Genomic DNA, 71180 nt, shown 5'->3' with positions numbered 1-71180 from the left:
TTTCAATTTTATAATTATATATAATATATAATATAATATAATAATATATATATATATATATATATATATATATATATATATATAATAATAATATATATATATATATATATATATATATATATATATACATATATATATATATATATATATACATATATATATATATATATATATACATATATATATATATATATATATACATATATATATATATATATATATACATATATATATATATATATATACATATATATATATATATAATATAAAATATAATAATATATAATATATAATATAATATATATATATATATATATGTATATATATATATATATATTGATAGTATATTCCAATGGAAGATCGCTGCTAATTGTGCCCGCCCATCCCCACTACGGATTCCTGTGTTGAGCAGTAAAGCAAGCTGGGAAGGACGCCACGTACATCGGAGTCATTGTAGTCGGCGTTGGACTAACCGGTGAGGTTGTCTCCATTACAACTTTGTATCCTCGATATACCTCTCACCTTCCCACGTTCCATTCAGCGTTCACACCTGTCTACGCTCTGCATTTGCACACTACATTCCATATACAGTCAGACGTTTTTATATCGTGGCACCCATTACTCCATGAGGAGGCACAACACCCGCATTATTAACAGATAACACGACAGGCTCCAAGAGTCCCAATGTTTCAATGGTTAAAACATTTACTCTGTTTAACTCATTGAGGGAGAAGGGGAAGGGGGGAGCTTCATTTTCCAGGGCTGTCTAATGCAGACTTGACAGTTGTTGTTGTTGTTTTTTGTTTGTTACCCTCGCCAGAGGAGAGGGCATTGCATTTGAGTCCGTTTGTTTCTTTGTCTGTTTGTTTGTTTGTCCGCACAGAATAAATATGATTTTCTTTGCAACCGTTGGTCCGATTGACAGGAAATTTTCACCATAGGTGCAACTCCACCTGTATAATTTTTAAATGATAATTATGGCGTCATAGGTCACGTGGTTTGGCCGCCATCTTGGAAAAACCGAAAAATTTGCACCAATTTGCACCAATTTGCGCTCCAAAAGCGCTGAATAAAAAAATTGAGACATGGCTCATTGTTAAGAACTCTCCATGGGGAATAAAATATGTTAATGATGATGTCATAGGTGCCTCCATTATGACGTCATAATTCGACAAGTACAAAACTTCATCCGATCAAGATGAAATTTATTGAGCATAATCTAGGAATAAATGTTTAGAAAAAAAAATAATGACGTCATCGGTCACGTGGTTCGGCCGCCATATTTGATTTAACACAAAAGCCTTAAAAAACACTGAAAATACATCCTGGCGAGGGTTTGCAATCTCTGATTGCTCTTTCTAGTGTTTTTTTTGTATACAAGATCGAGGCTCGTGGAAGAGCGAGATGATGGAGGGTAAAATGCAGCGAATTGACAATGAAGCTGGGGCAACTGTTAGACGCATCAAGCAAGGGAATGAAGGAATATGAAAAGAGAGATACGGCGAGGAAATCCAGAAACCTGCAGCTCCTGCAAGAAGGTTGGGTTTAGTAGGGTTCATGGGGTGAGAAAACATTGCCAGTTGAGATGAGGGATGGTATGAAGGTGCACCACTACCTTGAAGCTCTGGAAGGAAGAGTGAGATATAGATGCTAAAAACCAATATACAATAATTGATTCAATGAACTGCTAGCCTCTCTTTTAATAAGGTTCAAATAGGACATTAAAACCACGAAGTAAGATGTTCAAAACTATTTTTAAACTATCATGTAGTTTACATCTTGAGTCGATACATATTCAACCCCTTTCCTACGACACTCCACATTGAGCTCAGGTGCATCCAATTTCCTTTGATCATCCTTGAGATGTTTCTACAACTTGATCGGAATCCACCTGTGGCCAATTCAATTGATTGGACATAATTTAGAAAGAAACACACCTTTCTGTATAAGGTCCCACAGTTGACAGTATATGTCAAAGCAGCAGGAACTCCACCATTAATTCCAAGGAACTGTCCGTAGAAGTAAGAGATAGAATTGTGAGGAGGCCTTGATCTTGGGAAGGGTATAAAACAATTTCTAGAGTGTTGAAAGTTCCCAAGAGCACAGCGAGCACCATCATTAGGAAATGGAAAGAATATGGAACTACCCAGACTCTTCCTAGAGATCCACCCCGAACCCACCTCTTCAAATTCCCCATTTTCTTTCCTGGAAGCCCGTGTAGTGTCCATCCTGTTTATCCCGTGTACCCCACCCCAGCCCTCTCTTCCACAGATCTCCCAATGTCCCTGTTCCCTACTGTTGTTGTGCTTCCCGCTCCTTTTGTTATGTGTTCTATGTGCTAGCTCTTATACGAGCCTCGACTTAGAATACAAAAAAAAGAATTACTCTTCGCAAAGGACACCATGGGATCTTTATCGTCCATCAACTAATGCCGGCAAAACGGGACACCCAGTTTTACGTGCATCCGAGGGACGGGAGATGCATTGATACCTCGCCCTGCCTGTGAAACCCCGGGGTGGCAATTTGTACCTGTGTGGAGATTCAAACCCAAGCTAGACAGGTCCGTGGTGAGTGCGCTACCTCTGTTATACCTGAAGCATTTTTCAAAATTGATCAACAAATCATGCAACTATTTTGGTAAAAAGTGCAGAAGCACAACCTGTTCCACGTAAGTTGAGGTACTCCGGTGTTGTTTCTAGTCATGACTGCTCCTGAAAGTGCGTTTGCGATTCACCTCTCGAGTCGGCTCTTTGCGAATCGCTGATTCTCTTGCTGTCGAGCATGTTCCATGTGTAACTATTTCGAATTTTAAACCTCCATCAAAATTACCCCAAACTGATTGTACCATGCCCCCAACAAAATCCTAGCTAGAACACTGATAATGACATGTCACGGTATCAGTAGTACTGAAGGTAATCATTTCCCTATAAACCATCCACCTTGCACTTGCAGGACTACTCAGCGTTGCCTGTTGCTGTTCTAATCCTGTTGGCATTTTGCCAACAGGATTAGAACCCTAACAACCCCAACCCTAACCCGAACAACTAAGGAATTAAATTTTGATAATTTGTTTTCTATTTTTTTGTGGGGGCATAATCACTTTCCTACACCCACTAAGGAATGGGTTCGGGATGATTTAATATTACCTTTCACATAGCTACAAAGGCTTAGGCACTATTGAGAGATTTTTTAAAAATCAACTTTTTCAAAACTTACAACTAATTATTTTTGCCTCAAACATTCCCCGGCACTCAGTGATGAACCTCTGCAAGTTTGAATAACATCCGTTTGGCCTTCTCTGATAAAAATGGCGAAACACATACACACACACACAAACATCTCTCATATATTGTTATGTCTGGGGGTAAAGCAATATCTAAAGCCAGGTAGATCTGCATAGGTAGGTATTCGACTGTCGCGATAAGGAATCTACCTTGTAATTTCTGTTTAGGCGATTTGTCGGGTTAAGATACATACTTGTGAACATACCAGGATGTTCGTGTGTTAAGTAGTTAGGGATTAAGAATAACGCCCGTGTGTCCAACCTGGTCATCAAACCTTTGTCCCTTATGGCAATGCACACCTGTAGACACTTAGTTAGGTCCCTAGCGCAACATTAAATAATTCCCTTCCCTGACAGTGACTTCGGAAGGAACAGGCAAGGAAACCAGGCCAGGACACCGCCGATGATGGCCGCCGCCACCTACTCCTCCGGCAGGCCTATCCACCTCGAATAGCATGCGCTATGACCACGCTACAGGGAACGAGTGATGGGTTGGCGTGGTAGGCGCAAACCTCCAGCCAATGAGTCGGTGGAGGGCACTGATTGGGTGGCGCACCAAGGCTGACGTCACCGCGGCAAGGTTATAAAAAGGACGCGCTTGGCTCGGAGAGAGAGCGAACTTGGGCTTGGCTTGGAGCGGTGCTCGGCACTTGGACTTGGACTTGGCTCATAGCGTGCAGTCGCACTTGCGCCCTCTCTCCTTTTTGCCGTTCTTCTTGGTTCTGAGTTCGTGCTCATGTGGAGCTCGCTGGCCTGCGTTGGACGCGTGGTGCTGTTGGTGCATTGGACGCTTGGTGCACGGACCTCGTGAGCGGCGAGAGGCTTGGGGCGGGGCCTGGTGGCACGCGAGCGGAGCCGAGCGGGGCCGTGTTGCACTGCAAGACTACAGACAGATAAGACTGCACACTACATTACATTTACATTACATAACGAACGTTTTTCTTTTGGTTATTCATCTTCCTGTGTGGCATATTTGAAGTCTGGTGTGTGGGATCCCAATTTAGGACTTTGATTTCGTATCGCGTTTTCCTGTCCCTACCTTTTATTACAATTAACCCTTGTATTATTTTCCATTCCCCACAAATCTTGTGTCCGGTTGAGTTCGTTCGCCTTCCACAGCTGCGCGCTCCCGCGTCTTCCTCTTTACTTCTTCCTCCCCGCGTTTCATAGCAAAATCCGTGTTGGTCGTCGCCTCAATTAAATCCGTTCTGGTCCATCCGCGAACCCTGGTATTAACCAAAAGGGTCCGCGCGACAATATATATATATATATATTATTTTTTGATTTTTTTTAAATATCATAATATAGCATTGTGCTCTTGTGATTTGCAGGAGCCCTCCTGTACGCAGTCTTTGCCGAGCTTTTTTCATCGTGGAGTCCAAATAGAGTGTATGGAGATGCATTGTCTCGCTGCAGAAAGAATCCAGAGGTGGGCCTGTGATCGCCCCCTACCCCCACAATCCCATAAAACCTCTGATCAGCCATTTGCATTGAGTGAACGGGTGATGGTAAAATAGATAACAAGGGTCTTTTTTACTTTTAGGGTATTATAAATGTAACACAACTAGAGCACATGCATTTCTGTTAATTAGGTATGAAGATTCCACTTCAAAGGCCAATACATCCTGTAGCCCAGGTACATATATATATACACCTGTGTGCCAACATTCTCCTAGATGTATAAACATGTAATTAATTAATTAATGTGCAGCACATGGCATCATTGCTGGGTTTGGCCGTGCTATGATTGTTGTGCCTTATAGATTGGAGCAGGAATTTGGAATTTTGCCATGGTGCCGATGATAACTCGCCTCCTCTTCGAAAGACACAGTGGGATTGAAGTATCGTGGGATTGTACATTGAAGTATCGTCCTGCATCCAAAACACCAGGATGACAGTTTATAGCCGGGCCAAATATTTTTGTCAGCGATATTGAATCGTGGAAGTTCCTACCTGTCCTTTATTAAGGATTTTCTTGTTTGTTAAAAAATCATTCTATATGTATCAAGAATCAGAGAGATTTTTCTGACACCATGAACAAATTCCCAATTCCTGCCCTAACCAGCAGAGGGAATTGCATTAATGGCACAGCTGCACCCTCCGCCAACCGCCACAGCCTTGTGCTGCGACATGAATGAAGAAGAACCCTGAGTCTATAAGCTCTAACAAAGTTCAGAGAACGGCACAAATGTGATGGCTGTAAAACTCCTCGACCTTCTTTATTCTAAATCCCACTGTAGCCTATGTATTGGGCTCTGAAAGCAGTTATCGTTGGCGCAGGTGGTTGCCGCTCTGGGAGAGCCAATAAAAGGCTACGGAGAGACGACACGACGTGGTCGACGTCAACATGTAACGTATGCTGTTCACTGATGCAGTTATTTAATAAAATATTGTGGATGAATGATTCTTGTGGTATTACTGCACATTCGATCACATTGCCAGTGTTCATGATCCAATAATACTCAATGCAAGTCTTTCATCAGAGGTGTGACAATTATGGAGCAGCTCTGGTCTTTCAAGGTGATAAACAAAATTGTGTTGTGTGGTGAGAATCTGCTTCCTCATTCTAGACATGTGGAGTTTGAACGTGATGGTGTGCGGCACATGCGTCTGCATTTCTACGTGCAAGGCTGCGAGCCCCATGTTCGAGGTACTGTGCACCTGGAAGCACAGGAGGTGAGAGATCAGGGCACAGGAGCAATAGTCATAGGGGGAAGCACTCGTTTAGAAAGGGGGCATAACATTAGCTTTAAAGGTGATGGGATTGGTATTTTATTTTACACATACACACACACACACACACACACACAGGAAGTGGATACTTTGAGACCTGGTAGGTCTCAGATCCATCTCCTGAAACCCACCCGCGTGTGGGAGATAGTAGCCAATGGCAACTTGCACGCACACACACACATATACATGGACACACTCATATATATGTATACATACACACACACGAAGGTGGATACTTTGACACCTGGGAGGGCTCCGTTCCACCTTCTGAAACCCGCTAATGGGGATAACAACCAACGAGAGAGACAGATCAAGATCATGGGAGAGATAATGTGGTTCATCGTTTGTGGACCACCACATTAGTTCAGGTTAAATATATATATATATATTTCATATGATGTTTTATTGTAAAGAAGATCTTGGCTCATGGAAGAGTGAGGTAACAGAGGGTAAAAAGCAATGTATGACAATGGGGCAACATATGGACAAAACAACCAAGAACACACGGTAAACTGCTAAAGAAGGGGAAGAAACACAGTAACCGGCAAGTAATAGGGTTGAGTAAGGTAGGGCCAATGGGGATAGAAAAGATCAAATTAAAGGAGGGCTGTGACACGAGATATTGGTGCACCATTAGCTTGAAGCCCTGACATGGAAAAGTGCAAATTGAACCATTGCTACAGTTACTCAAATGGTAGAAAAGAGGAACAAAATAACGGAGGAAAGAGGTTAGCTTGAATTTTAAGAGTTTACAGTGTGTGATCAGTGGTGCATAATCAGAAGAACTGATGTATTGTGGGAATAGTTGAGGGGGTTGGACGGCTGTGAGAGCAGAGGGAGCTAAACCGGAGGAGTTGTTTAAAAAACAAACAAACAGAGGAGGCCACTGACAGCCCTTGTGCTTTGGCCTGTGATGTTGGAGCAACAGCCCTTGTGCTTTGGCCTCATTGTGAGAGATGCTAATATTGTTGGATGCTCTAGGTTTGGGGGAGGGGTTGATGTACTTGGGGAATTGGGGGAGGGATGATGAGTAAGCAGTGGAGGGGCTAGAGACCTTTCAGGAAGGGGATAGTATGGAATGGGTTTCATCCAAATTTACGCATTTACAACAACCTGGTCTGCACTTTTGTAACCCAACTAGTGGCACATGATCACAGACATCACAGCCAAAGTGGGAAACGGGGACTATTAAATGCCCGTTATTAAACACTGCTGTATTGTAAATATAGCTACAGATTTGTACAAAAAGTTAATGAGAATTTTTTTTGTTATAGCTGTAACGGTCATATTTTTAAGTTCCCAGGCTACAGCACAAAGGGATTGTGTGGGTCTTCAATGAACTCTAGAATCGCTGAACGGAATGAGTTTTAAAATGGTGGTTTGTACTCGGGGGGTGTCCGGAAAGATTTCAGGGATTTTTAAGTGATAAAAATTCAGTTCAGGGTCGGAGGGGGATTCTCTCTATGTGAATGTGTATGGCATAGCGCCACTACCAGTGTGGGCGGGTATTACAAGTCATGCGAAGACGCATCAAATTCTGGGGTGATTGGGGGAATTACCCCGTCTGTGAGGACGAGTTCTTCACAAGTAGATCAAATACCTATGGTATAATTACATTGGTCCAGCATTGAAGTAGAGATTGCACGTGTGTTGGGCAGGTATCAGGCTCGAGGAAATATGAATTTCGCTACCTTTTTGTGGAGTTGAACACTGTGCCGCCACGTAAAATCGTCATCGAGGACAACCGCTGATGAGGCCATTTGTCAGAACACTGGCGCTTGGTTCCAAGCAAGAAATGACTGCGAAACACTATGGGTACTCCTGATGCAATTTCTGGATAAGCATCGAATGTGGCGAATTTAATCCCCCCCTCCACCCCTCCTTTCCATCCATCACTTACATCCCTCCCCTTCCCTCTTCCACCCAGCCCCTGCCCCACAACGTTGCTCTTCCCCTATTTGCTTCTCGTCATCCCAACTTTATATGTGCTGCTACCCATATTCACTTTCTTTTTCTCAATTTATCTCGCCCTCTCTCTTGCATGGGTACCATAACAGAAATGTGGCCGCTGATGTTTCTTAAATTTCCACATTGTCTGTCTGGTAAAAAGCCAAAAAAAAAAAGAAATACATATTCACAGCAAAGCCTGCACGCACACAGGGGGTGCACACGCACACGCATGCACCTGCACACGCACGCACCTGCACACGCACGCACCTGCACGCACGCACCTGCACGCACATGCACGCACCTGCACGCACACAGGGGGTGCACACGCACACGCACGCACCTGCACACGCACGCACCTGCACGCACACAGGGGGTGCACACGCACACGCACGCACCTGCACACGCACGCACCTGCACGCACACGCACACAACTTTCCTACAATATGGAGGAAAGTTGAATGATTTAAAGTGTAAACGGTACATACTTATGCGCATGCGACTTGCACCACGAATGTGTTTTTTTATTGGCATGGTTATTTACAAGAACAAAAACTCGGTGGTAATAAAAAAAATGAACATTTCGTATTCCAGTTGTCAAAATGGCTTGATCGCTGCTGCAGTGTGGTTGGTGCTCCTGTTATTGTGCTGTTGAAAAGGATTTGTGAACCATTCTTGGACTTCTACACGCACAAGACGTTAAACGTGAATCATATCATTTACTCATGGAAAAAAAGTTTTCAAAAAGGACCTTGATCATTGAGAAAGAAGGAAAAACAATGGACCATCAGCTATTGTTTAATTTTTGCAAATTATTCGGAAGTACTCATCTAAGATAGCCGAGAGGTACACACACTCACCTCCGAGCTCTCTCACCTGGGTTTTAATCTCGACCCATCTATAAATTGTCATCCCGGTGTTTCGTAGGCAAGGTGAGGCATCGGTGTGTACGCTACACCTTGGCTGAACATTAAACCGATTGTCCAACATTAGATGGTGGATGTTAAAGATTACATGGTTACTTTCACGAATAGGAGGTGAGTTATCGCCGGCACCCTGAACAAATTCAAATTCCTGCCCAATTATGTATTGCATCGGTGGCATAACGTCAGTAACGATGCAACCAGCACACGGGTTTCAATCGAGCTGACAGCTCACACTGCCAGTTCGATGCCGAGAGCTGCAAGCGCAGTTTTGTCACCAGGTTACGTGACATGCTGTCTTATCAACCTTGAGGCCGAGACACAAAATCTATTATTTTCCTGTATCGACCAATTTCCATGGGTTTTTTGTTCTTTTCTTTGCAAACACATTCGTAACTACGTCATATCGTGAACCCTTGACTCTACTTTCCTGCAAAAATCGCAAAATTGTTCATAAATCCTTCAGGTGTATTTCTGAGCCTGCATGTGGTATTCCTCTTGAAAGGAATGACACAGTAGCAGAAGCTTTAGGCATGGTGCTGTTTCACTGGGTGCTTCGGTATAGTGCTGAGCACCTGGTTCTGGAAAACAAAGTCCTTGATTCTTGTGAAGAGCCAAATGAATGGCAGCAAGACACTCACATATTGCACCCACCCTGTCTTCATCGTTTCCCAAAATCCTGGCTGGTAAGTACGGTGATGCCGGTCAAGGTTTGCAATACTGTATTTTGATGCATTCTTTTCATCCATTTTAAGCTGCGACAGAACGGTCGTGTGTATAGTCAATATTACCGTTTCTCAAGTATCATGTGTGTTCTAAAGCATCAAGTATCATGTGATCCTCTGATATAGCAGGAAAAGTTAAAGCAAAATATGAATGGCAACCAGTTCATGCTATGAGATTGAGGTCGAGATTGTGAAGTGCACCATGTTGTAGCCTTAATTTCAAAGGAATATGTCAAAAAAAAATTTTTTTTTGTATACAAGATCGAGGCTCGTGAAAGAGCTAACAATAATCACACAGAAAAACAAACCGACACATAAAACATACAACATGGGGAGCGGTAGACAAGATGGGGAGAGAGGGGGAAGGACGCAAACACAACATTTGAGAGCAGGGACATCTAGAGATCTGTGGGAGGGAGAGGGCTTTGGGGGGGGGGGCATGGGAAGGGGGCGGTGGGAGAGGTATAAAACATATGGACACTGCAAGAACTTCCAGGAAAGAAGTTGGAATTTCAAACAAGGTGGATCTGGGGTGAATTAGCGGGGGTAGAAAAGATCAAGGTTTTGGATGGGGGAAGATAAGAGATGGTGGTGAACAGCTGTTTTAAAGACCTGGAGGGTGGAGTGGGATTGAAGGGAGTGTGGGAGTTTGTTCCAGAGGTGGGAGAAAAGAGGAATGAAAGAGTGAAGGAGAGCAGAGAGCCGAGATTTTGGCAGTTTAACCATCAGAGGGTTGCTGACAGATTTCTGCGACCTGTAGGAATATTTGGGGGACAGAGCACAGAGAGCTGGGGGAGCAAGGCTGGAGAAGAGTCGGTAGAAGACGGAAAGACCACCTACCTGCCTGTGGTGAGTGAGTGAACGGCCCTCGGAGATAGCTTCATCGCGGGAGATTCCAATGATTCTGAACGCTTTGGTGTGAGGCAGGAGCACCGGCCCATAGGGGGGAGCAGTATTCCATTGAGCTGCGGATGAAAGCCTTGTATGTGGTGAGGAGCTCAGGTGTGCCAAGGAAGGACTTCGCACGACGGAGGATGCCGAGTCGGCGACTGGCTTTGGAGGCCAGCTTGGAAATGTGGTTTTCCCAGGAAAGATCATGGCAGATAGTGAGACCCAAAAGCTTGAGTGACAGAACTTCTTGGAGAGGATTATTCAGAAAGTGGATGGGAGGGTTGTCCAGTCGGTCTTTTCGGAGAGACATCGTAAGAGTGTGAGATTTGTCAGGATTGAAAGACATGTTCCATTTGTTTGCCCAGTCTGTGATTTTGTCCAGGTCTGCAGAGAGTGAGGAGGCTGCAGACTGCCGATCTGAGGGATGAAGAATGGAGCGACAGAGAGTAGAGTCATCAGCAAAGAGATAGAGAGGGTTTTCAAGAGAGTCAGAGAGATCATTGATAAAGACCAGAAATAGCACAGGGCCCAGAACACTACCTTGGGGAACTCCAGCCAGAACAGGAAGGGGAGATGAGAGAAATCCATTCAGGGCCACACGTTGATTTGCCACCAATTGGACTTGAACTGACAGAAGGTTAAGAAATATCTACTTATTATGTAGGCAAAATATGGCAAATTTTGGTCCTTCTTTCTGAAACATCCCTTCTTCCTGTCGTCTTACCTGTCGTTTTTCCTGGCTGTAAACACAAGATGGTAAAATGGTCCTCTGCCCGTGGCCAATGGCAAAAAGAGAATGTATAAGACAAGGAAACCTAACGTTCATTCAAATACCTTTTCCGCGGTCTGGCAACGGCTAGGGTGACTGGCTTGAGATCTTAGGCCTGAGGGTCCTGAATTTGAGTCCCTGCCATGCTGTTGAATTAACACCAGGCGGGTTTGACTTCCGAGGTCAGCAACATGAGTACCAGCTTACTGGTAATAGAGGGCACTGCATCAGCGGCACAGTCACAATTCCAGAAAATGATGCAACCAGCAGCCAAAGCTGCACACGAGCCACCACCACTTGCAGGAAAGTAAAATGGTTGTCTGCCTCATGCCTTCACATCGTTGCGTTGCTCAAGCTGCCCGACTAATTTATAATTCCACACGATTATGGCAGGAATTGGTTGGCCTCAAATGTTTGAAGCATTCGCCTTACGCAACAACATGTACAAGTACATTCTTCGAACAGTAGCAATCACCGAATGGATATACTGTTGTACAGACATTATTTATCAAAAAGGATATACAATGGTCTGGTCAGGGTATCGGAGCAGCACAGCGATGCGGAAACTGTTACTGGCCTCGCTACCTACCCGCCACACCTTTACGCTGTTAACCAGGTGTGTTGTCACTGGATCATCGAGCGATGGATGGGTGGTAGGGAGAAAAAGAAAAGATGCTTATAATGTTGAAAATAAAGAAAGTCCACATGTCGAATTTATAAATGACTCAACAACAACAACGGCAAGCATACTCCCCAGCTAACACAACACCGTTGGGCCAACGTTGGAGCAACGTCAGCACTTACGTTGGACCAACGTCAGCACTTACGTTGGACCAACGTCAAAAACTATAGCCCAGCCAACATCGGCCCGACGAAGTTAAGTCCCAGGGGACTATATGGGGGGCCGACCTTTGAATGGGAGGGTGGCACAACGTTGGACCAACGGTGTTGTGTTAGCTGGGTCCCAGGTACAAGTCACACCATTCGAGTGCGGCTTCAATGTATGCCAAAGGGTTCCGGTCGATGGCTCAATGAGCACATCCTGATACACACCATTGCGCTCTTGATATGCCCGGATGATTAGGGGGATGTCGTAAGCCTCTGCAAAAGGACTGCTTCCATTGATCACAGCCACCTGGGGTCGAAGGGCAGAGCAAGGGGTGTACTTTCACTCTTCATGCTCATGGCATCATGCTTGGTTTAAATGGCAGACTTTAACTTCGTTTGTGTAACCTCGGGTTAAAACGTATGTGATTTACTATGGGCGGAAGAATCAGGCGTGACCTGACGACGGTAACATGATGCCGAAGCTAACCCACGTCGTAGCGCGTGTCCAGGCCGCGGTGAGGCAAGGGCTGCCGCTGGGTAAGCATCAGGTCTCCGTTCACCTGGAGCTCAGCACCAGGAAGAGGTGAACTGTGGCTGGCGTACATCATGCCTTGCAGCTTGACCGTCGCCATGCGCTGTGGCAATGGAAAGAGATAACACGTGCAGAAAGTTAACGGTGATGTACGATTTGCAGAAAAAGAGCCCAAATCGACAACCATAGGTGGGCAACCACTGTGCAGTCTTGATAGGGCAAATAGCCTCCTCCTTCATTGAGGTTCCTTGTGAGGGAGCTCATTAAGGGGACTGGCGGGTGGAAAAAGGGGAAAGTGTAGAACAGCTCATTAGTGGGCAGCAGTCTTTGAGAAGTGGAAGAAGGAGAACAGGAAAAGGCACAGGAAGTTGATTCTGCAGATGAGAGAAACCTGGGATGAAAGACTGGACGTGGGCATGGAGCTTCGGCTTTGAGTAGCAAGGCGTGCGTTTCTGTAATGAAAGCGACGTGGAAGGAAGCGACAGAGCACGGATGGAGCAACACCAAAAGAGACGGGTAGAAAAATTGGGTGACTCCGGGGGAAAGGAGGGGGGGGTAGGAGGGAGTTAGAAAGCAAGGATGGGGTGTTTACCTGTTGTAAAAATGTATTTTCAGGTTTGGCTGATCAGCTTTGTCCTTTCAATAGAAGCTCCATGAGCTACATTTTGTTGGTAACCTCGTCTTGAGAAGTTAATCATGACTAGTGGGCCTGGGAGGGAGAAATTAGTTTCGAGGGGTTTAGAGGGGCAAGAGCCATAGATTAGGATGGAGGGATTCGTGGGGCAGGTAGGTTTCGGACAGGTTAGAGCTGAAGCCAGTTGTCCAACCTGCTGCGACCGCACACTCCTGCCGCCACTGACAGGAACACTTGTTGCCAACCCATTACCATCTCCTAGCTGAGACCACTCACCTGTCTCGTCCAGCCTTACCACCTGCCTGCCAGCCTTACCACCCACCTGTCAGTGTCCTCATCAGCCGTACCACCTGCTGTGTTTGCCACCTGCTTGTGTGACCAATTTTGCTGTGGGCCGTAAAGGCCAGAAATTGTGGGTTGATTTGCTCCTTTTCTGTTTCATCCCCACTTCCCCTTCCTCCTCTTTCAGTGTTTCATGCAGCTGGAGTACCGTTTATCACCCCCATGTGTCCTTCTCCCCCTCACCTTTACTCTGCTGTTCTTCTAAAGCACAATTCAACCACTTCACTACAACCGCTATTCAATCTGTTTGAAGGTAACTGCTGGTGAAGGTAGTGGTTGCGTGTCTAACAGGAAGCTGACTCATTGCTGAGATTCTTGTATCGTCATAAAATCCTTTTAAATATTGCAATTTAAAATATTAAATAATTAAATATTGCAAAATTACAATCCTGACAAATCTCACACTCTCACGATGTCTCTCCGAAAGGACCGACTGGACAACCCTCCCATCTACTTTCTCAACAATCCTCTCCAATAAGTTCTGTCGCTCAAGCTTTTGGGTCTCACTATCTGCCATGATCTTTCTTGGGAAAACCACATTTCCAAGCTGGCCTCCAAAGCCAGTCGCCGACTGGGCATCCTCCATCGTGTGAAGTCCTTCCTCGGCACACCTGAGCTCCTCACCACATACAAGGCTTTCATCCGCAGCTCAATGGAGTACTGCTCTCCCCTCTGGGCCGGTGCTCCTGCCTCACACCTTGCTCGGCTTCACGCTGTTGAGGCCAAAGCTTTCAGAATCATTGGAATCTCCTGCGATGTAGTCAACACCGAGGGCCTTTCACTCACTCACCACAGGCAGGTTGGTGGTCTTTCTGTCTTCTACCGACTCCTCTCCGGCCTTGCCTCCCCCAGCTCTCTCTGGGCTCTGTCCCGCAAATATTCCTACAGGTCGCACAAGATCTGCCTGCAACCCTCTTATGGTTAAACTGCCAAAGTCTAGGCTCTCTGCTCACCTTCACTCTTTCATTCCCCTTTTCTCCCACCTCTGGAACAAACTTCCCCACTCCCTCCAATCCCACTCCTCCCTCCAGGTCTTTAAAACAGCTGTTCACCACCATCTCTTATCTTCCCCCATCGAAAACCTTGATCTTTTCTACCCCCGGTAATTCACCCCAGAGTCCTTGCAGTGTTCATATGTTTTATTCCTCTCCCACCTCCCCCCAAGTCCTCCCGATGTCCCTGCTCTCAAATGTTGTGTTTGTGTCCTTCCCCCTCTCTCCCCATCTTGTCTGCCGCTCCCCTTGTTTTTTGTGTTTTGTGTGTCGCTTTGTTTTTTTGTGTGATTAATGTTAGCTCTTTCACGAGCCTCGATCTTGTATACAAAAAAAAAAAAAAAATTGTGAAGTGAAGCGACTTGACCTACTGACTGATGTTTGGGTGTCCACCGATGCATGGCGGCATTGTGCTGAGGTGGTGGATATAATGCAGGCCATCCTTACGTAGAGTTGATAGGAGAATGTAAGCAACAGGTCTGCAGAGAGGACGACTTCTGATGACGCAAGAGGCATTTCGAGGGAGAAGTGGAGTGCGTCAAACTTCCCATCTCTGTTTCTATCCTCTTCATTTGCCTGCACCAGGGAGGAGAACACCAGATGTATAAAGGGCTATTGCGTGTTACTGCAGATATTACAATCGGTACATCATCAACATCTTAGCCCCAGTAGTTTGCACATCCTTTCAACAGTTGTGTGAAACACCGGGATGACAGTGGTCGGGATTCAAACCCAGGCTAGACAGCTTAGAGGTGACTGCGTACCTGTAGGCCATCCTGTCACCCCAAAGCAAGCCGGTACATGACTGGGATCTAGCCGGGTTAACTCCTATACCTACACTTGGTCTTTTCTTCTCCCTTTTTAATTAACCTTGTCCACTTCTCTTTGCCGTAAGCACTTGCTACCTCCACCACCAAAGGTGGATGGAGGTTATTTTTTCACCCCTGTCTGTCTGTTTGTCCGTCTCTCTGTTTGTGAACAAAATATCTCAAAAAGTTGTGGACGGATTCGGACAAAAATTGGCAGAGATGTAGCGTATGTGACAAGGATGAAATGATTAGATGTTGGTGAAGATCTGGATTCGGATCCGGATACTAGAATTTTTAAAGTGATTCTTCACCATTGGAAGATCGGGCCAAAAACGATACATAGCAGGTTATCTCAAAAAGTTGTGGACGGATTTGGACGAAATTTGGTGGACCAGTTTGGTGTCAGACAAGGACAAATAGATTCGATTTTGGTGAAGATCTGAATATGGATTCGGATATGACAATTATTTCATTTTTTAAGTGATTCTTCACCATTGGGAGATAGGGCCAAAAACGAGACATAGCGGGATATCTCAAAAAGGTATGGATGGATTTGGACGAAACTTGTTGGACAGGTTATGTGTGTGACAACGAAGAATCGATTCAATTTTGGTGAAGATCTGGATTCGGATCCAGCTAGTTGAATTTTTAAAGTGATTCTTCACCATTGGAAAAAAGGTCCAAAAACGATACATAGCAGGATATCTCAAAAAGTTGTGGACGGATTTGGACGAAATTTGATGGACCAGTTGGGTGTCAGACATGGACAAATAGATTCGAATTTGGTGACGATCTGAATATGGATTCGGATATGAGAATTATTTAATTTTTTAAGTGATTCTTCTCCATTGAGTGATGACCAACCAGACGGAGGTGTGCTCTCTACTGAGTGCCATTCTAGTTATCTAATGTATTTGGCCAAGTAAAATAAAGTATTGTGGTGCTGTGCACACACGACTCGATTGCCAGAGAGGTAGGCCACAACGCGTTGATACAACAAGTCTTTATTCAGAGCTCGCACGCACTTCAGCACTGGGCGGGCTCGAGCTTAGAGCCCGCATAGATGTCCCGAGGCCACGCCTTGCCCCCGGGCGTGGCCGATCGGCCGAAAGGCGGGGTATGCATTTCAGTTCCCCGCCTGGACGCTCGCGCCACCCATTGGTGCGCGGAATTATTGTCCCTTGTGCCCGCCACACGCGCCCCCCCAGAATTCCGGCGCACCTGAAGGGTGAGCTTGCAGGGAAGCCGGATGATCCGGCCGAAACGCCCCCTGGCGATGCGTGCAGGGCTGGGTGGTAGCGGGCTGGGGGGTGCCGGGGGTCTGACCGCCGGGGGGCGGCCTCCACGCGGAGGCAGAGCTGCTTGCGGGGGGTGGTCCAGATTGAGGTGGGCCGGCTTGAGGCGGTCCATGGAGATATGATCCGGGGCACCGCCGATGTCGACGGTGAAATATTTGTCCCCGGTCTCCAGCACGCGGAAGGGCCCGTCGTACGGGGGCCGTAGCGGTGCCCGGTGGGCGTCGTGCCGGACGAAGACGTACTCCGCCGTGCGAAGCTCCGGGGCGACGTGGGAGGACGGGCAACCGTGGTGTGCCGTCGGCACCGGGGCGAACCTCCGGGCGGTCTCCTGCAGGGTGGAGCGCTGTTGCGCCGCAGACCAAGGAGCCGTGGAGTCGGGGATAAATTCGCCCGGTACCCGCTGTGGTTGCCCGAAGACCAGCTCCGCTGAGGACGCGCGCAGGTCGTCCTTGGGCGCCGTCCTGAGGCCCAGCAGGACCCAGGGGAGCCTGTCGGCCCAGCTGCCGTCGCGGAGGCTGGCCCGGAGCGCGGCCTTCATCGAGCGATGAAAGCGCTCGCACAGGCCATTGGCCTGGGGGTGGTAGGCCGTGGTGCGGTGCAGTTTGAGACCAAGCCCTTGCGCCACCGCGCCCCAGAGCTCCGAGGTGAACTGGGGGCCGCGGTCGGACGAGATGTCCGAGGGGCCGCCAAACCGGGCAACCCAAGTGGCGATGAAGGCTTGCGCCACATCCGACGCAGACGTCGCCGCCAATGGCACGGCCTCCGGCCACCGTGTGCTGCGGTCCACCATGGTGAGGAGGTGGGGGAACCCCCGCGAGGGGGGCAGAGGTCCCACCAAGTCGACGTGGACGTGGTCGAACCGACGCTCGGGCACCGTAAACGGGGCCAACGGGGCCTGGGTGTGGTGGTGGACCTTTGCGCGCTGGCACGCGAGGCACATCCTGGCCCAGTCACGGACGTCCTTCCTGAGGCCATGCCAGATGAACTTTGCCGCGACGAGCTTCTGGGAGGCATTCGTGCCCGGGTGGGACAGGCCGTGGATGGCGTCGAAAACCGGGCGCTGCCAGCCAGCGGGCACGATGGGGCGAAGCCGGCCGAGGGAGACGTCGCACAGGAGGGCCACGCCCGCGACGTCGAACGGCACCTCGGTGACGCGGAGGCCCGTGACGGCAGTCCGCAAGGCCTGGATGCCGGGGTCGGCGGTCTGGTCCTCCGCCATCCGGGCATAATCGATCCCGAGGTGGACCGCGTGCGCGACGGACCGGGAAAGACAATCCGCCACCGGGTTGTCTTTACCCGCGACGTGACGGATGTCTGTCGTGTACTCGGACAGGGCAGAAAGGTGACACTGCTGCCGTGCCGACCATGGCTCGGTGACCTTGGCCATCGCGAACACAAGGGGCTTGTGGTCAACGAAAGCCGTGAACGGGCGGCCCTCGAGCAGATGGCGGAAGTGTCGGACCGCCAGGTGGAGCCCGAGCAGCTCGCGGTCGAAGGTGCTGTAGCGGCGTTCGTGCGGGTGAAGCTGCCAGCTAAAAAACGCCAGCGGCTGCCAAGCACCACGCACCCACTGCTCGTGCACCACGCCCACCGCGTAGTCCGACGCGTCGGTGGTGAGGGCGATCGGTGCATCGGGCGCCAGGTGCGCCAGCATGGTGGCGTTGGCCATGGCCAGCTTTGCGCCCGCAAACGCCGCGGCCATCGGCTCCGACCAGGAGATGTCACCTTTGCCCGGCTTGCCCCGGAGGGCCTCGTGCAGGGAGCGGAGGAGCTGGGCGACGTGGGGCACGAAGCGGTGGTAAAAATTTACCATGCCCAGGAACTCCTGGAGCCCCTTGATCGTGCGGGGGCGCGGGAAATCCCTGACCGCCTCCACCTTGGCCGGTAAAGGGACGGCCCCGTGCCTGGTGATGCGGTGCCCCAAGAAGCCGATGGCGGCGACGCCGAAACGGCACTTTGCGGGGTTGATGATCAGGCCATGCTGGCCCAGGCGTTCGAAAAGCGTGCGGTAGGTGGAGCAGGTGCTCCTCCCGGGACGCGCCCGCGACTAGGATGTCGTCCAGGTAGACATAGATGAAAGGTAAGTCACGCAAGACGCTGTCCATGAGCCGTTGGAACGCCTGGGCCGCATTCTTCAACCCAAAAGGCATTCGCAGGAACTCAAAGAGGCCGAAAGGGGTGATGACGGCCGTCTTTGGGACATCGTCCGCTTGGACGGGGACCTGGTGGTAGCCCCGGATGAGGTCCACCTTGGAGAACACGGCCGTGTTTGCCAACCGGGCGGAAAAGTCCTGGATATGCGGGACTGGGTAGCGGTCGGGGGTGGTGGCATCATTGAGCCGGCGGTAGTCACCGCGCGGCCGCCATCCTCCGCCGGGCTTCGGCACAATGTGCAGAGGAGAATCCCAAGCGCTGTTGGAGCGCCGTTCCCTAATCCCAAGCGCTGTTGGAGCGCTGTTGGAGTTGGAACTCCGCTTTCGCCATGGCGAGCTTCGTGGGGTCGAGTCGGCATGCTCGGGCGTAGACCGGCGGCCCAACCGTGGGGATATGGTGCTCCACCCCGTGTTTGACGGCCACTGCTGAGAAGGTGGGTCGCGTGAGGGCCGGGAAACTGGCGAGGAGGCGGGTAAACTCGTCCGCTGCTGGAAGTGTACTTACCTCGCCGGGACGGCACCTTTCAGCAAGCCGCTTGGCAAGCCGCTCGGTGAGCCGCTCAGCGAGCTGCTCAACAAGCCACTCAGCGAACAAGCGAGCGAGCTGAAGGTTTTGGCCTGGACGAGACATCTGCGCTTAACGTCGACCAACAGCCCATGCGCACATAGGAAGTCCGCGCCGAGCAGGGCCATTGGCACGCTGGCGGTAACGAACGACCATTGAAAGCGCTGCCCTCCGAACCGCAGTGAGAGGCAACGCTTCCCGAATGTGCGGATGGGTGTACCGTTGGCGGCAGGCAAAGCGGGGCCCCGGCCCGCGGCTTGCTTGTCGGACGTGGAGGCAGGGAGGACGCTTCCCTGCGCTCCCGTGTCGCAAAGAAAATGGCGCCTGGACAAGATGTCCGTGATGAACAGGAGGCTGCCGGAATGGCCGACGCTCAGGGCCGCAAGTGAGCGCCGGCCCGGGCGTTTCCCGACCCGTCAAAAGAACACGGCGGGCGGCACGTTTTAGCCTTGCGGCCGAACCTGGCATGGTAGTAGCACCAGGTTTGCGGCGGTGGCGGCCGCGGCGGCGGTGGTGGTGGCGGTAGTGGGCGGGGGCGGCGGCGGTAGTGGGCGGGGCGCAGCAGCGGCCATGAGGGAAGCCAGGGGCGCTGTAGCCTCTGCACCGGGATCCACTACGGCAGCACCGTAAACCGACCGCGTGTCGCAGGCCGCGAAAAACTTGTCGGCCTCTCCGGCCAGGGCGCGGGGTTCCGTGATGTTGGAACCGGCCAACGCGAGGCGCACCTGTATCGGTAGCTGGCGGAGGAAAAGTGCGCGGAACAAGAAATCCGGGCGCTGGTCTCCAAGCAGAGACAGCATGAAATCCATCCGGACGGATGGTCGTGTGTCGCCGAGGGCGGGAAGGTCCAGGAGGCGGTCGGCACGTTCGATCTCTGTGAGCCCGAACGTGGCGAGGAGGAGACGTTTGAGCGCCTCGTACTTGTGGTCGCCCGGCGGGCGCCGAAGGATGGACACGACGCGGGCGGCAGTGCCGGGCCCAAGGGAGGCGACCACGTGGTAGTACTGGGTCTCGTCCGCCGTGATGCCCCGGAGTTGGAACTGAGCTTCGGCTTGCACAAACCAAACGTCGGCTTTCGCTTCCCAAAACTCCGGGAGTTTGATTGCGACGGCGTTGGTAGCCATGGCGCGTTCGGGGGTCAGCAACGGCTGAACCAATCGGGGTCACCAGTGTGGTGCTGTGCACACACGACTCGATTGCCAGAGAGGTAGGCCACAACGCGTTGATACAAGAGTCTTTATTCAGAGCTCGCCCTTCAGCACTGGGCGGGCTCGAGCTTCGAGCCCGCATATATGTCCCGAGGTCACGCCTTGCCCCCGGGCGTGGCCGATCGGCCGAAAGGCAGGGCATGCATTTCAGTTCCCCGCCTGGACGCTCGCGCCACCCACTGGTGCGCAGAATTATTGTCCCTTGTGCTCGCCACAGTATTTATTTTCTCGTCCCCACCTGCTTCCTTTTTGACGGCCGCCTTTAAATTATTTTATTTTTGTTGCATGAGTCTGGAACCCAGACCAACAATTGTTTTGCGGTCCCTATAGGTCTCGCGTTCACGCAAATTAAATGTATCTCATTGAAGTGCGCTTGCTCACGCCGCACTGCACGCTCAGCGAATGCAATTTTCGAGACATGTACATGTACATACGTAACATGTACAGCTAAGTTGGCAGGCCAGCTCTAGCGATAGCGTGCGTTATTGATCTCAAGAAGAAACTTTCTCGGTAGCTTTTAATTGAGCTACTGGCGAAGTTCAGTAGACCTAGGTCTTAAAACGGTCTTCGTTTGTGTGTGCATCCGGAAGGCTGGAGGAAAGTTTTTGAAGTCATGGTACGCTCGTACAGTATTCGACGGAACCCAGATCCTGGGGGGTATTTTCAACGAATTTGCAAATGTGGAGTTCGACTAGGGATCACCCATCAACGACAACTACCAGACAGCTCAGTAGTGCAAGTCCACATATATCTAGTTCCGGTTCGGTAGGTACAAGCAGTACAGAAGACAGTGCTACTGCTGCAGGAGATGTTGACGTATTGAGTACATGACCAACGTCATTTTTTACGGTATTTGGGATGTATGTTGCTGGTAGTGCTAGTCTTTGGTCTGGTAGACTTCACAGTTCACCATGTGGTGGCCATCTTGGAAAAAAATATCCTTTTTGTTCCTCCCTTTTTTGGGGGGGAAAAGTCCAGACGATAAACTAATAATTTAATTTACCTTCCGCACAGGTGTGAAATTAAATTATATCAAAGGAAACGTATATTGTATTTGTAACTTTAGACATCTGAACAGCAGACCACCTTGACCAGTGGTATACGGAGGTTGTCTCCCAGCATTCCGTTGAGATTCTGGAATGTGCTCCAGGCCAGGAACTGGTCCGAACGTTTGAGGTGCAGCATTAGCAACACCTCATGTCGGAACCTCACGCGAGGCTGCTCCACATAGCTGGCTGTTTGTGGCCATAGACCTAGAAGAAAGGGAGATAGAATGAAGGGAAATTGTGCTGAATGGAAGAATATGCAATTCTGTTGGTGAAACGAACTCCCCGCACCGTCGCAACGATTGTGCCGAAGTCTCTTGTGATATAGAGCAATGGTGATCCCATCACTAAGGACGCCGTTTCGCGGATAACAACCGAGACGCCGCCTATCCGCCCACCCGCCTCACCGTGGCTGCGGTAAGCGACGAGCAGCGGAGAGATGCACATGAGCAGTTGACAGGCGAGGGTGAACACGGCCGCACGGCTGAAAATGCTGGCACGGTACCGAACAAGAAGAGGCGCCGAGTGTAGGTCTATCAACGCCATTGGTGTGGAAGGGGTGATGAGGCGGTGAGGTAATAATAATATTATTCCAAATAATTATTATCTCAACAACTAATATTTATAATATGACATTAATAAGAATAATATAAACAACCAGTCAAAAGCCATTCTATTTTTTTTTTTACTTCATTCGATGTATTTTTCCTTGGTATATGTGCGCTCCTTACTCATACACCGCTCCATCGTAGTGTTAATTTGATCGCTATATTATTATTGGGTTATTTGAAGACAAAGAGAGTACGACCGTATTACCAAAAGATAATGCATACTAAATTGATGAGCGTAGCAGACATGTGCTTGACGAACATACAAGTCCATCTCTTTAATACATACGCACCAATGGCAATGGCTACGTTGTGAGAAAATCAAAAGTGACAATATTATATAAGGAGAGAAGGAATTTTGATACAGCAAGAGTTACAAAGGAAGGTATAGGTGTATGAGAGCAATGTGGAGAGAATGTAAATAAGCTTTACAGTGAGGGAAGCAGCATGCATATTAATTAATAAGTACCGTATAGAGCCATTCCTAGGTTAATGTGTTCTTGAAAACAGACGTTAAGTGAAACGACGTTAAATGGATCAACTTATCTCAGAAGAATTATTGCAGTACGGTAAATAAGGGGAGGGATAAGGTTCCTTCTCCCACATGAAATACATCAAATTTAAGTAAATTCACGCACTGTGGCGGACACGAAAGCTCACTGGCGTCATGGCATCATTCTGCGCACCAAGTGGGCAGCGGCCACGCCCGAGGGGTAGGCGTGGCCGCGGGATATACACCGGGCGCGCAGCCCGGAGCGCTCCAGTGCTACAGACACAGTGGAGCTCTTGTAATAAAGACTCTTTGAACTTACCGCGTTGTCCGCTTCCTCCTTGCTAACAAGTAGCGCGCGTAGCACCGCGCTTCATTGGTGACCCTCCGACGTTCTGGTCAGCCGTCGCTGACCACCCGAACCCGCCACAGCAATGGCAACCAACGCGGTCACAATAAAACTCCCCGAGTTCTGGGAGGCTCAACCTGTAGTTTGGTTCCTGCAGGCGGAAGCCCAGTTCCGACTTCGAGGCATCACGGTGGACGAGACCATGTACTGCCACGTTGAAGGAGCTGCGCTCCAACGTGAGTCGAAAGAATTGACGCGACCAAAGACGGAATTCGTCCGAGTTGCTTTATTGAAACAAAACAGCTCAGGTATTCTCACAAGCCCGTTTATCGGGCAGCAATATATATACACATTTATGCCGGGGCGTTTGCCCGGGAAAACCGAGACCGGGCATGCCCGGGTGTCAAGGGCGAGTCCTGGAAAGGCGAGTATGGACATGCCCGGGCGTCCTGGACGCGGCCTGGCAAGTCGAGGCTGGGCGTGCCCGAGCGCTCTGGGCGAGCCCTGGAAAGGCGAGAGCGGGCATGCCCGGACGCTCTGGGCGAGCCCTGGAAAGGCGAGTCTGGACATGCCCGGGCGTCCTGGATGCGGCCTGGCAAGTCGAGGCTGGGCGTGCCCGGGCGCTCTGGGCGAGCCCTGGAAAGGCGAGAGCGGGCATGCCCGGGAGGTTCGGGCGTGCCCGGGAACAGCGAGTCCGGGCATGCACAGGAGAGGCGCGTCTGGGCCTGTCCGGAGGAGCCCGGCGTGGCGATCGCACCCTGGCCGCGTCCTGGCATGTGCAAGGCGATTATGTACATTCAGCGGGAACCGCTACACACGCCCCTCCAGAATCGACCTGCACCGGCAGGGTCAATTTAAGGGGGGTCCTGATGACCCGGCTGAAGAGACCCCTGGAGGGTCGTGGGGGGGGGGGGTCCGATCTGGTGGTGGGTGGTCGAGCGGGGGGAACTGTGGACGGGGGGCGGCCTCGCCGCGGAGGAAGGGCCAACCGTGGTGGTCGGTCGACGTCCACGTGCGCCGGTTTGAGGCGGTCCACAGAGATCCGGTCCGACCGGCCGCCGACGTCAACGACGAAGGACTTGTCGCCCCGTCGCAGGACCCGGAAGGGCCCGTCGTACGGCGGCCAGAGTGGCCCCCGGTGCACGTCATGACGCACAAAGACGTACTCCGCTGTGCGAAGCGCCGGGGGGACGTAGGACTGGGGGCCACCGTGGCGGGACGTTGTCACGGTGGCAAATCGTCGGGCGTCCTCCTGGAGGTCCGAGCGCTGGTGTGCGGCGGACCAGGGACTGGTAGCGTCGGGCACGAACTCGCCCGGGACGCGGAGCGGCTGGCCGTAGACGAGCTCGGCGGCGGACGCCCGGAGGTCCTCCTTGGGGGCCGTGCGGAGGCCCAAAAGGACCCACGGCAGCCGGTCGGCCCAACCGTCGTCCTGAAGGCCGGCCATGAGTGCGGCCTTCATGGAGCGGTGAAACCGCTCGCACAACCCGTTGGCTTGGGGGTGGTAGGCCGTGGTGCGGTGCAGCGTGAACCCCAACGAGCGGGCGACCGCGCCCCAAAGTTCGGACGTGAACTGTGGGCCGCGGTCGGATGAGATGTCCGCCGGTGTGCCGAAGCGCGCAACCCAGGTGGCGATGAACGCCTGCGCCACGTCGGCGGTGGTGGTGGAGGTGAGGGGCACGGCCTCCGGCCACCTGGTGGTCCTGTCCACCATGGTGAGCAGGTGGGTGAACCCCCGCGATGGGGGCAGGGGACCCACCAGGTCCACGTGGACGTGGTCGAAACGCCGTGCAGGCACGGTGAAAGGTGCTAGCGGGGCCTGGGTGTGGCGGTGGACCTTGGCCCGCTGGCAGGCCGTGCAGGCGTTGGCCCAGTCGCGGACGTTCCGTCGAAGGCCGTGCCAGACGAAACGCGCCGACACCAGCTTCTGAGAAGCTTTCCGGCCCGGGTGAGAAAGGCCGTGGATGGAGGCGAAGATGCGGCGCTGCCAGGAAACAGGCACGATGGGGCGAGGCTGGCCCTGGGAGACGTCGCAGAGCAGGACGGTGCCCGCGAAGGGGATGTCGGCCAGGCGGAGGCCCGTGTCCGCCGCCCGGAGGGCCTGCACCGAGGTGTCGGTGGTCTGGTCGGCCGCCATGAGCGCGAAGTCCACGCCGATGTGGACCGCGTTCGCGCTGGCCCGAGAAAGACAGTCGGCCACGGCGTTGTCTTTGCCGGCGACGTGCCGGATGTCCGTGGTGAATTCCGACACGGCGGAGAGGTGGCGCTGCTGGCGGGCCGACCATGGCTCCGTGACTTTTGGCCATTGCGTAGACCAACGGCTTGTGGTCGACGAAAGCCGTGAACGGGCGGCCCTCCAGGAGGTGTCGGAAATGGCGAACGGCCAGGAATAGACCGAGCAGCTCGCGGTCGAACGTGCTGTATTTTAACTCGTTCGGCCGGAGTTGCCGGCTGAAAAAAGCAAGTGGCTGCCAAACCCCGTCCACCCATTGTTCATGGACGGCGCCCACCGCGTAGTTGGAGGTGTCAGTCGTGAGGGCGATGGGCACGTTGCGCACCGGGTGAGCCAGCAGCGTTGCGTCGGCGAGGGCCCGTTTTGCGCTCGCGAAGGCCGCGTCCATGGCCGCGGACCAAACGATGTCATGCTTGGCCGGCTTGCCCCGGAGGGCCTCGTAAAGGGGCCGCATGAGCTGAGCAGCGCGGGGCACGAATCGGTGATAAAAATTCACCATGCCGAGGAACTCTTGTAGGGCCTTGATGGAACGGGGACGCGGGAACGTGGTGATGGCCTCGACCTTGGTCGGCAGCGGCACGGCCCCGGTCTTGGTGATGCGGTGGCCCAAAAAGTCAACGGTCGTCGTGCCGAAGTGGCATTTGGCCGGGTTGACAATTAAGCCGTGCTCGCTGAGGCGACCGAACAGTGTTCGGAGGTGGAGGAGGTGCTCGGCGCGGGACGTGCTGGCGACGAGGATGTCGTCCAGATAGACGAAAAGAAATGGCAGGTCGCGCAGCACGCCGTCCATTAAGCGCTGGAACGCCTGGGCCGCGTTCTTGAGGCCAAACGGCATCCTCAAAAATTCGAACAGGCCGAACGGCGTGATGACGGCCGTCTTCGGGACGTCGGCCGCCCGGACAGGTACCTGGTGGTATCCCCGTATCAGGTCAATTTTGGAAAATATGACCCGTCCCGCCAAACGGGCGGAAAAGTCCTGGACGTGCGGGATCGGGTACCTGTCGGGGGTGGTAGCGTCGTTGAGGCGGCGGTAGTCGCCACACGGGCGCCATCCGCCCCCCGGCTTTGGCACGATGTGCAGTGGTGAGGCCCACGCGCTATTGGAGCGCCGCACGATGCCGAGGTGCTCCAATGCGTCGAACTCGGCCTTTGCCACGGCGAGCTTGGCCGGGTCGAGGCGGCGGGCCCTGGCGTAGACCGGCGGGCCCGTAGTGGGTATGTGGTGCTCGATCCCATGCCGCACTGCGACGGCCGAAAACGTCGGCCGCGTGAGGGCCGGGAATTCCGCGAGCAGGCGAGCGAACTCGTTCGCCGTCGGGAGGGCGCACGCCAGTTCGGTCGGCGCGGAGCTGCTCATCGTGCACGCCAGGGAGCTGAAGGTCTCGGCGTTGACAAGGCAACGTCGTTTGATGTCGACCAGCAGCCCGTGCGCGCAGAGGAAGTCGGCGCCCAGCAAAGCCATGGGGACGCAGGCGGTCACAAAAGTCCACTGAAAGCGCTGGCTGCCGAAGCAGAGGGTGACGTCGCGCGGGCCGAAAGTGCGTATGGCCGAGCCATTAGCAGCGACCAAAGAGTGGCCGCAAACGGCGTCCCGCCTGTCCTGCTCGGAGGCGGGTATGACGCTCAGTTGGGCGCCGGTGTCACAAAGGAAACGCCGCCCGGACGCTTTGTCCCGAATAAAAAGCAAGTTGCCCGAGTGGCCGGCACTCATGGCTGGGAATGAACGCCGGCCCGGCCGTTTCCCGACTTGCCGAAAGTGCACGGGGGTCGGCACGTCCGAGCCTTGTGTCCGAACCTGGCGTGGTAATAACACCACGCCTGGTCAGGTGGAGGCCCCGGCCGTCGTGTCGGAAGCGGTCTGCACGGCGTGGCGGCCGCCAGTTGCACCGGCAGTTCGGCCTCCAACCGCGCAGGGCGCTCGGGCGTCGTGGGCGTCGCCTCGGACGGCGGCAGGCTCCAGGTAGCCGCGCCGATGTGTTGGCCCGCCGAGGAGATCTTATCGGCTTCCCTGGCGAGGGCGCGGGGATCGGTGATCGACGTGCCAGCCAGGGCGAGGCGTACCGGGTGAGGCAGCTGGCGAAGGAACAGCTCGCGGAACAGAAAATCCGGAGAGTGCTCACCGAGCAACGAGAGCATATAGTCCATGCGCTCGGACGGGCGCATGTCGCCGAGCTCGGGCAGGTCGAGCAGGCACCGTGCGCGTGCCGCCGGTGAGAGGGCAAAAGCGTCGAGGAGGAGCGTCTTCAGCGGGTCATACTTGTCAGCAGCCGTCGGGTGCTCGAGGAGGCTCAGGGCGCGGGCCGCGATGGCGGAACCGAGTGCTGCCACGACATGGTGGAAGCGGGTGTCGTCCGCGGTGATGCCTCGCAGGGCGAACTGGGAGTCCGCCTGGGTGAACCAAACAGCCGCGTGAGCCTCCCAGAAGGTAGGCAGTTTAAGAGTCACTGCCGTGTCCATGTCGGTAGGTCACCAGTGAAGGAGCTGCCCTCCAACGTGAGTCGAAAGAATTGACGCGACCAAAGACGGAATTCGTCCGAGTTGCTTTATTGAAACAAAACAGCTCAGGTATTCTCACAAGCCCGTTTATCGGGCAGCAATATATATACACATCTATGCCGGGGCGTTTGCCCGGGAAAACCGAGACCGGGCATGCCCGGGTGTCAAGGGCGAGTCCTGGAAAGGCGAGTCTGGACATGCCCGGGCGTCCTGGACGCGGCCTGGCAAGTCGAGGCTGGGCGTGCCCGAGCGCTCTGGGCGAGCCCTGGAAAGGCGAGAGCGGGCATGCCCGGACGCTCTGGGCGAGCCCTGGAAAGGCGAGTCTGGACATGCCCGGGCGTCCTGGACGCGGCCTGGCAAGTCGAGGCTGGGCGTGCCCGGGCGCTCTGGGCGAGCCCTGGAAAGGCGAGAGCGGGCATGCCCGGGAAAGACGAGACCGGGCGTGCCCGGGAGGTTCGGGCGTGCCCGGGAACGGCGAGTCCGGGCATGCCCAGGAGAGGCGCGTCTGGGCCCGTCCGGACGAGCCCGGCGTGGCGATCGCGCCCTGGCCGCGTCCTGGCAGGTGCAAGGCGATTGTGTACATTCAGCGGGAACCGCTACACACGCCCCTCCAGAATCCAGAACCGATCGCCCTCACCACCGACGCCTCGGACTACGCGGTGGGCGCGGTGCACGAGCAATGGGTGCGTGGTGCCTGGCAACCGCTGGCGTTCTTCAGCCGGCAGCTTCGCCGGCCCGAACGCCGTTATAGTACCTTCGACCGCGAGTTGCTCGGGCTTCACCTGGCGGTCAGGCACTTCCGCCATCTGCTCGAGGGCCGTGCGTTCACGGCCTTCGTCGACCACAAGCCACTGGTCTTCGCGATGGGCAAGGTCGCCGAGCCGTGGTCGGCCCGGCAGCAGCGTCACCTCTCGGCCGTGTCCGAATATACGACGGACATCCGGCACGTCACAGGGAAGGACAACCCGGTGGCGGATTGCCTTTCCCGGTCCGCCGCCCACGCAGTCCACCTTGGCATCAACTATGCCCGGATGGTGGCGGACCAGGCCGCCGACCCCGGCATCCAGGCCTTGCGGACCACCGTCACGGGCCTCCGCGTCACCGAGGTGCCGTTCGACAGCGCGGGCACGGCCCTCTTGTGCGATGTCTCCCTCGGGCGGCCTCGCCCCATCGTGCCCTCGGGCTGGCAGCGCCAGGTTTTTGACGCCATCCACGGCCTGTCCCACCCGGGCACGAAGGCCTCCCGGAGGTTGGTCGCCGACAAGTTTGTCTGGCATGGCCTCCGGAAGGCCGTCCGCGGCTGGACCAGGACGTGCCTCGCGCGCCAGCGCGCGAAGGTGCACTGCCACACCCAGGACCCATTGGCCCCGTTTACGGTGCCGGAAAGTAGGTTCGACCACGTTCACGTGGACCTGGTGGGACCTCTGCCCCCCTCGCGGGGTTTCACCCATGTCCTCACCATGGTGGACCGCACCACCCGGTGGCCGGAGGCCGTGCCTTTGGCGGCGACGACGGCGGCGGACGTCGCGCAGGCGTTCATCGCCACCTGGGTCGCCCGGTTCGGCGCCCCCTCGGACATCTCGTCCGACCGCGGCCCCGAGTTCACCTCGGAGCTCTGGGGGGTGGTCGCGCGGGGGCTCGGGGTCCAGTTGCACCGAACCACGGCCTACCACCCCCAGGCCAACGGCCTGTGCGAGCGGTTCGACCGCTCGTTGAAGGCCGCGCTCTGGGCCACCCTCCGCGACGGCGGCTGGGTCGACACGCTCCCCTCGGTCCTGCTGGGCCTCCGGACGGCGCCCAAGGACGACCTGCGCGCATCCGTGGCAGAGTTGGTCTTCGGACAACCGCTGCGGGTGCCGGGCGAGTTCCTCCCCGACCCCACCGCCCGGAGGTTCGCCCCGGTGCCGACGGCGCACCACGGGCACCCACCTACGCACGTCGCCCCGGAGCTTCGCACCACGGAGTACGTCTTCGTCCGGCACGACGCCCACCAGACACCACTGCGGCCCCCGTATGACGGGCCTTTCCGCGTGCTGGAGACCGGGGTGAAACATTTCACCTTGGACATCGGCGGTACTCCCGACCGCGTCTCAGTGGATCGCCTCAAGCCGGCCCACCTCGACGTGGACCACCCACCGCCGGTGGCTCGGCCCCCGCGTCGAGGCCGCCCCCCTGCGGGCGGACCCCTGGCACCGCCCAGCCCCGCCGGCACGCCGCCCCCCGGTCCGGCACCCATCCCGGGTGCAGCCGGAGGCATCCCAGCTGGCATCCCTGCACCCCGGACGCCGCATCACGGGTGATTAAGTTTGTGGTGAAGTTTCATCGAAATTGTGTGTGTAGTTTCTGAGAAGAAAGCTGGGTCCCATGAGGAGGGTTGGACCTATTTTGGGGGGTCAAACCTGGACCCACTTTGACCCCCCGTAGTTCCCCTTAGACTTTGATTTTCTTAGTGCTGTGAACAAACTTCGGTACATCATAGGTGATGAAGGTTGTGGTCAAGTTTCATCAAAATCGTGTCTGTAGTTTCAGAGGAAAAAGCAAATTCCTATTTTGGGGGTCAAACCTGGATCCACTTTGACCCCGGTAAACCCCCTTATTGATAGATTGTTCCCCCTTCAAGACGGATGTTCACAACCATCTCAAGTCATCCTCCATCCAAAACCAAGATATTTTCTACACCCGTTCAACCACCACTACAACTTCCAAAATTTTGCTTGTGCATCCATCTTGTCCACCCCTCTTTCCCCAAGCCCTCATCATTACCTGCATCCCTTGTTTGTCCGTCTCGGTCTATTTTCTCCCTCCACGCTGCTGTTGGTGTTTCCCCTTTCTCCTGCTGTTCCCTTTTTATTTTGTGTCCTGATCTGTTCTGTGCCCTAACTCTTTCATGAGCCTAGACCATGTATATAAAAAAAAAATTTTAATGAAACCTCCCACCCACCTAAGGATGGAGAAAATGCGATGTCATTTGGGTGTAAACTCAAAATCACAATTGTATTGAGATATTTCCGAAACAGCGAATGTTTCCACATGCACTAAATGGCGAAACTGCGAAGCCGAACCAGTGAATGTGTTTACATGTGGAGAGAGAGCAGTTTCGTATGGGTGGAAACCCGAAATCATAATTGTACTGAGAAATCTTGTTTTGAAATCATAATTTTATTGCTAACAGAGCAGAGGGAGGAATCCGAGAGGGAGTGCGCAGGAGGCGAACCCGAACCGCCGAGCATTGGGGCGACTCCAATTTCAGCTGGGTTGTGGAAGGTGCGTCCGGGTGTGGAAGGTCATACAAGACCCGTCACTGTCTCTTTCTCACCACTACTTTTCACCCTCTTTTCCTGCACTTTCTCTAACTTATATGAGTGATTGAATGGGTCGACGTCTTGAATTGGTTGCGTCGTAATTTGTTTAAGGATCCGATGGTGGGTATATCGTGTAGGGGATAATGGGAATGTATATGTGTTTTATGCATTTATGAATATTGTTTGCCTTGCCTTTCCTGATGTTTCCCGCCAATTCCTGTTTGAATTTCCCAATTGCCATTTATCCCGCTAATTTCCTGCTTTTTGTAATAAATTGATGAAAGAGTTGCTATCGTGTCTTGACTTATCCTGCTCTGGTTTGATCTGAGATAGCACTCATGGGGCAATTAGCCCAAGTGATTGATTGGTCTGATAAGGGCGCAGCGCGTAACGCTGGTTCACTCGGCCATTTAATATCCATTACCCAGTCACCGGCACGGTTGCCTATCTGCTTCATTCATCTCACAGGTATGGTAAACTGACCCTGGGCACGAAGATCCAGCGCGAGGCGAGTGTTGTTAATGGCGTCCGTGGTCTTTTGATAAACGTGCCAGCCTTTCGGAGTTATACATGCCACGTCCGTAACCATATATTTATTATCGCAATCCCATGAACTTCAACAATGAATCCTTTAATTCATGTATACTATAAATGGTATTCCTCAAATTAAAACTTAAATCTCACAATACATAAAACTGTTTTTATAATTAACACTTTCCAGGAGATACCGATGGATTATTAACCAAACACGTCAATAACCTAAATGCACACAATACAGCGGCCTTACATACATTTTCCAGAGGCTGTGTGTCGCTGCAGCGCCATTGTTGGCATCGCAACCTGGACTGTGTTTTGTCAGATTTGAGTGCACAGTAGAACGAATCTATGAGCATACAACCCAGGGATGAGTACACAACATACTAACAACTGAACAAGATTGCCATGTCTCGCCAACCGACAACAACTGGCATTCCTACCAAGATGGAGGTCTCACATCCAAGTTGCCAAATGTGTACTTATCAAAACCGAGCTCCACAGCTTCTATCTTCCTAGATATTTTCATTACACAAAATCAGCTATTTATTACGTATGCCAAATAGAGGAAGTTTTCGTCTCTTCTGTGTACGCACGAACCAAGAAGCGCGGCGACCCATTTGTGCGTACGGATTAAATCGATGTCGCCAGAGCGATATCCCATTATCAAAACGCTGGCGTCATGACGTCAGTCTGGATTGGCATTTTTCCCATCATGCACCAACGATGAAATCGCACTCTCGGAGCACGACCTTCAAGTTCCATGGAATTAATTCCCAGCACCTCTTTGTGTCAATCAAGCCTTTGTGCGAGTTTCTTCATTCGTCATTCGTCCTAATTCCTTCTCGATCCGACGCATATTTTCCGACAGGCCGCTCTTCCACCTCCCATTCAATTGTCTCCCTGCAGGCGGCGCCGATCCCTCTGCGCAGAGACTTCGAGCCCGAGCGGTCCCTGCTGCGCATCACTTTCCGCTCTTCGATATATTCAGATTCCCTCCTCGCTCTTCTGCTCCACCGGCAACCATGAAGTGGATGTTCAAGGAAGATCATTCCTTCGGTGAGACATAACAACAACAATATATATATATTTATATGTGTGCATCATTGTCTTTGTCTTAAAGGTTATGCCGACGTTTTACATCAAATACATTATTCATGACGTCGTCGTTGCCATGCTGCTGTTAGCCTGGCTTCATCTATGTGCTGTGAATTGGGATATATTTTCTAACATTCAACCATTTTGCAGTCCCCTTGTACATGGCCCACAACAGTATTTTTGTGCTTCTATTTGCGTCATACAGTACATACTTATGCTGCCTCCTTTTATCCTATTGCTTGTATATTTTTGTCACTTGGTTATTTGTCTACCCATGTCTGCGACGGGAGTTGGATCGGTCCATCCTCGCATTTTGCCAATTTTCATCCAAAATGATGGCAGGGGCTGGAGTATGGTGGAACGGGAATTTTATCATCAGCAATTAAGTGGGGATTTTCAACCCACATCTGACCTTCCATCCTAATTTGACCTTTAATCTACCTTGACCCTCTGCATCGCACTAGATGCTAGTCATGAATACCGTGTGTATGCCCAGATCTACCTGCACTGTACAGATCTAACTTTACCATATATGCTACAGAGAACCCAACATGCAAGCTCCATTCATACATCGTACCACCGAAGTCTGTGTCTGCCATGTCTGCTGTGTCCGCTTTCAGATCATAGGCGCGCTGAGTCCAGCAAGATCCGAAACAAGTATCCCGATAGGGTTCCGGTGAGGGTCTTCACATCTCTTCATAATTAGTGCAATTTACTCTTATTCCTTTTCATTTATTCCATAGTTTGAGTGACACATTGTGTTGTTTATTGATAGCATAGTTTTATGATCAATCAAATATGGCTGCTGCACCACGTGACCGATGACGTCATCAATTTCATTCTCCTATACAATTTTTGTGTAAATCATGCACAATAAATTTCAAACTGATTATATTGAGCGTTCTACTTTTCTAATCATGACGTCATCATCATGATTATATGTTGTTCCCCATGAGGATTACTTTATAATTTTTTTTGGTTTGTTTTTTGTATACAGAATCGAGGCTCGTGTAAGAGCTAGCACCTTGAACATGAAAACATGCACAGACACATAAAACATACAATGAAGGAAGCGGGAGACAAGAGGGGGCAGGGGGAGAGGCACACACGCACAACAACAGAAGAGAAAAGGGATGTCGGTAGATCTGTGGAAGGGGGTGGGCTTGGGAAGGAGGGAGGGGTACACGGTATAAAGCAAATGAACACTACTAGGAATTTCAGGAAAGAAGTTGGGGATTGATAGAGGCAGATTTGGGGTGTTTTAACGGGGGTAGAAAAGATCAAGGTTTTGGATGTGGGAAGATAAGAGATGGTGGTGAACAGCTGTTTTAAAGACCTGGAGGGAGGGGAGGGATTGAAGAGAGTGAGGGAGTTTGTTCCAGAGGTGGGAGAAAAGAGGAATGAAGGATTGAAGGTGAGCAGAGAGTCTTGATTTTGGCAGTTTAACCATAAGAGGGTTGCAGGCAGATCTTATGTGTCCTGCAGGAATATTTGGGGGACAGAGCCCAGACAGAGCAGGGGGAACAAGGCCGGAGAGGAGTCGGTAGAAGACAGAAAGACCACCAACCTGCCTGCGGTGAGAGAGAGAAAGGCCCTCAGAATCAGCTTCATCACGGGAGATATCAATGATTCTGAAAGCTTTGGTTTCAACAGTATGCAGCTGAGCTAGGTAAGAGGCAGGAGCACCATCCCAGAGAGGAGAGCAGTACTACATCAAGCTGCGGATGAAAGCTTTGTATGTGGTGAGGAGCCATGAAGTGCCCAGAAAGGACTTCGCTTGAGGGAGGATGCCCAGTCGGCGACTGGCTTTGGAGGCCAGCTTGGAAATGTGATTTTCCCAGTTGAGATCATGGCAGATTTCAGACCCTCTCCTGGGAGGGAGGGGTCTGTAAGTGACAGAACTTCTTGGAGAGGATTGTTGAGAAAGTAGATGGGAGGATTGTCCAGATGATGTTTTTGGAGAGACATAGTGAGAGTGTGAGATTTGTCAGGATTGAAACACATGTTCCACGTGTGTGACCAGCTTGTAATTTTATCAGAGAGTGAAGAGGCTCCTTCCTGGCTGCCGATCTGCAGGATGAGGGATGTCAGGGCAGAGGATAGAGTCATCAGCTAGGATATAAAGAGGATTTTCCAGAGAGTCAGAGAGATCATTCATTAAGATTAGGAATAGGATGGGGCCTACAACACTGCCTTGAGGCACTCCAGCCTTGACAGGTAGAGGAGACGAAAGGGTTCTATTGAGAGCCACACGTAGAGAGTGGAGGAAGTCAGTAATCCAAGAGTGGAGTTAGCCTTGGATTCCATACGCAGGGAGTTTGAAGAGCAAGGTGGGATGCCAGACGGTATTGAAAACTTGAAATATGTCTAGAGTGACTGCGCTTATCTCGTGTCTGACATTGAGGGCCTCCATCGATTGTTTGGAGAGTGGAATCAGCAGATAAAGTTTTCACTTCCATTTTGTCAATGTTTTATTTATTGTTTAACACTTTAGTTGGATGATTCAACACTGACGGGTATACTAAGAGATGGGGAAGAGAGAGATAGGTGGGAGAATGGGAGGTGGGAGAGAGAGAAAGGACGTGGGGGGGGGGGGGGAGGGGTTGAGGAAGGGAGAGAGAGATGTGGGGAAGGGAGAGAGAGATGTGGGGAAAGGAGAGAGAGATGGGGGAAGGGAGAGAGAGAGTGAGCGAGGGAGTGAGAGAGGGGCAGAGAAAAGGAGGGAGGAGGGGGAGGAAGGGAGATGGAGATGTGGGGAAAGGAGAGAGGGATGGGGGAAGAGAGAGATAGGTGGGAGAATGGGAGGGCTGGGAGAGAGAGAGAGAGAGAGGGAGAGAGGACGTGGGGGGGGGGGGGGGAAGGGAGAGAGAGATGTGGGGAAGGGAGAGAGAGAGAGTGGGTGAGGGAGAGAGAGCAGGGGTGGGGAGTGATGAAGAAGGGGAGCTAGGAAGGGGGAATGGGGAAGTTAGGAATGGAGGAAGAATGATACCTCACCACATGTCGCTATACACTCTGGGAGGGAGGGGTGTGAGGAGGGAGGGGTGTGAGGCGGGAGGGGGTGCAGGGACGGAGGTGGGAGCAAGAGAGAGGGAGAGGAAACACAGAGAAAGAGGAGGGGAGCGAGGAAGGGGATGGAGAGAGAGAAGGGTGGGAGTGGGGGGGGGGGAGGTGAGGGAGAGTGAGGAGAGACAGGAGGAAGGGAAGAGTGGAGGGGGGACAAATGGAGGAGAAATTCAGGCAGGTGGACACCCAGTTGAATGTCCATTTGAGGGACACACACATTGGTATGTAAATCACCTTGCCGGTGGAACACCACTATGTCTGGATTCAAACCCAGGCTAGACAGCGTTGAGCGAGTGCGCGTACCATTGTGTGGGGAAAGAAACTTTCACAAGATTTGTCGAACATCCATGCATTTTGCCAATGAATGCTCTCCTTGTCCTTTGACATTTAACAGCAATAACAAATATTGTATGCATGTTTGTTGTTGTTTAAGTTGATGAAGCACCTCTATGGGAGCTAAATAAACATGGGGCAAAAGTAGATGTTTTTTGGCATTTGTATTACTGCAAAGGTAGGGCCTTGCATAGTTGGTGTGCGCAGGCTGTTCTGGTAGGTGTGTGGAATGGTGGCGACAGGTGTGCAGAATGTCATGTGTGGTGTGACAGGTGATCGTAGAAAAGGTCCCGGCCTCCCAGATCGGCGAGATCGACAAACGCAAGTATCTCGTGCCAGCAGACATCACGGTGGCTCAGTTTATGTGGATAATTCGCAAGCGGGTGCAGCTTCCTTCAGAGAAGGCTATATTTCTGTTCATCGAAAAAACCGTGCCACAATCCAGGTACCAATGGAATTGGACACCAGGACACTCTAGATACATCACTATGAAGCATTTGCATTTATCTTGTTCACAAGTTGCCCAATCATGACCTTTGTTTTATTTGGTGTTTCTTGATATACTGACAAATACTTTGGGATGGCGGAGAGCCCTAGAGGATAGATGACGACCTGACTGTCATAAATTGGTCTTGTTTCATTCTGAAATGTAAAACTTTAACTGCCAAAATCTAGGCTCTGTTTTTTTTTTTTTTTGGTATACAGAGTCGAGGCTCGTGAAAGAGCTAACATTTATCAAACAAATCAAACAAACAAGCAAACAAAGTATATAAAAAGGGGAGCGGTCGACAAGATGGGGAGAGAAGGGGAGGAAGCACACAAACACAACATTTGAGAGCAGGGACATCGGGAGATGTGTGGGAGGGAGAGGGCCTGGGGGGAGGCAGGATCGGTATAAAACGCAAGGACACCAAGGACTTCCAGGAAAGAGGTCAAAAGTCACCTCAAAAAAGTGGATTTGGGGTGAAATTAGCGGGGGTAGAAAAGATCAAGGATATAACCTTGATATGATTTGTGCTCACCTTCACTCTTCATTCCCCTTTTCTCCCGCCTCTGGAACAAACTCCCTCACTCTCTTCAATCGCACTCCTCCCTCCAGGTCTTTAAAACAGCTGTTCACCACCATCTCTTATCTTCCCCCATCCAAAACCGTGATCTTTTCTACCCCCGCCAATTCACCCCAGATCCACTTTTTTTTGAAATTCCAACTTCTTTCCTGGAAGTCCTTGCAGTGTTCATATGCTTTATACCTCTCCCACCTCCCACCCCCCCCCCCCCCCCCCCCCCCCTAAGCCCTCTCCCTCCCACAGTTCTCTCTATGTCCCTGCTCTCAAATGTTGTGTTTGTGTCCTTCGCCCTCTCTCCCCATCTTGTCTACCGCTCCCCTTATTATATGTTTTATGTGTCGGTTTGACTTTTTGTGTGATTAATGTTCGCTCTTTCACGAGCCTCGATCTTGTATACAAAAAAAACAACTTGTTCATTCCTAAACATTCAGTCCAAAAAAAACTAGTAATCCTTTAAACATATTCCTCAATCTATGAGTTGTCCCTCCTTTACCATAGTTCGCAAGAGGCCACCCCTAACCCCCATCGGGTCTCTATTTTCCCAGGCTTTCATCCTTAACCTGGCTGATTTTGAATTCTTAGGCCTGGCATTGCATGTCTACACTCTCACAGGTGACTGTGTATATTGCACGCTGTACATGGAGTGATTTAACCACATCTTTGTTTTCATGTACAGTGCAAGCATGGGCCAACTGTACAGCGAACACCAGGATGAAGATGGATTTCTGTATGTTGCCTACAGTGGTGAAAACACATTTGGCCTCTCACCGACACACCATGGTTCTCCTTGTACAATGGTCAGCACCTAGTGACCTTTGTGGCGAGACAAGATGAAGGGACGTTGGGTCATTAGGGTGAGATGTGGGGGCCTTTGCAGAAGTTGTATTCTCTAAGTCAACTCAAATGTACTAAACTATACCATGTGCCTGTTTCCAAATGCGTTGGTCCGTAAGTCTGTTGTCACAGTTTTTAAATTAGAACCTCATTTCCAGTTTTGTCACCTGGTTTTATGAGACCTGGTTTTAAATGTATTATTTATTTTGTTGCTTCCCCACACGTTTGGCTCACAATGCTAAAGCACTTCCATTTTTGTTTCTAATGCCATAATGAATGTTGCTACTGTCTGCAAAGTTTACGCTTATTTCCTTATTTAGACTGGTAGGTGTCACTGCGATCCATCCTCCTGCGATAGGCGTAGTGGAAATGGATGAAAGGTCTTTGACTCCCAACTGCTGCACTTCCTGGATTTGACCTTACCACCGTCAACTCAGAGTTCAGTTCTGCACTAGTCTCGCATTCCATTCCATGTGAACAGCTGTACAATTGAGTACAAGGAGTCACGTGATCTGTTTTCAGGCCCAATTATGAGATAATGTCTGCCCACCAAAAATTTTGTCCTTTGTCCACACACTCACTCTGTGCCCGAACAATGGCTACTGTATTGACTACTTCCTCACAGTCCTGAAGGAATCTAGCTGGTGATCCAAGAATGGTGAGTTTGATCCAACCATATTAGCATCACCACTAGCTGTCTCGAGAATTGAAAAGCTTAAGAAGTTGTTTCAGCAGCATCTTCGAGAATCTAGAGCTATAAGTTACAAAACAGTGAGGCACCAACACAAACTCCACTCCAAAAACAAATGCGTACACTGTGTGGGGCCTGCTTGCCAATTACAAGTTCAAGTAATAATCCTTATATCTGTCATGGCATTTGGCTTGGGATAATGTTGGCAATTGAACGTCAAATGTTAACAATTTTTCTGCCATGACGGTGATGATCCTTGTCATAACTACATGCATGGGCACCATATGGCAATTAGAGTAAACTATTTTCTCTCTCCTGTGTCTTCTTGTCTGGCTTGACTTTTCTCACGTGCTTCCAATATCCAGTTTTACTCATTGGTTAGAGAAGGAATACCTCCAAGGGAGTAAATATCCCCTTTTTCTAACCCCCGACAACACAAATTTGTACTTACTGGCTACACCATAAGTGATGATGAGTGTTGTTGGTGCTGCCGAAGGAGTTTCTTGGCCTTCCCAGCACTCAGACAGGGCAGGAATTAGGAATTTGTCCAGGATGCCGGCGATAACTTTCCGACTATTCGCAACGGACACCGTGGACTCTTTAACGTCCACCAACTAATGCTGGCAGATGGGACGGCCAGTTTAACATCCATCCGAGGGACAGCACAAACATTGATTAATCGCCCTGCCTGTGAAACACCAGGGTGGCAGTTTATATCTAGGAGGAGATTTCAACCGAGGTTAGACAGTTTAGAGGCGAATGTGCATACCTGATCTAGGTTGCCAGCCCTACACCTTAAATATCCCATGCAAACCCCCAAAGCATTTGTCACGAGTTTACTTTTTTTTTTCTCTTGATGTGGAAGGGGGAAGTATGGGACAGAGACAAGACACAGAAAGGATGAAGAACTTGGAATAAGACAAGGCACATGAGAACATGGTGGTCTGGGGATAAATAGTGGGGTTGGGGTTAGGGGAGATTAAAGGTGAAAGGACTTACAAAGGAAGGAGCATATTGTCATTAATCAGGGGTCACACAGAATCAGAAGTCCAGATGAACTCAGCTATCTCATGTTATTGCTTCTCAAATGCGAATAACATTATTTTGCACTGTGCCATGAGAATGTGTGTGTGTGTGTGTGTGTGTGTATGTATATATATATATATATATATATATATATATATATATATATATATATATATATATACACAGACTTGGCATTTAATATGGAATTTTTTTTTTTCTTGACTTGGGTTTACTTTCTGAACTCGGTATATCAATCTGGTGAGTTTCTTTTACGCTTCGGTGATTTCTTTGTTAAAAGAACCATGTCACTGATTGTCTGTCGCAGCAAGAAGTCAATAACAGGATTATATCACAGGTGGCGTGACAAAATGTACGGACAGGTACATTTGACGATTGGCTTCACAATCGGGTATATAAGGGTTGTTGCGTTCTGTATTAGTGGAAAACAACTGCTGCACGTCTACAAAAGTTATTGCCGCTTCCTCTGGAGATGGTCCGTCAACTCGACAATGCTGTTTGTCATTTAGTGGTGGCTTTAAGAAATTCCGGCATGAAACAGCATGCTATTGCTCGGCAGTATGGCATCACTGAAGGTCAGGTGTCAAAGATCCTGAAACGAAATGCTCAGAGGGGTGTCCCTACTCCAATACCGAGGTCAGGACATCCCCACAGAACCACAAGGAGGGATGATCGCCAGCTGCACCAGTTAGTCCGCAATGGCCGTACCAAGTCAGCTAATCGGCTTCGGGCTGAGTGGCAGGAACTGACAAATGTGCCTGTATCCAGAAGGCTAGTCAACCAACGACTGGTTCAAGCAGGCTATCGTGCCAGGCGTCCCCTGAGAAAGCCACATCTGACCAGACAACACCGCCAGCACCGATTGCAGTGGGCCAGAGAGCACCGTCAATGGCAGCCAGGACACTGGAATCACGTGATCTTGTGACAAGTCTAGATTTCTGGTCTATCGTCAATATGGCCTGGCCGCGTCCGAGTGCGCAGACAAGTGCATGAAGCCTACAACGAAGATTGTATAGTGCCAAGAGTCCAAGCTGGAGGTGGTGGGGTGACCGTTTGGGCTGCTTTTCATGCAGGGGCAAAAATGACCTGGTTGTTCTGAATGGAAACCTGAACCAGTTCAAGCACAGGGCCATTCTGGAAGAAACATTGCTTCCATTTGTTCGTGCAGCCTTTCGAGGAAACTTTGTCTTCCAAGATGACAATGCACGGCCTCATCGTGCTCGCATGATCCAATACTTTCTTGCTGACCGTGGTGTAGAGCATATGGAGTGGCCTGCCATGTCCCCGGATATGAATCCGATAGAGAACTTTTGGGCAGAATTAACGCGTCAAATCGACCACTTGGACCAGCAGCCGACCTCTGTGCGTGAATTGCAGCAGGCTATTGTCACTGCATGGCAAGCGATTCCTGTCCAAACCTTGGCAAATCTCGTGAACAGCATGCCTCAACGTGTACGTGCTCTCCTGAATGCTCGTGGGGGTTACACGAAGTACTGAACTGTAATTTTACTGTCCGTAATCCCAGTCATAATTTAGCTTTTGTTTTTGTTGAATTTTTTTTTGGCTAATGTGCAAAATAAAGAGATACTTCTGGAAAACGTACAGAAGTTTAACACAGTACTGTCCGTGAATTGAGTTCCATATCAGTTTCCATCACTTTCAAGAATCAATTTATTTGCTTCGAAATGTCAAATGTGGTTTTTCTTTCTTTTAAAGGTCACATTAACAAAATCTAGAATAATTTCAACATAATTCCAATGAACTTTTGGTTCTAAGTCATCTTGAAAAGTAAGTTCAGCCCCACAAAAAAATATTCCATATTAAATGCCAAGTCTGTATATATATATATATACTGTATATATTGTTACAGACACGACTTTGATGTTAAGGTGGGCCGAGCGGAATGGCCGTCGTGTCCGCACAAATTACCCGATTGTACTCGAACGTTGACGAAGCCGCGCCACGCTGGCTCAATAAGGAAAAAGAAGACACACGGCTGAATTATAATGACAGACACCAGGGATACGGTTCTCAAGACCTCCGGAGGAGATTATATTCGTGCGGAAGGTCAGATTACAGGGACGAGAGGTACAACATAGAAAGACAAGCACTTAGACACAATCTTATATTATTCCCCAACAGACGACAGGCAAACGGGACAAGGCTGACTCACACGGGGGTTGATGGAAAGGACAGGCGGGTAGCGATGGCTCCAGGTGCACCTGTGCTCAAAGGTTAGAATCGACCCGGTCCGGTCCAGAGATGCGGGAGGTTTCACAGCGCTCGGAGGGGACGTTCTTTCACAGGCGGGCCTTTCTCTCTCAGCGCTCGCAGGTCCTTCTTTCTCCAGCTCGGGGCGCATCTGACGTCACGTCCGCTACGTGCCCGCGTATATCCGGCGGGGAGTGACACGCCCTCGGCTCGTTAGCTCCGCCTCGTGGAATCGGCACGTTGCTTCTCATTGGGTGCGTGCGGGGGGTTTACCAGGCTCCGCCCTTGACGAGGAGCTGACAAGGAGCCCCTTTGTGGTAACCCCGTGGAGCGCATGGTCTGGAGCGCGTTGTCTGGAGCGCGTTGTCTGGAGCGCATTGTCGATGGCGGCTAACCGAGCCGGTGGGAGGACGCACACTCCCCCCCGCGCAGCGCCGTGCCCCTCTGTTGTTGTAGACGGGGAAGAAGATGGAAGGAGGTATGGGAAAGGTCCTAAACTCACTACTGATGCCATATAATCACATTCTGGTGCAACGAAGAGTCATAATTAATGGAGACGAGGCCTTAACTGACATAGAATAAGAATAACTAGGAAGATGTCCGAAAGTTGTCTACGTGTGGTGCGGTGGACCTGGGCACGACATTTAATGGGGGAATAAGGGGAAGGTCGGCTCTACTGATTGTTATTTACATGCAATGGGACTAGGGAATGGGGGATTGGGGAAAGTTGGGGAGTATTGGAGAAAATAGGGGAATATTTACAAGCGGATATGGAGGCCAAATTCCATATTCGCAACATTGCACCCTTCTCTACCCTCGGGGCGTCCCGACCCGATAAATTTTTACCTACTTTAGTGTGGCACGCAATGTAGTTCCCTCTACTATTAACGCTACCCTGAGTGCGACAGTTTTACAGATATTCACAAATGAGTAAATATGTCCCCCTGCGACGTTGCACCCTTCTCCTCACAGAAACACACCCACAGGATAACCGAATCCGGAAAGAATTCGCAAACTAAACATACAGCCGGTAGGTAGCATTATTTACAAGATTACGCTGATATCTACACTACGATCCAGGACCTGTTTTTGGAGGAACACATGCAGATGTTATGCATAGAGAGAGCGCGCTTGCCAGCATCGATACACCAACCCACGAGTGCTCTGTGGCCGACGGCCTTTAATAACGTGCAGAGCACCCTTTCCCAGCATCAAAAGCACCACCCCACCACCAATCGGTGCAGTCACCATTGTTCATTGGAATAAAAATAAATTCGACAACCCCTAACCCTGCAGGTGTCTCTTGCTCTTCGTGTGGCCTTCAGTGGTGTTAATTAAAAGTGGTTCACCTTTATGGCATAGGTGCCACGTTGACCCATAGGTCCATCCCCGGGTGGTGCTTGGCCGCAAACGAACTGCGGTCCATTGTGGGTGGCCACAAACATTGCGGTCCATATGGTGTATCGATCCCGGCAGCAAACAGCGAAAGTGCAGGCCCACAACTGCGCAGCCAGCACCTCTCTCTCCTCTCTCTCTACCCCAAAGCCAGATCCTCGGAGGTGGGAGACAAAAGAAGCAGACAAGTGAGTAAGGTGGTAAGGGCGCAAAAGTGCACGCAATGTAAGGTGATGCACACTGGGGGCACATGGGAACCAGGTGAGACAGGTACGTTCCTATCGTACGCCCCCCCCCCACCAGGTAACCTACATGGCCCCTCCCTTACCCCTTACTGTATCCACAAACAACACTACCCATAAACATCTACTTTACAAATCAACAAACATCCCTACTGTCTTCCCCGTTCCTCCCATATACCAAATTCGTCTTCTCTCCCTCCTAACCAATCAAATTTGCCATTTTCAACTCTCATCAAAATTTGCCATCTCCAACTCAACATCATAATTTGCCATTACCAATTCATCATCAGTCCCTCCTAGGGAGGGAGAGATGGAATCACCCCAATGTCTCATCCACGTCGTGATGCGTCTCACAAATCCAACAGCAATTCTCATTTCTGCAACAAAACAAAGAAAACACAGGTGTGGAGTCATCATCATCACCACAGGCAAGTGGCTGCGTATGGTGCGACAGGTTCATCAATCCTAACTATTTCCTAAATGACTTTAACAACTTTACACTACCCGGGGTCTTTCTCCGGCCAAACCATTGGCCCTCTTACACTATGGGTTCTAAAAACCAATTCCCATTGGCCAAACTGTGGTGCTCTTCAATTTGGGGTCTCACTCCCCCGATTCATCTCCCGGTGCCCTCGCACAATTTCTGGGCTGTGGCGTGTACCTCTCCCAGTGGGCCTACCCACCTGCACACCTCCACCACTGTAGTTGCCTCCGAGCTTACCTGCTCCTTACCCTAACCTAACTACCTGGGGAAGGCCCTCTGGCTCTCTCCCCACTCGGTGCCCTCTCTGGCACTGGGCTGCCCGATCCACACCCGGGATCCTCAGGCACCCACTCACAACTACCGGCTCCCAGAGCCCACCTGCGGCCTCACCTGGCCGACATCCTCACAGTGGTGGAGTGCCCAACCAACTACACACACTAACAGGCTACACGCCCAGCCATTCCCACAACACTAATGCACCCATCCACAATACCATTCTGCAACCGCACCACAAATGCCAATATCCAACCACAATTTACCTGCACCCTCTACCTAACACTTACACTACCCGCCCCGGGTACTCGTGAAAGGGGTCCACTCTTCCCCCATCCACACCTTCGCACCATGCACACCACTCCGTACCACTCACTCCAACTCTCTCCACACACCTGTACCTGCACACCTGTGCTCTCACACCTGGTGCCACCTGCACCCTTCTCTCCCCAAGCGCATTCGCGCTGATCCACACACTCCCTACTCATACACTGCTCCACACACCTGTCCAGTTGCACACCTGTGCAATCACACCTGTTCAATTCTCACAAACACGGCATCATCTCAGCTAACTACTCCCTTCTGAAACTTGCGCTTCCCAGTCGTCCCTTTAAACTATTGCGCTCCCACGTCATTATCATCCATTCTAATCTACCTGCGTCCCCACTACAGGTATCAGTCACTAACTAAACTTAACGTTACCTAATGTCAATCTCTTCTAGATCCCTACACACAATATCCTAACCCACCCGGGCTAGTTTTCACTGCCATACACCCCATAATCTAGTGCGCATTTGCCCCACGCTTTCTGTGAGGGATGGTGGATTTGCCATCCCACCACATCGGGGGTCTCTCACTACCAATTTCGCTCGTCCAAATCCAACAATTCAAAAATTTTCTATTTACTGCCAATTCTATTCACTTTTCTAAATTTTGTATCAAATCACTACTATCACTATCACCATTACCCGTCTACTTATTACATCCTCTCGGTGCGCCAATTCACATCTACAGCCCGGCTTCGTACAGCCGAGCAATGAATGCGGGTCGTTTTGTGCCAGCGGCTGGATACGTCCCGCATTCGGGGCAGGGACGGGGGCTTACCCGGGCCGAGATCCCACGCACCACTTCGGCGTGGAGCCATCCAATGTCCCGATCTCGACCTGCCGGCACGTCTCAATAGAAAGTGGTCGCCATGACGACCCTTCCTATCGAGCTGCCCGCTCCGCCTAGTGGAGCCCGGACGCGGCCGTTCCACGCGAGGCCCAGCGTGGATCGCGCACGGCGGTTCTTTCGAAACCGCCGTGGTTCGGATCCCCGCTGGTTCTCGCGGCACGCGAAGCCCGGCACGCACCGAGGGCCTGATTCGGCTATAAGTCGTTCTAAACTCTACCCCGTCTAACGTCGATGCTTCACCTGGATTCTTACACCCCGCAGCCCGTTCCTTGCTCACACATCCAGCCGTGCCCATGCTCCTCGTACCTTTCCTTACACACCCAGGTACACCCATTCCACTCACAGCCTTGGTCACACACCTGACCACCGAACACTTTGGCACACATTCGTTGCTCGCACACCTCACCAATACACCGCTTCGCGCCCCCTCCTCGGTCACCTCCTCTGTGACAATCACAGGTGTGCCCTCATTCGCACACCCAACCACGTGCCTCACCACCAACTCCAGCGTGCATTCCCACTCACGCTCTACCATTCCAGGTGTGCATCCTTCCATCCCAGGTGTACATCCTCGCTCACCTGTCACAACTAACTCACGCTCCATGTCACTCTCACTACTTTCACCTCCATTCCTGACAGCGCACTCACCCTTCCTCTTGACAGCGCACTCTTTCCCCATGCACCTGTCCGTTACACACCTTTCTCGCGCACACTCTCCCGTTACACCCTCTGTAACACTCACCACAGGTGGACACTCTTCCTTACTTCTGACAGCGCACTCTTTCCTCATGCACCTGTCCGTCACACACCTTTCTCGCGCACACTCTCCCGTTACACCCTCTGTAACACTCACCACAGGTGGACACTCTTCCTTACTTCTGACAGCGCACTCTTTCCTCATGCACCTGTCCGTCACACACCTTTCTCGCGCACACTCTCCCGTCACACCCTCTGTAACACTCACCACACTGCGCTTCCATGTGCTCCCTCGCACACACGCTACGACCGACTCACTCTCGCCAGCACCCTCACTCCTTGGCACGCACTTTTTCCTCACACACCCCAGAGTCGGACTTTCTCGCACACCTCCTTTTTCGCACACCAGACCTGTCGCACACTTCACCAGCGGCCTCTCACGAACACCCGGGTCTATCTCGACCCCCAAGCTTATTAAATCCCCTGGCGCATCATACGCACGACCATATTGGTCACCACTTACACCGGGTCCTCTTCCTCTTCGCTTCTCCTCCATCACCTGCGAATCCCTCATCCGGTTAATGAGCACATCATCACGATCCAAACACAGACTTTGGACCAATTCTTTTATCTCCTCTTTTATCTCTTTCTTATCCCCTCTCCGTCGCTTCTTAATTTCGCTCATCCCTTCTTCCACTTCTTCTAGTTTCTGCTTCACCTCTTTTATTCCCCGGTACGTCTCCTCAAGCTCGTCCTCCAAGGCTACCTTGACCGTTTCCATGTGCGTCCTCACCTGCCGGTCCTTCGTCTCCATTACCTCTATCACCTCGTCCAACCTCGTTGTCAGTCCCTCACGTACTATCTGACATTCCCTCTTTGTCGCTATCAAGTCGTCTTTTAGTTCTTTCTGTGTCACTTTTAACCCTCCTAATACCGCAGTGTTCCTTTGGACCTGCTCCATTAGTTCTTTTTGTCCCTCCGTCAGCTGTTCCACCTCCTGCGTCAGGTCCTCTATGCCCCCTTGTAACTTTACAGTCCCCTTTCTCACCTCCTTTTCCATGTGCTCCTTACAGTGCCTCACCTCCTCGCGCACTCCTCCGGCCTCCTCACTCACTCCTCTTCTGATCTCCTCTCCCATCACTTGCATCTCCTGCCCAGATGCCACCCTCATCTGCTCCATTTCCTCCCTGTGAGCATCCAGTTTGGTTTCTACCCCCATTCTGACCCCCTCTATCTGCTGCTCCATTTGTTTAACTTCCCTTTCCGCTTGGTCCCTCATGTCCCTCAATTTGCCTTCCATACTGTTTTCTAACCCCTCTAACCCATTTTGCACTCCCTCTATCTGATTCTCCTGGGCAGCCATTCTATTTTCTACCCCCATTAACCCATTTTTCACTTCTTTTATCCCGTTGTCTAACCCCTCAAAATTATTGTCTAACTTCCCAAATTTCTTGTCTAACTCCTCAAAATTATTGTCTAACTTCCCAAATTTCTTGTCTAATCCCTTAAAATTATTGTCTAACCCCTCACCGGTACCCCTCATTTGGCCCTCTAATCGCCCACTATCAACCCTCATTTGGCCCTCCATCCTATCCATTTTTGCATTCAGTTGGGTCAAGAATAATCTGAGGTCAAACCCGGTTTGCCCAGCGTCCCCAGCCGCCACCGCAGGCTCGCCCTCCGCGGCGCCGCTATTTTGGGACCCTTCAACCACGTGAGCGAGCGCGCCATTTTGCGCGCCCGCTACTTCGTGCGTGACGGCGCTATTTTGCGAACCTGCCGCCCTCACTGCTTCGCTCTCCTCATGTCCCTCAATTTGGTCCTGGACCGACCCTGCTTCACTCTCCCCTACCGGACCCCAGCCGTCTTGATCCGCCATAGCGCGACTTTCAAAATTCGAGTTTCGTAACACCAATCCAAATTTTGCTGTTATAATTTCGTCGAGCGCAGTAACCGCGGGACCGCGCTCCGGATCGATTTGGTCGAGCGCCGTACGCGCTCCGGCTCGATTTTCCCTCCCAAAATTTGGGCCTAACTAATTTAGTCCCGGGTCCGAATCTCACTCCTCGACACCAATTGTTACCGTACTAACACAATTGGTGTCCAAAATTTGGGCTATTCCCAACTCCTGACAACCAATTGTTACAGACACGACTTTGATGTTAAGGTGGGCCGAGCGGAATGGCCGTCGTGTCCGCACAAATTACCCGATTGTACTCGAACGTTGACGAAGCCGCGCCACGCTGGCTCAATAAGGAAAAAGAAGACACACGGCTGAATTATAATGACAGACACCAGGGATACGGTTCTCAAGACCTCCGGAGGAGATTATATTCGTGCGGAAGGTCAGATTACAGGGACGAGAGGTACAACATAGAAAGACAAGCACTTAGACACAATCTTATATTATTCCCCAACAGACGACAGGCAAACGGGACAAGGCTGACTCACACGGGGGTTGATGGAAAGGACAGGCGGGTAGCGATGGCTCCAGAGTCCAGGTGCACCTGTGCTCAAAGGTTAGAATCGACCCGGTCCGGTCCAGAGATGCGGGAGGTTTCACAGCGCTCGGAGGGGACGTTCTTTCACAGGCGGGCCTTTCTCTCTCAGCGCTCGCAGGTCCTTCTTTCTCCAGCTCGGGGCGCATCTGACGTCACGTCCGCTACGTGCCCGCGTATATCCGGCGGGGAGTGACACGCCCTCGGCTCGTTAGCTCCGCCTCGTGGAATCGGCACGTTGCTTCTCATTGGGTGCGTGCGGGGGGTTTACCAGGCTCCGCCCTTGACGAGGAGCTGACAAGGAGCCCCTTTGTGGTAACCCCGTGGAGCGCATGGTCTGGAGCGCGTTGTCTGGAGCGCGTTGTCTGGAGCGCATTGTCGATGGCGGCTAACCGAGCCGGTGGGAGGACGCACACTCCCCCCCGCGCAGCGCCGTGCCCCTCTGTTGTTGTAGACGGGGAAGAAGATGGAAGGAGGTATGGGAAAGGTCCTAAACTCACTACTGATGCCATATAATCACATTCTGGTGCAACGAAGAGTCATAATTAATGGAGACGAGGCCTTAACTGACATAGAATAAGATTAACTAGGAAGATGTCCGAAAGTTGTCTACGTGTGGTGCGGTGGACCTGGGCACGACATTTAATGGGGGAATAAGGGGAAGGTCGGCTCTACTGATTGTTATTTACATGCAATGGGACTAGGGAATGGGGGATTGGGGAAAGTTGGGGAGTATTGGAGAAAATAGGGGAATATTTACAAGCGGATATGGAGGCCAAATTCCATATTCGCAACAATATATATATATATATATATATATATATATATATATATATATATATATATATATATATATATATATATATATATATATATATATATATATATATATATATATATGTATATATATATATATATATATGTATATATATATATATGTATATATATATATATATATATATATATATATATACGTATATATATATACATGTATGTATGTATGTGTATATATATATATATATATATATATATATATATATATATATATATATATATATATATATATATATATATATATATATATACATACATATATATATATATATATATATATATACATACATATATATATATATATATATATATATACATATATATATATATATATATATATATATATATATATATATATATATATATATATATATATATATATATATACTGTATATATGTATATATACACTACCGGTCAAAAGTTTTAGAACACCTCAATTTTCCAGTTTTTATTTAAATTTACGCAGTTTAATATCCAGTGAATAACCTGAAACGGTACAAAGGTAAGCAGTAAACTGCTCGAGGTTAAAAAAAAAAGTTTAGGTTAGCAAAAACGGGAAAATAATGTAAATTGCAGTTATATTGTAAAACAAGTACAAAAAGTTTTAACTAAAACAAAAGCCGCATCGATGTTACACAATGCCTAGATGCAGCTGTGCCTATAACGTCGATGTTATAGGCACAGGACATTCCTATTGATTCGATTACTTGATGTTATTTTTGTGCAAAGTGAAAATATATCTCGGCAATTTCCCGTGTGTGGCGACGAATTTTTAATATATCTCGGCATTTTCCCGTCTGTTATTTCAGGCGGTGTATGACTGACCATGCCGCGATTTTAAAAGTATATATCTCGGCAATTTCCCATGTGTGGCGACACGTGAACGAAGCTATGCTCCTCTCTCCACATTATTGTGACGACGTATAAATTAAATATTTCATCGTGACAATTGTCATCAAATGGACGAATTTTTAATATATCTCGGCATTTTCCCGTCTGTTATTTTGGGCGGTGTATGACTGACCATGCCGCGATTTAAACAAAATATATATATCTCGGCATTTTCCCGTCTGTTATTTCGGGCGGTGTATGACTGACCATGCCGCGATTTAAAAAATATATATCTCAATGGACTTGAAGTTACAGGCCTTTGAGAATTCATTTCGTTCTATAAAGGGCAACTTTCATCGGATTTTCTTCCCGTCTTTTTTCAACCGAGTCTAAAACTATGTTAGCGACTGTGAAAAATGAAATGATATATCGAATTTGATTTGAAATAAAACTGTGTGAGAGAGGAAGACACCACGGGCCTACAAAACAGACCTCAAAGCTATGCGAGTTAATAAAATGGTGGATATTTGTTTATATGAAGCCTCTGACAGAATGGGTGGAGCTATGGTTCCCAGAATGGGTGGAGCTTTGAGGTTTTGTCTTCTCTGCAAGAACAAGAACAAGAAGAACAACAACAACAACAGCAGAGGGCACTCTATGACCAGCGTCTGCGACGCGGCTAAAAAAAAAAAAAGGCCTTCTTCAGGGAACAAGTAATGGGTTAGCAACTTACAGCTTTTCTGCAGCAATGTAAGAAAATTCAGCCTTGAAAGTTGATGCAAACAATTCCTACAGGTGTCCCAACCTCTGCTGATTACTTCATTACAAAGCCCCTGTCTGTATAAAGCAGTATTGGAACAGACTGTTATTACACCCGCTGAAGCATTATTTGGACAATATTGCACTGCAGGAAGTAGTATATTGTAAACTGGAGGAAACTCTGACAGGAAGAGGTCTGGCAGACCCAAAGCCACAACAGAATCAGAAGACAAGTTTCTGAGAGTCAACAGCTTGCGTGATAGGCGGCTCACAGGACAGCTGCTTCAAGCACAGATTAACACTGGTCGAAGTAAGCAAGTCTCAGTTTCAACTGTGAAGAGAAGACTTTGAGCTGCAGGTTTGACAGGTCGAGTGGCAGTAAGAAAGCCATTGCTAAGATGGCAAAATAAGAAAAAGATTCTTGCCTGGGCCATGAAGCACCGCCAGTGGACTACTGAAGACTGGAAGAAGGTCTTATAGACCGATGAATCAAAATTTGAAATATTTCGTTCATCACGCAGGGCTTTTGTACGTCGTCGAGTAGGCGAAAGGATGGTTCCTCAGTGTGTGACACCAACTGTCAAACATGGAGGAGGAAGCGTGATGGTCTGGGGCTCTTATGCTGGATCCAGAGTGGCGACTTGCACAGAGTGACTGGCACCCTGCACCAAAAGGGCTACCACAGCATTTTGCAGCGCCATGCAATACCCTCTGGTATACGCCGAGTTGGTCAGGGGTTCATCCTATAGCAAGTTAATGACCCTAAACACACCTCCAGGCTATGTCAAAACTACCTTCGAGGAAAAGAACAAGACAGTCGGCTTCAAATCATGGAATGGCCAGCACAGTCTCCAGACTTAAACCCCATCGAGCTGGTTTGGGATGAACTGGACAGAAGGGTGAAAGCAAAGCAACCTACAAGTGCAACACATTTGTGGGAACTTCTGCAACTGTGTTGGGAAGAACTTCCCGAACAATATTTGATTTCCATTGTAGAAAGAATGCCACGAGTGTGTTCGGCGGTTATATCTGCAAAAGGTGGCTACTTTGCTGAGTCAAAAATTTAAATTAAATTTTGTTAAACAAAATGATTCTATGATTTCTTTTTTATCTCCAATTGTTTATTTGTTCTATGCTTAATTTCAGAGTACTTTGAGACATTAAACTGCGCAAATTTCGATAAAACTGGAAAAATTGAGGTGTTCTAAAACTTTTGACCGGTAGTGTTTATGTGTGTGTAATTTATGCACATGACGTGAGAGCGTCATGTCATGAGGTCAGTGTGCTTCTTTGGTTAAATATATATATATACTGTATATATATGTGGCGGACACGAAAGCACTGACGTGGTGACATCACCCCGCACACCAAGTGGGGATGGGCCACGCCAGGGAGAGAGGCGTGGCCTCACGATATACACGGGGCGCGCAGCCCTGAGCAGCTTAGTGCTGCAGTTTGAGTACTTTGAATAAAGACTCTTTTATGAACCGCGTTGTCCGCTTGCTCCTTGCGTAAGCATTAGCGCGCACAGCATCGCGCTTTATATATATATTTGTGTGTGTGTGTGTGTGTGTGTGTGTATGTGTGTGTGTGTGTGTGTGTGTGTGTGTGTGTGTGTGTGTGTGTGTGTGTGTGTGTGTGTGTGTGTGTGTGTGTGTGTGTGTGTGTGTGTGTGTGTGTGTGTGTGTGTGTGTGTGTGTACATACAACAGTCAGGTTCATGCTCCAAACAAACTTTTGAGGAAACCTACTTTTAAGTAAAATATAAAATATTTCAATGAGGTTGAGTTTCCAAAACTAATTTCGTCATTATGAGTCCAGACAGCTGTCTGAATGCCTGTATATGTATATCACAAAGTGTTGCAAGCTGCGTGAGAGTGACGTCTTCTGAGTCTGTCCGAGCAGGCAAAGTGCGTTAATAGCAGAAGACACGTAAGGCCACGCCCATTGCCATATATTCCCCGCCCCGGCGCGTCTTGGCTCCGCCCCCAGATAAATGCGAATTCAACGACTCGCGCTCGACCGAGCTTTATAACGAGACACCCTCGATTGGTGTGTACTTCGTCTGTCTCTGTTCCAAGAGTCGATCATCTCTCTGTAGTTCTGTACTAGTCACTGTAATTCATATTCCCAATAGAGGATGCAAACTCTCCAAGGTCATCCCACGTGGAGGGATCATGCGAATCCCTATATCGATAGTCTCTGAGGGAGACTAGATGAGGTCGACTCGTGGAGACTTGTTTGAGGTTTCTAGGATAGAGGATGAAATGCGGTCTTGGTTTGTTGCGGACACACCACCTTCATGAGATGGCCCAAAACGTCCCTGGCTTGGAGATGCAGCCACTCGTGATGATTTTCGGCCTAGTTCTCACCGGTTTTCCTTTCTGGAGTGACGGGGACGGTATCACCGCATCGTGGCCACCGGATGAAGACCCGGTCTACCCACGGCTCTTCTTTGATCCGGGCGAGGTGCGTATGCTCCGGCAGAAGGCGTTCACCACGCATTCGCACATCGCCAAGGTCATCCGTGGTGCCGTCAAGACCATGATGTCCAAGGCCAAAGTGTACCTACCTCCTATCGATCACGAGATCTTCACCTCACACTGGAACGAGGTGTACGGAAACAACCTTGGCGCACTCGCCATGTATTGCGTGCTCTTCCCCGACGATCACACGGCCCTGCGATTCACCCTCGAGTACATGGATCGGATGGCCGACTACCCGCACTGGCACGTCCGCGATGCCCCCAACGACGAGGTCCCCGTAGCGCACTCGCTCACCGGCTTCTCTACGGCCTTCGATTTCCTGCATCCGCACCTCGACCCTGAGACGCGCCTCGCGTACCTGGACAAAATCGCGCAGGTGACTGAGGAGATGTACAACTACTCACGCTACCGATCCTGGGGCCTTCACTACATACACAACCACCAAGCCACCAACATGCTTGCGCTGCTCACCGGAGCGCTCGTTGCTAGGGGGCACGCACGCGCCGCCCGTCTCTGGGCAGGTGCGGCACTCAAGGCCATGGAGCGAACGATGATCCTACTTGAACACGTGGTCGACGGATCTCTGGATGAAGGTGTCGCGTACGGTAGTTACACGTCCCGCTCTCTCACGCAGTACATTTTCCTGGCATTGCGACATTTCGGCATCGACCACAGGAACTCCACCTGGCTTTCCGAACACTTCTGGTTCTACTATGCTACCGTGTTGCCCGGATATCAGCGGACGGTGGGCATCGCGGACTCCAACTACAACTGGTTTTATGGTCCCGAGAGTCAGCTCGTATTCCTGGACAGGTAACAGACATAATATTGTGCGACCCATTTTATGACTGCAGGATACTTTTCTCCATAATCTGCAATTTCCATGCACACCGTCTTCTGCACCTTGTTTTGGTGCACCACTCAACCCAGGTTGAAAACGGTGCGGCTCCTACCTGGGTTTCCTGCAGTTCTCCTTCGATATGTATCATCTCCAAATGAAAAGCTCACATCCAACATCTGATCTCCCTCTTCTTTTAACAGCTCCTACCTGGGTTCTCCTGCAGTTTTCCTTCGATAGGTATCATCTCCAAATGAAAAGCTCACATCTCACATCTGATCTCCTTCTTTTAACGGCTCCTACCTGGGTTCTCCTGCAGTTTTCCTTCGATAGGTATCATCTCCAAATGAAAAGCTCACATCTCACATCTGATCTCCCTCTTCTTTTAACGGCTCCTACCTGGGTTCTCCTGCAGTTTTCCTTCGATAGGTATCATCTCCAAATGAAAAGCTCACATCTCACATCTGATCTCCTTCTTTTAACGGCTCCTACCTGGGTTCTCCTGCAGTTTTCCTTCGATAGGTATCATCTCCAAATGAAAAGCTCACATCTCACATCTGATCTCCTTCTTCTTTTAACGGCTCCTACCTGGGTTCTCCTGCAGTTCTCCTTCGATAGGTGTCATCTCCAAATGAAAAGCTCACATCTAACATCTGATCTCCTTCTTCTTTTAACGGCTCCTACCTGGGTTCTCCTGCAGTTCTCCTTTGATAGGTATCATCTCCAAATGAAAAGCCCACATCTAACATCTGATCTCCTCCTTCTTCTTTTAACGGCTCCTACCTGGGTTCTCGTGCAGTTCTCCTTCGTTAGGTATCATCTCCAAATGAAAAGCTCACATCTAACATCTGATGTCCTTCTTTTAACAGCTCCTACCTGGGTTCTCCTGCAGTTCTCCTTCGATAGGTATCATCTCCAAATGAAAAGCTCACATCTAACATCTGATCTCCTTCTTCTTTTAAAACCTGTGTCTTCTCCTTTTCCTACAAGGTGCTTTTAAAAGACGCCAAATAACAACTAGATACCTGCAATCACAAAACGATTGCCAAGGGTAAGCCTCCACTGCCGGGAGAGGTCTACCCTTGGTGATAGCCCACGACTTACCCTTGGCCAGCTATCCAGCGATGGCCATATTTTTTTCTGACCGCCATATTACCTTGACTTTCAACATTTAGGGATATAGAGTGTAAATTAAGAAAACATGTCCCCATCTACAATTTATCCATGAAACCCGACATCATGAATAGCGGAGGAAAATTACTGAAGTTATGATCAAAAATGTGTTTTTAGTTAATTAGGTCAAAATCCGAAAAAAGTAGGTCCAGGACACGAATCAAATACCAGGTGCACAACTTCAGCGCAGGTACACTATTATGATAAAAGAACATCTTGGAAGGCCAAACGGTCTTTGAGATTCCGCATTGGCACAGTTGAGCGATGACAAAAATGCGTTTATTGTGGATGTCAGGCCCGGGGTTCAGGTGAGGTTCAGGTGAGGGCGGACTGAGCAGTAAGTTTTGGAAGAGCTGTAGCGGTTCGCTGTCTCGACCAGGAAAGTCTGATCGGCAACATGTTGATGTGCAACGGTGAAACTACCATCTTACTATAATTCACCAAATGTCTGTCCGTCTGTCTGTCTGTTGTCCGTCTGTTCCCAGGTACCGCAAAAACGGCTGAACCGATCGCAACGAAATTTTGGGTGGGTAATCCTGGGACACCCTGGAGTAAAATAGGCTATATTGTTTTTCCAATTTCCAATTTTTACAATTTTCCAAACACGATGGAATAATATTTACCGATATGAACAGTGATGTGGCTTTTATTGAAATGCTACAAATACTGTTCAGATTTTGATGATTTGTGTGTGATATGATTTAACGGATGTTTATATAAATCGTTTAAAATAGAAAAAACCTTCAATTTCTGATATTTTGCCTTTTCATTTGGGCCTCCCAATTGAAGCCCCACCCGTAGTGCGGGTACCGTTGCAAGTTGATGTTAATGAAGGGATCATCGTAAGTAAACTGAAATAGTGTTCATGGACATATAAGGGAGAAGCTGGTAAGATAGCTTTGAGTTATGAGTGCTTGTGTTTGAGCTGTCCAGGTTCAAATCTCAACTCAGTTAGAAACTGCTACCCTAGTATTTCATATAAAGGGCGACGCACAAAATATTCTGTCCATTGGAAGAATTGTTAACCTGGAGGGACCATCTGCCAACAATGATAGACAGTAAAGATCTGACGGTGTCTTTCACGAAGAGTCGGTTAGTTATCACTGGCACCCAGAACAAATGACAAATTCCTGCCACCATCGGGCAAGCATCATGCCCGGTCAGCCGGTTCATGAAAGATTTGAAGGCCATAATAGTTTTGCTGCATCGTGTCGATGCAAGCAGGTTGAGTTTCTATCCCTAATGCCAATCCCATTTGGATTACAAGGTTCCCACTCTTCTATAGAGTAGTCACCCACCCACCTATCATATAATGAGTGTCACCTATCATAGGCTAAGTTATATTGACGGTACATTGTCATCAGTCTCCTTAAGGAGTCCTAGGTTGTTGTGCTTCCGTGTAATACTACTACATTCGTTATTGTAATGTTCCGTGCATTAAACGTTTGGATTATTGATCAAAAATAATATTTGGTTTCACCAAACTCTCCTCCTATGGTATCCATGGAAATCTCCACGCATGCCTTGCGGACTTCCTCTCTAGTCGTAGTCAACGTGTGGCCCTGAATGGATTTCTCTCATCTCCTCTTCCTGTTCAGGCTGGAGTTCCCCAAGGCAGTGTTCTGGGCCCTGTGCTTTTTCTGGTCTTCATCAATGATCTCTCCTGGTGTTGGTGTTGGTCTAGCGGCTAGGGTGCCAGCTTAGGATCCAAGGATCCTGGGTTCGAATCCCGGTCGATCGCTGAATTAACGCCAGGGGGGTTGACTCAGCCTGTCATCCTTCCGAGGTCAGCTAATTGAGTACCAGTTCACTGGTAATTCCCTGCTTGTCGTAAAAGGCGACAAAAAGGGTTGGCGGCAGGAAGGGCATCCGGCCGTAAAACATTGCTTCAAAAAGGGGACCAAAAAAAACAACAACCACGGTCCCCGAAAAAGGCCAACCCCTGCTTTGCGGGGAAAAATGGCCTCTAAACGGTGGTTGGTTTTAACAATGATCTCTCCGACTCTCTAGAAAATCCACTCTATCTCTTTGATGATGACTCCACTCTCTGCCGCTCCATTCCTCATCCCTCAGATCGGCAGTCTGCAGCCTGCTCACTCTCTGCAGACCTGGACAAAACCACAGACTGGTCAAACAAGTGGAACATGTCATTCAATCCTGACAAATCTCACACTCTTACTGTCTCCGCTCCTACCTGGGCTCCTACCATGTCTCTCCCGACTGGAAAACCCTCCCATCTACTTTCTCAACAATCCTCTCCAAGAAGTTCTGTCGCTCAAGCTTTGGGTCTCACTATCTGCCATGATCTTTCTTGGGAAAACCACATTTCCAAGCTGGCCTCCAAAGCCAGTCGCCGACTGGGCATCCTCCGTCGTGCGAAGTCCTTCCTTGGCACACCTGAGCTCCTAACCACATACAAGGCTCTCATCCGCAGCTCAATGGAATACTGTTCCCCCCTCTGGGCCGGTGCTCCTGCCTCACACCTAGCTCGGCTTCATGCTGTTGAAACCAAAGCTTTCAGAATCATTGGAATCTCCTGCGATGAAGTTAACTCTGAGGGCCTTTCACTCACTCACCACAGGCAGGTTGGTGGTCTTTCTGTCTTCTACCGACTCCTCTCCGGCCTTGCTCCCCCAGCTCTCTCTGTGCTCTGTCCCCCAAATATTCCTTCAGGTCGCACAAGATCTGCCAGCAACCCTCTTATGGTTAAACTACCAAAATCTAGGCTCTCTGCCCACCTTCAGTCTTTCATTCCCCTTTTCTCCTGCCTGAAGAACAAACTCCCCCACTCCCTTCAATCCCACTCCTCCCTCCAGGTCTTTAAAACACCTGTTCACCACCATCTCTTATCTTCGCCCATCCAAAACCTTGATCTTTTCTACCCCCGCTAATTCACCCTAGATCCACTTTTTTGAAATACCGACTTCTTTCCTGGAAGTCCTAGCTGTGTCCATATGTTTTATACCTCTCCCACTTCCCCCCAAGCCCTCTCCCTCCCACAGTTCCCTCGATGTCCCTGCTCTCAAATGTTGTGTTTGTGTCCTTCCCCCTCTCTCCCCATCTTGTCTACCACTCCCCTTATTTTGTGTTTTTTGTGTCGGTTTGACTTTTTGTGTGATTAATGTTCGCTCTTTCATGAGCCTCGATCTTGTATACAAATATATATATATATATATTGGTTGTCCCTCAGAATTGTCACAAGCCTGCGTGGGCCCTAGGTATAGGGTAAAACTACAGTAGGGTAAGAGTTGCATGTTCAGGACAGCACTTTCTCTTTGTCTGTTGGCATCTCGATGTAAGTTTTTTTTCTATCTTTTTTACCTTTGTCTTCAATGTTTTGTATTTGCCACTCTTGTTTAAAGATTCGATATTTTCATGATTCCCAAGCCTCTTAATACACCAGTCCACTTAGTAATTGAATTAAATTGTATAGTGTATACAGTACCAGCAGGGGTACCCTGCGTTGCCTGGTGCTGCTGTTCTAATCCTGTTGACATTTTGAAGAAATGAAATTATTTATTTTTTTCTTCTTCTTCTTTTTGTGGGGCCTAAAACACCTCCCTAAGGAATGGTGCCAGGGATCTTTTAATAATACCTTTCACATAGCTACAAAGGCTTCAGCACCATAGGGCGATTTAAAACATTCTAACATAAAAAAAAAAAATTCAAATAAGTTTTTGAAAGTTTGACGAAGATCCGTTCGGCCATCTCTGAGAAACATGGCGCCACACACACCAACACACAGACACACAAACGGCGCTCTTACAGCATAGATTGTGGGTAAAGTATATGAATGGTATTCTTGCTTCTTCATCAGTATAAGATCTATATTGTGTATGTGGCTGGGAATGTGGGGAGGGGTGCAAGCTGGGACAATAACCACACATGTGTTTATAGTGGGGCGGCTTAGCCCAAATATTCAAAAGAATTGTGCATTTTGTGATACAAGCACCAAATTTGGCACAAATGTACATTAATATGTTGCGAACATTTTCAGATATTGGGCCACTTGAAATTCCGTAATTTTTTTTTTCAAATTTTTTCAAATTTCGTAATTTCAAATTTTTCGGGTGACACCGTCACAATTTCGGTCTTCGAGGCCGGCCGATAGGCAAAGTGTGACCGGAAGGGACGAGGTTCTCCTGACCACGTGGCCCTCGATCTGGGAAGCGAGAGGCGTTCCATTAGTGGACGCGCCCCTCACGCCCGACTTTTGGGCGGCCCCGGCAAGCCGTTTGTTTTGACGTTCCGTGACAGGCCCCGCACCCCCACCTCCGGGCCGACCGGAAGCTTGTGCTGAGTACATCATACCTGAACAACTCGGTGAGGCAGAACACAGCAGTGCACACCAGGGTGACCCCTTCAGTGCATAAACCAATTAACCTGTCCACTGCAGGGCATATAGAAATGAAGTTATTTTCTGCATATAATAATAATATAAGTTCAGTTCTATATAACAATTTCTGTTATCACCACTACCACTACAACTACCACTACTACAAGCTTTGTCTGGAATTTTGTGGACTAACAGACAAACAGACATACAGACAAGCTGGGATCAAAACATTACCTCCTTCCACCATTGAGTGTAGAGGTAAACATCATGGAAATTATATCATGCCCTAGATTTAATTCATGCTTACCCGTGTATTTGCTTCACTGGTTCACAAGGTCTTTTGCATACATGTAATTCAGACTCTCGTCTTCATTGCTGACCACACAATGTTCGCAACATATTAATGTACATTTGTGCCAAATTTGGTGCTTGTATCACAAAATGCACAATTCTTTTGAATATTTGGGCTAAGCCGCCCCACTATATCGGCCGGCCTCGAAGACCGAAATTGTGACGGTGTCACCCGAAAAATTTGAAATTACGAAATTTAAAAAAATTAAAAAAAAAAAATTGCGGAATTTCAAGTGGCCCAATATCTGAAAATGTTCGCAACATATTAATGTACATTTGTGCCAAATTTGGTGCTTGTATCACAAAATGCACAATTCTTTTGAATATTTGGGCTAAGCCGCCCCACTATATCGGCTGGCCTCGAAGACCGAAATTGTGACGGTGTCACCCGAAAAATTTGAAATTACGAAATTTGAAAAAATTTGAAAAAAAAAATTACGGAATTTCAAGTGGCCCAATATCTGAAAATGTTCGCAACATATTAATGTACATTTGTGCCAAATTTGGTGCTTGTATCACAAAATGCACAACAGGTTTGCTATGCTGCTACACTATTAGGTGAACTAGTGGAAAAGATAGTGTCAATTTTTTTCTTACCTCAACCTCATTTTGTGGGGCAGGTTTGTGCTTCAGAATGGCAGTGGGAACTGGCTCGCCCTTCAGATCCGCCAAAACCGACCGCACGGTGGACCCATGGAGCATTCATCCGCACATCGTTGGTGTACCCTGCACACTGAATACATCTGGTATGATGCACAACTTCAACCCCGACCTCCGGCAGGACACGGCGTGCCACACGTGCACTTGTTCACCGACTGGGGGGTGGTCACATATGGTGGTGGGTTACCCAAGGGAGTTGGGAACACATTTGTTTCTTTCAAGTCGGGCAAGTTAGGTGGGCGTGCGGTGTTTGATATAGTGCATCAGGGAAATTATCTACCATGGATCAATGGCTGGAAGAGTTTTAACCCGGGCCATGAGCATCCAGACCACAATTCGTTCACTTTCGCGCCCAATGGACATGTACTCGTGTCTGAGGCTCTTTATGGACCCAAGCTTACTCATCTGAACAACGTGCTCACCTTTGCTCCAACTCCACAAAATGGATGTAATGTGCCGTGGGAAGGCCAATTGGGAGAGTGTGGACAGTGGCTTCATTGGTTAAGCAGTGATGTCGGAGAAATGGCAGGCGAGATTGTCTCGGTCTCACAACATGGAAAGCTGATGTTCGTGAGTGGTGAGGCAGTTGGTGCGTATGCCCCGCACCTTGGTCTGCGCAGTGTTTACCGTAGCCTGATGCTCCTCAATCCTGAAACCCTACTCGTGCTGGATCATGTGGAGCGCATTCCAGGTTCTCCCGTGCAAACCGCAAGTGCTTTCTTCCACAACTTGGATATGACGTACCCCTTAACATCATTCTTAAGAGATGATGGTTACAATGGGGCCATGATGGATGTGTCTGGAGAACTATATGGGATGTTCTCTTTCACCCCACATGGTCGGAAGCCAAATTTGACCATTCAACGCTTTGAGCAGACTGCAGAATTCAAAAAACGTTGGACACAATTTGCAAATATCACATTTGAACTGAAGGAGAGCAGCACTCGCATGGCCTACGTGTTCTTCGGTCCACAGGTACACATTGGACATTGTGTTTTTCAGGAGGTGAGTAAAAATGGCGTACGCATCTCGCTTGAAATCAATGGGACTGCATTACAGGTGTCCATCTCCACTGCACATCAGGACCCAAGTGCCCGCTTTAATTTTCTTGGTTTTGGAGGCCATGCTCTGCTTCAAGATGCACAACAAGTGACGCGATTCGGTCTGGACTCCTCACCACTTCAGGATGGTCACAAAATGAACGGCAATGATTCGCTGTACCTACTTGGCATGAGTGCCAGTGTTATGGTGGGTTTATCCATGGGCACAGCATTAGTTCTACTTGCCATATGCTGCAAATTCCACCTGTCATTCCAGCAGCTTGTTCACTTTGCACTGCTTGGTGCCACTATGGTGTGGGTAGTTGAACTGATTGCATTATGGCTGGCATGCTCACGCCCACTCTGTGGCCTCATTTGGGATGCTCCACACGCCTTGTTGCCAGCAGGACAATCGCATACACAGGGACCTGATGGAGAAGCAGGGATTAAAGGTGCTAAAGGAATTCCTGGAACTCTTCCAACAGTTGTGATCACTTCTTTGCCTGTCTCTGGTGCCGAGCTCCTCAAACACCTTTTTGTTGCTAGCACTGACCTTGCATACATAAGTCCATCGGCAAGACTGCTAATCCCATCCATTGTCCCTGGTTTGCCTGCTCCTTTCATCGATGCTTGCGAGTGGTCACTGGCCAATGCACACTCGGGCCGCTTCCCACAGCTCCAGAGCTGGCTCCAGTCGTTATTGCAAGCTCCGCAGCGGCACCTCTTAAAGGCGCTGCCACAAACCGGAAGGCCCAGAGCTGGGAAAGACAGGAGAAGGCTTGCAGTGTATTTTCCTGCACGTGTTCCACCAATATCGCACAAGCTTAGTAAGAAAGGGGCGCATGAGACTTTTAACGCTGTCCACATAAGTGACAAAAGCAGCAACAGCAGCAAAGTATTTGAAAGTAAGAGCAGTAGCAGAAAAAAGAGAGGCAGGAATGAAGGTAGAGCAAACGCTCGTGGTTCAGTTTATATAAGGGCACTACAAGCACATTTTGCAAAATTCCCAAACTCTCGTGTGGCGTTGAGCCTCTGGAGTGGCAGCTGGACCCACAAGTTGCCCTTTGTGCGAGGCGTGGTAGGCTCGGGCACACGCGCTGTACTTGTGGTGCGGGACCCACGGGCCTGGGTGCATGCTTTGCTGTATGGCAAAAAGCCAAATGTGTACACACGACTTCAACTTTCACGACACCTACAGCAGCTGTTCCAGGAGGCCGGCACGGGACGGGAGCGCTGCACGATCGGCAACGGGTATGCATTCGAGTACGAGGCATTGCGGCATCAGGTGTCTGAGGCGGATACATCTCCCGTTTCCCTTCTCGCACACCTGTGGTTCGCCAACACAGCCGCAGCCCTCCGTACAAGTCACCAGTTGTCTTCCCGGAACTTCCTCCTGTTGCGTTTTGAAGACTTAGTCGACCAACCACATGAAACTGCTGAACGACTCTTTCAGTACTTTGGCCTCCCACTGCCTCCTGCTGCGCTCAACCAATTGTTGCTGGCAACATGGAGCCGCGCGTTTCCTCTGCCATACGAAGCAGTCTCAGCTAGGGTTGCGGCAAGTATGTGGAAAGAAAGGATGCCTCGTCAGGATATCCAGATGGTGGAGGACATATGCTTGATGCTGATGAACCAACTCGGTTATGGCAAGTTCTAGAAGAAAAACCCCCTTTAGAGGCCATTTTTCCCCTTTGGCCTTTTTTGGGCACCTTGGTCCCCTTTTTGAAGCAATGTTTTACAGCCGGATGCCCTTTATGCCGCCAACCCTGTTAGTCGCTTCTTGAAAACACACAGGGAATTACCAGTGAGCTGCTGCTCAATTTGCCGACCTCGGAGGGATGACAGGCCGAGTCAACCCCCCCTGGTGTTAATTCAGCGATCGACCAGGATTCGAACCCAGGATCCTAGGATCCCAAGCTGGCACCCGAACCGCTAAGCCAGGATTCGAACCCAGGATCCAAAGCCGGCACCCTAACCGCTAAGCCAACACCAGGCTCATGGAGTTATGGCATGTTCATGGAGTGAATATTCACCTCTGTGTTGGTGCAAATGCCATCTCATAGGATTGAAAAGTCAAAGTTGGTTCTTCAACTGCTTTGTTTCTATTGGTGCTAAAAGAAGCCACAATAGTTGTAAACCACGTGGTAAAAGCTCCTGTGGAGTGTTGTGTTATATTGTATAATAATAATAAATAAATGTATATAATGAATTCCCTTACAATGTGGAACTTCAAAGCAGGAGGAAGCCATCAGGCAGATCAAAGCCTGTGCTATGATTGCTAAATTATGGTTGTTTGTCCGTGCTCTGTCCTTTCTAAATGCTGAGCATCAAACAAGGAAGCAGCACATACCATTTTTTAAGTCTTTGACTCAGCCAGGGGTTGAACTGCCAACCTCCCAGACTAATCAGAGCAGATGCTCCAACCATTGCACCTCGTTTGGTTAAATTTGTAACCATGCATTTTTCCGGAGCTAGTTACAGCAGACGTGGAAGAAATATCAAACTCATCATGGTTGTAAATCGTAATAAGAGACTATTCTACTTATTAGGGCCTGGGCCCCTACCGTGCCGTTGAATTAACACCATGTGGGTTGACTCAGCCTGTCATCCTTCCGAGGTTGGCAAAATGAGTACCGGATTACTGTAAAAGGGGGCACTGCATCAGGGGCACAGTGGCACTTCCAGAAATGATGCAACCAGCAGCCACGGGCTGCACACGAAATGAAAGTCAAATTGGGTAGGTTCATTGAGGGTTTTAACATCACAAAAAAAAAGAGTTGATCTCTGCATGAGAATCTGTCCAACAGGTTATGCAAAGGTGGCATGCTCACCTTTGAGCTGTCTAGTCGCGGTTCGATTCTCAACTCACCTACGAATTGCCATATTGGTGACTTGCAGGCTGGGCCCAGACGAGCATTAAGCTGGATGTCCCATCTGCTAGCAGCAAATTATGGACGGAAAAAGTCTCACGGTGTCTTTCACAAAGTTCCTGCCCATATGACCGATGGGAAGGCAAATGCAAACCACCCAGTGCAATCCTCAGCATGACACTACTTTGCACTGAACCCTCCATAATTGGCCAGAGCACCCGAGACAGTTGGCATGGTAATTGATCCCTGCACAAGGACTATGACGTCATTAACTAGTGACTCCATACCACAGGCACTGCATCTTAAATGCACTAAATATCATTACCTTTTAGTATTTATGATGATTAGTTAATCAATGTTCAAATTCCTAATTGTAACTTACATTTGTATGGCAGTGATTGTACACACTGAGCATTTTCATATTAAGAATAGTTCTATATGATATGTTGTGTTTCTGTGAAACATACTGATACCGTACTCGCACTGTGGTGGTCCAGCAAACGAGATCATGTGATCTCGTCGTTCGTATTTGTGATTAACAATGATGGCATATCCTACATTTAAAGGAGTTTATATGGATTTGAACAATAACACAGCATATTTGAGATGCAACACTAAAGGCATCAGAATTTTTACCAATTTGACTGGTTTTCTCCAGACATGACGCTTAGAATTGAGGCCAAACAGTTCAATCTTGGTTTCATCAGACCACAGAATCTTGCTTCTCACAGTCTGAGAGTCCTTTAGGTGCTTTTTTGCAAACTCCAAGCGGGCTTTCATGTGTCTTTCACTGAGGAGAGGCTTCCGTCTGGCCACTCTGCCATAAAGCCCAGATCGGTGGAATGTTGCAGTGATGGTTGTCCTTCTGGAGGTTTCTCCCATCTCCACACAGGATCTCTGGAGCTCAGCCATAGTGACCATCGGGTTCTTGGTCACCTCTCTTACCAAGGCCCTTCTCCCCCAATTGCTCAGTTTGGCCGGGCGGCCAGCTCTACGAAGTCCTGGTTGTTCCAAACTTCTTCCATTTAAGAATTATGGAGGCCACTGTGCTCTTGGGAACCTTCAATGCAGCAGAAATTTTTTTGTAGGCTTCCCCAGATCTGTGCCTCGACACAATCCTGTCTCTGAGCTCTGCAGGCAGTTCCTTCTACCTCATGGCTTGGTTTAAGCTCTGATATGCATTGTCAGCTGTGAGACCTTATATAGACAGGTGTGTGCCTTTCCAAATCATGTCCAATCAATTGAATTTACCACAGGTGGACTCCAATCAAGGTGTAGAAACATCTCAAAGATGATCAAGAGAAATGGGAGGCACCTGAGCTAAATTTCAAGTGTCATAGCAAAGGGTATGAATACTTATGTCAATGTGATATTTCAGTTTTTCGTTTTTAATAAATTTGCAAAACTTTCTAAAATCCTGTTTTCTCTTTGTCATTATGGGGTATTGAGTGTAGATTGATGAGGGAAAAAATGAATTTTAACGATTTCAGCATAAGGCTGCAACATAACAAAATGTGAAAAAAGTGAAGGGGTCTGAATACTTTCTGAATGCGCTGTAGCACCAATCCAACAGTTTAGATTTGGGTCGCGAATCAATTCCAGGCAATACAGTTCAAAGGCAAGTGTACTACCTCTGCACCATCAGGGTAGACAACCGTATCAATTTGTGGTCAATGTTTGCTTATTCCCTTCCATTTTACCGTCAGAATGTTAACTTTAATTACCCTCATTTAAGTCTGCCATTAAGTTCAGAAAAAAGTACTTCTCACAAGTTTTGTCATTCAAAACTTTTTTCTACATGACAGGCACTGTGATTTCATTTTCATTGGTAATATGGTAAGTCAGACCACCAATCGGTTTCATGCTTGTGCAGGCTTTTGTATCAAGTAAATTTGAAACTTGCCACTGTAATGAGTGACCGTGAGATTGTCAGAAGAGCATGAGAAAGTAAACATGAAAAATTCCCACGCTACGGCCTTCTGGGATCTGGGAAAAACAAATATATGAGAGGAGATAAAGCTGCAGATAAAAAGTCCAGCAGAGAAGACGGTTATCAAAAGAGAATGTGTTGGCGTTCCCCTCTGAGCATAGCCAACGATTCTGGGGATCAAAGGTTTACGTAAATCCCATATACTGTATTGATTTGTCTGTCTGCGAAATCCTACATACACGACACAGCTTACTATAATTCGTATAATTGTATGAGCTGATGTTTGTTCCTGTCCCTTTCCTGCATGTGATGTATTTGGTATGCTCACAAAGTTATATGAGCAGAATACAAACGATGTTGTTGTATTTGTACATTACAAGTTTATATGATGTGTGCCTGACAGAATGATGCAGAGGTAGTGCACCAACCTGTCAGACATGCACAACAGCTTAGACACCTTCGATCTGTCGAGTGAACAAAGGTGTCTAAGCTGTTCGAATCTATATATATATATATATGTATGTATAGCAACCGTCTTAGTGACTTGGCTTGTGTACGCAATATTTCAAATACCGTTCAAGATTTAGCTTTCATATTCGACATCTATTCCTCATACCACCCAAACGGCAGGGGACCGAGAGTATCAGCTCCTTGTTGAGTTTGTCTTGGACTATTGTGTCTCAGTCATATAACATTTTGAATGTGTGCAAACACTTCCATGAATCTTAGATCACTTCCGGAAAAAAAGAAAAGAGATAGATGAACAAGTGGAAAACTGGTGGTTGAGAAAATAAAAAATTTGAACAATGTGGAGTACAAGAAAAGGCTTCATCAAGTTGGAGATAACTAGGGCGTGCCCGTACGTGGGTGCAAAAAAACATGCGTGCAAACAACAACAACAAAAAAAAACTTTGAAACCACGTGGCAGTAACGACCACAGAACCCCCCCCCCCCCCCCTCTATTTACATGAAATGGTTTGGTCCATTCGCAAAGCCAAAGCGAACGGCGAACGGCTAAATCGCCATAGCTCGGTAACTACTTCTCCGATTAATATGAAACCTTGAAAAGGCACATCCTCAGGTCCCCAGCAATATACCTGGCAAGTTTCAAGTATATCGGACCGGTAGTTGTCGAGAAACAGCGGTCACAGACAAACACACACACACACACACACAGACACACAGAGATTACTGGAATTATAGATAGATGAGGAAAATGGAACTGGGAAAGGGATTTGAGGTTAAGAGAAAAAATTGACATATGTTCCTGGGAAATGCAAAATACTTTTGGCATATGGCCAAAATGTAGAGCAGCAATGAAGGCTGGAAAGGGTGGAAATGCGAATGGTTCGGTGGATGTGCGGAGTATCGTTGAGAGAGAGGAAGACAAATGATGAATTGCGAAAGATGATGGGAATATTGCCTGTGATTGATGCTGTGAAGAGGAACATGTTGAGATGGTTTGGTCATGTGTTGAGGAAGAATGAAAGTGACTGGTTGAGAAGAGTGATGGAAATGAATGTAGAAGGAAGTAGAGGACGGGGAAGACCGAGAAAGACTTGGCTAAAGATGGTGGAAGAAGAAATGCGGGCAAGGGGGTTAACAAGGGGAGATGCAGAAAATAGGGCAAAATGGAGAAGATTGTCATGGGGACCGCAAGGCTAACCCCCGCTCTTGTAGGGAAAATGGCCTTTAAATGCATGTTGTTGTTGTTGTTGTTGTTGTTGTATATGGCCTGAGATATTTTTCACATTGGAGACATCCCATGGTCAACTAGTTGTTAAGGAAATCAGAAGATTGGGATAAATGGACAATCAGTACGCATTACCCAGATATGCTGTTTTAATGACACATCTGATCTGGAGCACATTTCCCACTCTTAAAGCACTAATGTTCTTAATCGTCACAAAAACACAACTGTATTACAAATCCTCCTTTACCTTTTCATGGTGTTTTTAGACATTGATTTTTCGATTGCCCAAGCATTGATAACTGCCATGGAGACACTAGCTTGAACGACTGACAAAATAATCGGTTCTCCAAAGTGAGAATATTTACCTCCACCACCGAAGTTGGATGGAGGTTGTGTTTTCACCCATGTCTGTTTGTCTGTCTATCTGTGAACAGGATATCTTAAAATGTTGTGGATGAATTCGGACTTGTCACAGGTCGGGTTTGTGACAAGAAAAGAGTTGATTCAATTTTGGTGAAGATTCAAATCCGGATACGAGAATTTTTAAAGTGATTCTTCACCATTGAATGATAGGGCCAAACAGCGATACACTGTATAACATGATATTTCAAAAAGTTTTGGACGACTCATGACAAAACTCGGTGGACGAGTTGGTTAGGTGACAAGAACAAGCAGATTCAATTTTGGTTCAGGTCCGGGTCCAGATCTGACCATCTAGTAAGGTCATATCCAGGACTCCCGTGACCATGGAGAGCATAAGTTCGTTTGAGGATGGATTTTGGTACTTTGGGGTATTTAGAAAAAAATGAGCTCCTATGCCCCTCCCAAAAGTGTGGGCTAACTCCACCAGTGGGCAAAATCCAAAATGGCCGCTTGCGGCCATCTTGGAAATTACACAATTACATATCTCTTGAGTAAAATAACTTTTACAGACATGAAATAAGTGTCGTTTTTGACTAATTTAATGACCAAGAGTCCATTCCAGTGGTTATTTTTTCATTTCATGGTCATCATGGTCATTTCATGGTTTCATGGCCATTGCATGGATTATTCCACATTTTCTCTGGATTTGCACATCATTCTGAGGAGGAATCACTTCACGTTGTGGGGGCTCGCCTCTTTTGGTTGTTTTGTATGGGGTGACACCCTGCATTTCAGTCACAAAATCCTTTAGGGTTGCAGAGACTTCCTTTGAGCTCTTTACCCTCTCAGTAGCCAAGTCCCGCTTAATTTCCTCTGATGCCGGTTGTACATACATCATGTTTGTGCGATGTGATGTTCCACCTCCGGTGAGAGTATCATTCTTGAAATCATCATTATCAATGATGGCGATGGCAGGTTTTCCTTCTGCTATCTCATAGGGGCACATGGAGGAAAGTTGCAGGTCGTGCGCTGCCCACACATCATGAAGAGGCAGGACATCTGCATAGCTGATGCCAATGCCATTTTTATGGAGGATGTCTACCAGCTCCTTGTTTTTAGTGAACCCATGTAGTGTCATGCTCAGGTTTATGCTGCATGTTGTCCGACGGCCAGTGACATACTGTGTCAATAGCGAAGCCAAGGATAGTGTTTTGGGGCTTAAATCGATATCACTTTTCCCTGGTTTCTTCAACCAAGTTACTAGCTGTAAAAGCAACTTACTGAGGTTCTCTTTCTGTTGGCGGCCATCTTGGATTTCACATTGAAGATGACCATGAAATGAAAAAATAACCACTGGAATGGACTTCTGGTCATTAAATTAGTCAAAAACGACACTTATTTCATGTCTGTAAAAGTTATTTTACTCAAGAGATATGTAATTGTGTAATTTCCAAGATGGCCGCCAGCGGCCATTTTGGATTTTGCCCTCTGGTGGAGTTAGCCCACACTTTTGGGAGGGGCATGGGAGCTCTTTTTTTTTTAATACCCCAAAGTACCAAAATCCATCCTCAAACGAACTTATGCTCTCCATGGTCACGGGAGTCCTGGATATGACCCTACTAATCAGTGGGATATAAAACGTAAACTATTCAGCCTGGCGGAGGTATGCTCTCTACCGAGTGCTATTCTTCTTTTTAATTCTTCACCACCCAAATATTTTAGAGCTGTAGAAACTTTTGTTACAAAAAGTAACTTGTTTTTATAAGCTAGAAACACATGCTCTGTAAGGGGAACTCAAATCTTCCAAACACTTACATGGGGGAATGTTTTGTGTTGTGGTGTGATACAGCCTGCTTATAATTGGATAAAATCACCCAGAATACAATAGGAAAATCATAAATAATGCTGTGGAAAGTTGCTGTCTTACAAAATAGGATTGTGCTCAAAGAGGAAGGGATTTGGAAAGGAAGAACAGACTGTAAACTGAATAAACTGATCTCGACCAAGAGAAAAAAATTATAAAACAGGCGGAAGGGCAGCTTGATAGGGGCATTGCATCAGTGGTACAGAAACACCTTAGTGATGATGCAACCAACGAACCATAATCACGATTGAATCCTGATCGAATATGCATTGATTGACAAATCGTCCTGTTTTAAGGTTTATTAAATCGTCCTGTTTGGTGTACTGACGAGGAGGGGAGTGTCGTTGAAGCTGAAGG

The 71180-nt window shown here is 49.1% G+C and overlaps 4 protein-coding genes and 1 long non-coding RNA gene across 7 annotated transcripts in view; 3 read left to right on the top strand and 2 right to left on the bottom strand.

Annotated features, from left to right (window-relative positions):
• TIMM21 (translocase of inner mitochondrial membrane 21) overlaps nt 1-8551 on the top strand; it is a 13332-nt gene extending 4781 nt beyond the window's left edge. Inside the window, exons 2-6 of the mRNA XM_068128732.2 lie at nt 413-475; nt 4615-4712; nt 5564-5637; nt 5854-5959; nt 7675-8551. Coding sequence (XP_067984833.1) covers nt 413-475; nt 4615-4712; nt 5564-5637; nt 5854-5959; nt 7675-7767 — 434 coding nt within the window. The 3' untranslated portion in view covers nt 7768-8551. The remainder of the gene's footprint in view (nt 1-412; nt 476-4614; nt 4713-5563; nt 5638-5853; nt 5960-7674) is intronic.
• TMEM231 (transmembrane protein 231) overlaps nt 1-22247 on the bottom strand; it is a 33973-nt gene extending 11726 nt beyond the window's left edge. The window contains exons 1-8 of one of the 3 annotated variants that reach the window (XR_013624578.1): nt 22086-22247; nt 21719-21885; nt 15047-15175; nt 12591-12734; nt 12325-12406; nt 11793-11898; nt 8323-9576; nt 8063-8201 (exon numbers count right to left, since the gene is read on the bottom strand). Coding sequence is in view for 2 of the 3 variants with exons in the window: in XM_078784595.1 (XP_078640721.1) it covers nt 9414-9576; nt 11793-11898; nt 12325-12406; nt 12591-12734; nt 15047-15175; nt 21719-21885; nt 22086-22224 (930 nt within the window). In the remaining variant the exon portion in view is untranslated. Of the gene's footprint in view, nt 1-8062; nt 9577-11792; nt 11899-12324; nt 12407-12590; nt 12735-15046; nt 15176-21718; nt 21886-22085 lie in introns of those variants that run through there. The other 2 variants (XM_078784595.1, XM_068128728.2) reach the window with 2 other exon arrangements.
• Nucleotides 22248-31734: 9487 nt separating this feature from the next.
• On the bottom strand, nt 31735-61129 carry LOC137435159 (uncharacterized). Its single transcript, XR_010986004.2, has 2 exons — nt 61001-61129; nt 31735-32744 (listed from the first exon to the last, which is right to left on the bottom strand). It is a non-coding gene; the product is annotated as an uncharacterized LOC137435159 (long non-coding RNA).
• On the top strand, nt 32428-39096 carry LOC137435158 (gamma-aminobutyric acid receptor-associated protein-like 2). Its single transcript, XM_068128689.2, has 5 exons — nt 32428-32496; nt 32600-32749; nt 33409-33464; nt 36457-36629; nt 37928-39096. Exons 1-5 carry the CDS (start codon nt 32454-32456, stop codon nt 38058-38060), a joined length of 555 nt encoding a protein of 184 aa, XP_067984790.2. The 5' UTR covers nt 32428-32453; the 3' UTR covers nt 38061-39096.
• DSEL (dermatan sulfate epimerase like) lies at nt 53244-66388 on the top strand. The gene is made up of 2 exons (XM_068128688.2): nt 53244-54518; nt 61024-66388. The coding sequence occupies exons 1-2, from the start codon at nt 53482-53484 to the stop codon at nt 63758-63760; spliced, it is 3774 nt and encodes a 1257-aa protein (XP_067984789.2). The 5' UTR covers nt 53244-53481; the 3' UTR covers nt 63761-66388.
• Nucleotides 66389-71180: the final 4792 nt, after the last annotated feature.

The sequence above is a fragment of the Myxine glutinosa genome, chromosome 9 (genome assembly GCF_964187855.1).
Source record: "Myxine glutinosa chromosome 9, kmMyxGlut1.1, whole genome shotgun sequence".
Lineage (NCBI taxonomy): Eukaryota > Metazoa > Chordata > Myxini > Myxiniformes > Myxinidae > Myxine > Myxine glutinosa.
This window is presented reverse-complemented; position numbering and strand designations above follow the sequence as displayed.

What these genes read in the sequence shown, in the direction of transcription:
- LOC137435158 (XM_068128689.2), top strand. Translation starts at nt 32,454, where the DNA reads ATGGAATTAATTCCCAGCACCTCTTTGTGTCAATCAAGCCTTT. An exon ending in AGTATCCCGATAGGGTTCCG is followed by an intron (nt 33,465 to 36,456) that starts GTGAGGGTCTTC and finishes GTGGTGTGACAG; the next exon opens with GTGATCGTAGAAAAGGTCCC. An exon ending in AAAACCGTGCCACAATCCAG is followed by an intron (nt 36,630 to 37,927) that starts GTACCAATGGAA and finishes TTTCATGTACAG; the next exon opens with TGCAAGCATGGGCCAACTGT.
- DSEL (XM_068128688.2), top strand. Translation starts at nt 53,482, where the DNA reads ATGAAATGCGGTCTTGGTTTGTTGCGGACACACCACCTTCATGAGATG. An exon ending in CAGCTCGTATTCCTGGACAG is followed by an intron (nt 54,519 to 61,023) that starts GTAACAGACATA and finishes TTTGTGGGGCAG; the next exon opens with GTTTGTGCTTCAGAATGGCA.